Here is a 72,089-nt window from a genome sequence, read left to right on the forward strand (position 1 = left end):
AAGTGAGTTTGATTTAAAACAATATGATTTTATATAAGATCAAGGTTCAGGGTAGTCAAAGATCATGGTATCAGTTACTCAAAGCATTTCATCACAGCATTTCATCAGAGGGGAGTAAAGGGAGCAATCCAAGAGTCAGAATAACATATCTCAATAACACATTTCATTAAGGGAGGAAAGAAAGCATTTCATTAGAAGCTTAAAAATGTCCTTACCCAACCATAACATTTCGCTAGGCAAGAATAAAACTTTTCATCTGGCAAGGTTATCTATCTTCTTAGGTGAGAATAAACATTTCATCATCTACTGGTAGGTAATTACTCAACATTTTCCTATGGAAGAATAACCATTTCATTAGGTATAAACCAACACGTCATCAGGTAAGTTTACACATTGCCTCCAGCATGGGTAAAATATTTCATTAATAAACAACCCCTGCAGTATAGCACTTTAGGCATTTGGGCAACAGTTCCTTAGATAGAATAAACATTTCATGAAGCCCGCCCCTGCAAGGAATTCATTACAAAGATATTCAATTATCCGTCCAGTTAGCAGGAATAAAACATTTCCTTATATCACTATAGACATTCGGGAACTCCTACCCTAAACAAGAGTAAAACATTTCATTGGAGGTGTAACGTTTCATTAAGCCAGACTAGACATTTCATGCAAAAAAAAACATGACATCAGGCCACACTAATCATGGCAGTAGGCAGGGATAAACAACCTTGTCCTAGAACCAGGTCATTAGACGGGGTTAAGCCTGTCACCGGGTAAGGTGAACACTTCCTTACATAGGAATAAATCCTTTTGTATTCACTCAGGAATACCCAAGACCTTAGAGGTCAGGCAACATCACATTAGGTAAAGCACCCCCTTCATTATATACCTGTAGGCAGTTAGCTAACATTTCCTTAGTCGGGAATAACTATTTCAATGAATAGGGATAACCCTTTCATCAGGCCAGAACAAACTTGTTATCGATCAGGGCCTAGCAATAACTGTTAATAACCATTGCCCCAGGGGGATAAACGCTTCATCACTGAGCAGTAACATTTCATCATATACATGTGGGCGTTCTGGAAGACACTGCTTTAAACAGGATTAGATCATTTCATTGAGCCTTAGTAAAACCATTTCCTTATGCAAAGATAAACATCTCATTAGGGGTAAACCAACATTCCATCCCTAAAGAATAAACCGGCCATTAAAAGAGAAAAGCAGGCAGGAATAAGCACATTTCCTTAATCAGGAGTAGACAGGGCCTTAAGCTGGCTTATTCAGCAGGGGTAACCATTCCATTAGCCACATTGAGCATGTAAAACTTTGGGCCAGGGGACCAATAAACCAGCACAACAGCGGTACTCTCTGAGGACCTGCCTAGGGGCAGGTTAGCACAACCAGTCCCCCAACAGTTAACTTTAGTAGATATTGGGCCCCCAAATGGCTTACAGGGCTCTTGCCCAGTTCAGAGGTACTTCAGCGTCATTCCAGGCCAACGGGGCCCAACAACAATGTTCCCCAGTCGAGGGGTGAACTCAGGGCCTCCTCGGGGCCTCCCGTCCTCCTCCCCGGGGTTACCTTCTTTCTTCGGCCTTTCCAGGGCCCTTGCGGAGGTTTTCGGTAGAGGGAGGGCTCCTATTCTCCTTCTTGAGCCCTCCGGTGGTCTTCGGCTCCTCGGGGGAGCCCTTGCGGAGATTCCTGGTCAGGAGGGGAGGGCCCTCCGCCGTATCCCGATCTGCTGGGGGCCGGCTGCGGGGCCCCACAGCGATGGTGGGGCTGGCCCCGAGGGGGGTAGATGGGCAGAGGGGGCTCTCACTCCTCCGGGCCCCCTCCGGGTATATACTCGTGCCGGTTCAGGCTTCCCCGGGAGGCTCCGCAGTAAAGTAGAACTGGCCGCCAATCACAGCGTGGCCGGCAAGGGGGGTGCGGCCAAGAGGGCCAATAGCTGTCTGGCACGGGCGGGGGCGCGGCCGATGACACGGCGCCCCCGTCACGTGGTTGAGAGACCGGCTTCAAGGCCTCGTAGGGCCTAGTGCGGCCTAATGCGGGATGCGGTGGCCCTCTCTGGGCTCTGAGGGCTGCCGGGACAATGTGGGCAGCAGTGTGGTCCTCAGCAGCTCGGCACCTGACCTCGACGGAGCTAGCAGGCCCTCAGAAGGCTTCCGGGTCGCAGCAGTGATTACGACCCTCAGCAATGCGGCGGCGGCCCTCTCCAGGCACCGAGGTCCGCCGGGGGCAAAATACAGCTCTCCACAACGGCGCTTCTCAAGGGCTGCGGCGGTGAGTGGGGATTAAGGTAGCGCCTCGTGAAACAGCGCTTCAGGCCCCTCACACAGCGCGTCAGCAGGCAGGGGGGGCGCTGAAGAATTACAGACCCTCCAGGCACAGGGGTCGCGGGGCACAGCGCTGAAGGCACCACAACAGTTCTTGTCACCTGAGGGATGTAGTGCTCCTCAGGGGCCGCAATAGGAGAGCGCTAGAAAGGCAGTTTAGTCACCTGACGCAGTCCAAACAGCGGGGGTAATTTAGGCAGTTCAGGATGCTAGCGCTAGGATGGAGGAGCGCTTAGCAGTATTGGCAGTTTAGTCAGGGGGAGCTTGGCAGGACAGTCGGATACCTGGTGGATCCCCAGTGGTCCTGGTTAGCACAGTTAGACTTCTTCTTGGCGCTTGATGGTTTTGGCGCCCTTGTGGATAGCAGTTTCTTGTTTCTTGAAGGGGGGGTTGAGTTGAGGGCTGCTGACAGGATCCTTCAGCAGGTCACTGATTATGGTCCCTGTGTTCCCCTCCCGCCCAGCCAGATCAGTGGGATTTCTCAGGGTTCCTCACTCTACTTGGAACACAGCACCTCAGCCCTGTCACTTCCAGTGGCATAGGCCCCTGACTGCCGAAGTCTCCTGCGTGGGTTCCCCAGGTCAGTGATGCCCCAACTGACTGGAAAGTTTCCCTCGCTTTCTTTTTATAGGTCCAGGTCAGGTGACCACCCTCTAGGGCGGCAAAAATAGGCTCCGCCCCTATTCTAGAAGGTGCCAGGAGCTTCCCTACTCTAACTGTGGGCAGGCAAGGCAGGCTGGAATGGCAACAATGTTTGGGGTCCCTGCCAGCTCCTGGCAACTAGAATGTGCCTTAACAAGACCACGCTGCAGTAGCAGGGGCCTATGGCAGCCATGTTGAAGGTAGAGAGCACCTGCACCTAGCTTTGATTTAATAATAGAGTAGAGTAGGGAAGCTCCTGGCACCTTTTAGAATAGGGGCGGAGCCTATTTTTGCCGCCTTAGAGGGTGGTCACCTGACCTGGACCTATAAAAAGAAAGCGAGGGAAACTTTCCAGTCAGTTGGGGCATCACTGACCTGGGGAACCCACGCAGGAGACTTCGGCGGTAGGGCCCAGTCAGGGGCCTATGCCACTGGGAGTGACAGGGCTGAGGTGCTGTGTTCCAAGTAGAGTGAGGAACCCTGAGAAATCCCACTGATCTGGCCGAGCGGGAGCGGAACACAGGGACCATCATCAGTGACCTGCTGAAGAATCCTGTCAGCAGCCCTCAACTCAACCCCCCTTCAAGAAACAAGAAACTGCTATCCACAAGGGCGCCAAAACCATCAAGCGCCAAGAAGAAGTCTAACTGCGCTAACCAGGACCACTGGGGATCCACCAGGTATCCGACTGTCCTGCCAAGCTCCCCCATACTAAACTGCCAATACTGCTAAGTGCTCCTCCATCCTAGCGCTGGCATCCTAAACTGCCTAAATTACCCCAGCTGTTTGGACTGCGTCAGGTGACTAAACTGCCTTTCTAGCGCTCTCCTATTGCGGCCCCTGAGGAGCACTACATCCCTCAGGTGACAAGAACTGCTGTGGTGCCTTCAGCGCTGTGCCCCGCGAACCCTGTGCATGGAGGGTCAGTAATTCTTCAGCGCCCCCCTGCCTGCTGACGCGCTGTGTGAGGGGCCTGAAGCGCTGTCTCACGAGGCGCTACCTTAATCCCCACTCACCGCCGCAGCCCTTGAGAAGCGCTGTTGTGGAGAGCTGTATTTTGCCCCCGGCGGACCTCGGTGCCTGGAGAGGGCCGCCGCCGCATTGCTGAGGGTCGTAATCACTGCTGCGACCCGGAAGCCATCTGAGGGCCTGCTAGCTCCATCGAGGTCAGGTGCCGAGCTGCTGAGGACCACACTGCTGCCCACATTGTCCCGGCAACCCTCAGAGCCCAGAGAGGGCCGCCGCATCCCGCATTAGGCCGCACTAGGCCCTACGAGGCCTTGAAGCCGGTCTCTCAACCACGTGACGGGGGCGCCGTGTCATCGGCCGCGCCCCCGCCCGTGCCACACAGCTATTGGCCCTCTTGGCCGCACCCCCCTTGCCGGCCTCGCTGTGATTGGCGGCCGGCTCTACTTTACTGCGGAGCCTCCCGGGGAAGCCTGAACCGGCACGAGTATCTACCCGGAGGGGGCTCGGAGGAGTGAGAGCCCCCTCTGCCCATCTACCCCCCTCGGGGCCAGCCCCACCATCGCTGTGGGGCCCCGCAGCCGGCCCCCAGCAGATCGGGATACGGCGGAGGGCCCTCCCCTCCTGACCAGGAATCTCCGCAAGGGCTCCCCGAGGAGCCGAAGACCACCGGAGGGCTCAAGAAGGAGAATAGGAGCCCTCCCTCTACCGAAAACCTCCGCAAGGGCCCTGGAAAGGCCGAAGAAAGAAGGTAACCCCGGGGAGGAGGACGGGAGGCCCCGAGGAGGCCCTGAGTTCACCCCTCGACTGGGGAACATTGTTGTTGGGCCCCGTTGGCCTGGAATGACGCTGAAGTACCTCTGAACTGGGCAAGAGCCCTGTAAGCCATTTGGGGGCCCAAATTCTACTAAAGTTAACTGTTGGGGGACTGGTTGTGCTAACCTGCCCCTAGGCAGGTCCTCAGAGAGTACCGCTGTTGTGCTGGTTTATTGGTCCCCTGGCCCAAAGTTTTACATGCTTAATGTGGCTAATGGAATGGTTACCCCTGCTGAATAAGCCAGCTTAAGGCCCTGTCTACTCCTGATTAAGGAAATGTGCTTATTCCTGCCTGCTTTTCTCTTTTAATGGCCGGTTTATTCTTTAGGGATGGAATGTTGGTTTACCCCTAATGAGATGTTTATCTTTGCATAAGGAAATGGTTTTACTAAGGCTCAATGAAATGATCTAATCCTGTTTAAAGCAGTGTCTTCCAGAACGCCCACATGTATATGATGAAATGTTACTGCTGAGTGATGAAGCGTTTATACCCCTGGGGCAATGGTTATTAACAGTTATTGCTAGGCCCTGATCGATAACAAGTTTGTTCTGGCCTGATGAAAGGGTTATCCCTATTCATTGAAATAGTTATTCCCGACTAAGGAAATGTTAGCTAACTGCCTACAGGTATATAATGAAGGGGGTGCTTTACCTAATGTGATGTTGCCTGACCTCTAAGGTCTTGGGTATTCCTGAGTGAATACAAAAGGATTTATTCCTATGTAAGGAAGTGTTCACCTTACCCGGTGACAGGCTTAACCCCGTCTAATGACCTGGTTCTAGGACAAGGTTGTTTATCCCTGCCTACTGCCATGATTAGTGTGGCCTGATGTCATGTTTTTTTTCTGCATGAAATGTCTAGTCTGGCTTAATGAAACGTTACACCTCCAATGAAATGTTTTACTCTTGTTTAGGGTAGGAGTTCCCGAATGTCTACAGTGATATAAGGAAAAGTTTTATTCCTGCTAACTGGACGGATAATTGAATATCTTTGTAATGAATTCCTTGCAGGGGCGGGCTTCATGAAATGTTTATTCTATCTAAGGAACTGTTGCCCAAATGCCTAAAGTGCTATACTGCAGGGGTTGTTTATTAATGAAATATTTTACCCATGCTGGAGGCAATGTGTAAACTTACCTGATGACGTGTTGGTTTATACCTAATGAAATGGTTATTCTTCCATAGGAAAATGTTGAGTAATTACCTACCAGTAGATGATGAAATGTTTATTCTCACCTAAGAAGATAGATAACCTTGCCAGATGAAAAGTTTTATTCTTGCCTAGCGAAATGTTATGGTTGGGTAAGGACATTTTTAAGCTTCTAATGAAATGCTTTCTTTCCTCCCTTAATGAAATGTGTTATTGAGATATGTTATTCTGACTCTTGGATTGCTTCCTTTACTCCCCTCTAATGAAATGCTGTGATGAAACGCTTTGAGTAACTGATACCATGATCTTTGACTACCCTGAACCTTGATCTTATATAAAAGCATATTGTTTTAAATCAAACTCACTTGTGTGGACTCAGTCATTGCGAGTGCGTTTATTGTCTCAGTGGTTGTGTGTGCTGTGTAGTCACTTAACACCTAAGCTTTCGGGTGCCTACCTGCTCGTGCCAGGCTACCCCCGGGGAACTGGTGACCCCAGTTCCTACAACCCGAAACCAGGAGGTGAGGGTGGAGGTGATATTAAGGCCTAAGTATTTGATGGAGTCTGAAGACCACTGGAAGGGCACTAGGCTCTGAAGAGTTAAGGCAAGAATAATGAGATTAAGCACGGACAACTTGGCCATATTGATTTTAAAACCAGACACAGCCTCGTAGGCCTGCAGTCACTCCACAACACTGGGCAGGTTGCATTAGCATAAGCAAGAGATCATCTGTGAACAAGCTTATCTCATATGTTTGGCCACCAAAAGGTATGCCTTTTACAGTGTCAATATTGCACATTTTGATAGCGAAAGGATCAAAGGCCAGGGCGAACAGTTAGGGTGATAGCTGGCATCCCTGATGCATATCCTGATTTAAGAGCTATAGGTCTCGTGGTTTGCCCCTTAATGCGGATACTGGCTATTGGTGCCACGTAGGAGGTCACACTTTTGGTGATGAAGCCCTGTACCAGCCCTTTTTTATTCAGCACTGTGTGGAGATAAGATCAATTTACCCTGTCAAAGGCCTTTACCTGTCAAGTGAGAGAAAGCACGACAGGAAATAAAAAAAAACATTTTTTCCACCAAGTGTGCTATGCAGCGAACATTGTCCCTTCCCTGTCGGTGACAAATGAAGCTCACCTGATCGGAGCTATTGAGGCCCAGTAGGTATGGTTCCAATCGCGCAGCTAATATTTTGGTGAAAATCTTAGCATCTGTATTGAGTAGAGTTATGGGGCAAGAGAGGAGCACAGGGTCGGCTCTTTGCCTCTTTTGAGTATGAGGGATATTTTTGGTGGCTGCCATTGTGGGCCTGAGGACTGTGACCCATGTAAAGGAGTTGAAGAGTCTCAGCAGCTATTCTTGAAGGTGGGGCAGAAAGAGCTGGTAGGACAGGATCAGGAGTCCATCAGGACTGGGTGTTTTGCCCAAGGGAAGGGCGCAGAACGCAGTGTGTAATTATTCAGCAGTGATTGGTTCATCTAAAAGGGCAGCGTGTTGTGGGTGTAGCGGATCCCACTGACTCTCAGCTAAGTATGAGTGAAGCAGCGCGGGGAAGGGGTCTTCCAGAGCATATAACTCTTGGTAATAAGTCTGAAAGGACTCCTGTTTATCTCTTTCCACTACAGTCCATCCCATTTCACCACTTGAATCTTAGCACCGGTCAAGTGGGTCTCCTGGAGGAGGAGGACATCTGGTTCATGCTGCAGGACATAACACCAGATTTGTTTACATTTATTTGGAGAGTTTATTGCTCTTAAATTCATGGATATCAGCTTAAAGGCGCCCAGAGTAGGTGTAGAGTCGGGGAGTGTGCATAAAATGTTATATGTGTAAGGAAGCAAGGGATTAAATTGGAGTGACCTACTCAGCAAGGGGGAGACTCAACTCCACCCAGCCTCCTCCCAACGATGGCAGTATCATAAGTGTACCCAGGGGCCCAATGCACTGGCAACCCATCAGGAGGGGTGTGGGGGAGAGTGCTGTCTATAAGTATGGGCAAAAAATCTGTTCCGCTCGCAGAATTTGTGGATTTTCGGCAATTTCGCTAAAGTCCTGCTACTATGTGACGTGGAATGCGACTGTACACATTGCTATTGTAAGGCTTATTTGAACCTCTCTCTGGCCTATAAATCCTCTTGTCGACGATGCCACGTACATGTTTTATTTTGTGATAATCAATAAAAACAAAGGGTCCGATTATGATGGCAGACGGACCTGAGTCCGTCCGCCACCATAGAGTAGGAAAGACCGTCCGCAGGGGCAGCGGCGGTCCCTCCGTGCAAATGACGATGTGACCGCCAGGGTGGCGGTCACATCCTGTATTAATAACATTGCGGCGGGTGCTGCTTCAAGCAGCACCCACCGCAATGTTAAAAATGCATGTATTACATTTACATGCACAAAGCGGCAGGCACCGCGCGGTGCCTGCCGCTTTGTGCATGTAAATGTTGGGGGGTACCAAAGGTACCCCCCATGTGCACCCCCCACCCCCGACACCCTGGGGACCCGCAACGGGCCCCCAAAAGCCAAAGTCCACATGCTTTTCCACGGCGGAAAAGCCGCCGCGGAAAAGCATGTCTCCGTGCAAATCCTAATTTGGCTGACGGTGTCTTGCAGACACCGTCACCAAATAGCCCTCCCCACCCCGCGGATCAGCGGCGGACGGACCTGCCGTCCGCCGCTGGTCCAACCGCAATCCCACCGCCATCCTAATCTGGCGGTGGGTGTTCTATGTGGCTGCGGCGGTGAATCCGCATACTCCAGGCCGGCGGTGGCTTCCGCCGGCCCGGAGTATGCGGATTCACCGCAATCATAATGAGGCCCATAGTTTGTAAAGAATGTCTCTGAGGCCAAGTTTTGGCACCTTCAGTTAGAAGCATCATTATGGGAGTTGGGTGGGAGTTTGGGACACTATTAGTTGTTGAATTGTTGTACTACACATTGCTGCAACTTACCTCTAGCCCACTAAATAGCGACAGTTGTATGCACAACATTCTCAAACATCCTTAATCTGGTTCTATGGCACCACATAAAAAAATGATCACATGCTTCATGTGGACTAATATGGGTATGTAAGACCGCCATAAAGCAAGACAAATACTGACATACTTGGACAGACATGCAATTTATATTGCATTCCTACAACAGACGCTCATGACTTCTAGGCACCCACATACTTTTGCTTTAAAGTTCCCCCGCTTAGGTACTTTGCATCACATGATTCGTACTCCTGAAGAATGCGCATCTTTACGAGACCTCGCGTAGATTTCAAAATGCACCATGAACAATTTCGAATTCTGCACGTTATAGAATATAAAGTTAGTACTGATTTATATTTACACTGAAAATAGATACCGCCTCTTTTTTCTCTGACATCTTTACCAAGGGAACAAACTCTAATGTTATTACAGTGCTGTAGGATGGAGAATTTATGTCAGAATTGTGATTCATGACATAATGGAATTCCAAGGATTGCGGGATGTGGAGCTATGGGCTTCTGAAAAAGAATGTTGTGCTGTTCCTCAGTGGACGAACAAGGGAAATTGACACCAATCTAACCGTATGAGTTCAGTTTTGGGGTCCATTTATTGGATTATAATGCCCTCTCACACCCGAAAGGATGTCATGCTTCATTATCTGGGCTGCTCCTCGTTGGGTCGGCGGTGCAATACACAATGGGCTTCCTGTAGTAGGGGGACTTTGGTGGAGATCTTCTTCCAATAGCCGTATGGTGAAGTGGGAGTGAGGGGCCAGTACTGTGCAGATGTATAATTTGAATAAGGGGTTTAAAATAGGGCTTGGAGTTCCTGGGAGAACACTTTTTAAACAATAGGTCTCCTACCCTAACTAAAATGAAAAATGAGGTGCTTGGCTAAGAGTTATGTCTTAGGTCTAAGTGTCTCTCTTGATGCAATGAGGTCAACATGTTTCTCACTCTATGTAGAAGTATACATGCAATTCGTCAGGACCTATCATGTGAAAACTATCTACACTCTAGGGTTGGTGACATGGCAACATACTCACATCAACCAAACAACTACCTAACTGTGTACCTGTCAAACCTGGAATTACCCAATGTTTTAAGCTAACCTGGCATCAGCAGTACCCGGTAGGTCAGCCAAGAGGGGTTCCTCAAGTGCGGGACAAGTTTTTTGTGCTGTTGTCACGTCTCGGATGGACCTACCCACATCTTCCCAGACCCAGTAGTTAGGGTAGGAGACCTATTGATTAAAAATTGTTCTCACAGGAACTCCGAGCCCTATATTAGTTTGAAGCAACAACGGCCACTATTGTAGTCTGACTCTAGCTTACTCATCATCGGAGAGGAAAATGAAAGACAGGCAGCAGCTCAGACTATGCTAGTACGCGCACCTGGCTAAGTGAACAGTATGCAAATAAATATCAAAACCGATACCTCTCTTAACTTCAAATTGAAATGTTTTGAGAGACTGAAAAAATCTGAAATCGCCAAATGGTGGGAAGCAGTTTCATTACAGGACTATCTGGATAAAAACATGGTCCCTCGAGGTCTACGGATATATATAACACCATCATATGAATCATCTAACCCACAGATGATGGATGATTTGGCGGAAAATTCCATCAAAAGTTCAAGAACTATGCTCAGTATATTGGTGAAATATGCTTGAGAGGACAGAAAGGCTCTCCTGCTGGAAATCATATCATTAGAGGAAGAATTCAGCAACAGCAGTGAACAAGGATTCATTAACAAATTCAAAAAGGAACTTAAATCCAAATTAAAACAACACGAAGAGGACATAAAAATATGTAAACAAAGGAAGCTTCACGGGACTGTGTGGATTATGAAAGCGGTAATATACTGACTTACAGCCACAAGTATGACCATTTATATGAGAATCTAACCAACATGCATAAATAGGCCACAACCAGTGAGATCACTGACCCTTCATCTGTAGAAGCCAGCGACACAGATATCTCCCTGACTACAACAAGCTAAACATCAGAAATAATAATACCTTCCAAACTGGCATCTTTTTTGGACACGTACCGGCTCCTGAGAAGGGGCCGGCAAACACCAAAGACGACACTGACACCAACGAACCAGGGCTGAGGAAGTGGACAGCGGGGCAGAGGAAGAGGAAGAGGGAGGGGAGGAGTAAACAAAGAAGAAAACGGAGGAATCAGAAAGACCAGAAAAAACAAAACAAGGGAGCACATTGGAAACAAAGCTGCAAACTCCAAGAATAATCAATATTGGATATAGACACGTCAAACAGAACCATTATCAATCTATCCGAACACCATCTCTCTTTCCTTGACAAGAAAACCCTTTGTTTAGGTTTGAAGTTCTGTCCCACTGAGCTATTCAACTATTCTGACACTTGTGTTGACTTATATAAGTTTATCAGAAAACTAAAACTTAGAAAATGGCATGCCTTAAAGAAATTAACAGTGCGCACAAATCCCATTAAGAAACCCAGCACTGACACATACTCCAGTCTGACAGTGGGGGATGTTGAAACTCATCTTCTCATGCATGACTTACAACGAACGTCTAATACATCTACTATGTCCCTATGGAGGTCATTAATCTTGACTTTTCTACAGATCTAGCTGACTTTACTTAATTCAAACCCCTCCCAATATTTTCCCCTGCTTTGCCACATGACAATATCGACACCTTCAACAACATGGTCACTAAAGATCTACTCGAACTGAAACATCATTGGAGGAAGGTGTCATCCAACCAGAACCTTACCACCAAAGAAAAAGAAATCATACAATAATTAGCAGAGGATAAGAACATTATCATCCGTCCTGCCGACAAAGGCAGTAATATCGTACTCATGAGCAAAGAAATGTACATCACTGAAGCTCTATTGGAGGACTGAAAGTTTTATCTGAAATTCAACAGTGACATTTATAATGAAAGTATTTTAGGAATTTGGACAAAACTGAAAGAATGGGAGCGTAATGGCATTATTTCTTGGGAAGAATATTGCTTTCTAAAAAGAGACTTCCCTAAGCTCCCCATTCTCTATCTTTTACCTAAAGTACACAAGGACCCTGTCAGGCCACCAGGGACACCTATTGTTTCTTCCATTGGCAGTGCATTAGAAAATGTATAAAAATATATTGATCACTTTCTCTGCGAGAATGTCACCTGTCTTCCTTCTCACATCCGAGACACTAAAGATTTTTTAACTAAACTTGAAGGTGCATACTAGGAGGAGGATTTTCTGTCTGTCACCCTCAATATAAATTCCCTTTATACAATAATAGACCACACACAAGGTATAAAGGCATGTTTCCACTATCTCAAGAACAGACCAATAGGGTATCTAGAGCATACCAACATGCTGTTTGACATGATGAGCCAATGCCTTAAAAACAACATATTCATGTTTAACAGGACCATTTATAAACAGATCCTTGGCACCGCTATGGGCACATGAAAACTAGGGGCACATGCTTTGCCCCTAGTTTTGCCAACCTGTTTTTGGGTCTCTGTGAGGAGGAAATCAGAAATTACATCAACCTGGAACCTAACTTTTGCAAGGTGAAATTGTGGTTTCATAATATTGATGGTCTCTTTCCAATCTGGCAGTGCACTGAGGAAAAAATGAGCAGTTTTATTAACAAACTGAGCAACAACACTTATCACATCTAATATGAGTAAAATACAGATTGAGTTCCTTGATATAGGTGTCACAGCCTCATGTGATACTCTGGAAACTAGTCTTTTTTGTAAAACCATCACAGAGGATACCATCCTCCATGCCCTCAACAGTCATCCAGACAATCTCAAATGGAGTATTGCTTACGGAGAACTGCTGAGGACTAGGAGAAACTGCAGTACCAAAGAAGCATTTAATACTGAGAAGGACAACATTATTACTAGGTTCAGAAACAGGAGTTACCCTGGATGGGTATTGAAAAGAGACCTTGGCAAAGTTAGCAAGATCTGTAGATCAGAGACTTTGAAAGAGCAGGATCAAAACAGGTATTCCACTACCTACACTGAAGCCAGATGAGACACAGCTTATCACCACATACAATAGGAATTCGCAACAAATACACAAGATTATCACCAATCATTGGGCAAAATTACCTAGTGGCTCAATCATTGGTAAATCGATTCATACAATTCCCTGAATCACCTACAGGAAAGGCCGTAGTCTCAGGGACATTCTGGTCCACAATGACATCACTCAGACCGAACCCCTAGGAGATCGCAACCTAAAAGGCTTTTTTCTTTGGGGACATTGCAAGGCATGTCATAACAGTTCTATGATTAAAGAATTTGCAATACCAGGAAGAGTGAAAAAGAAACATATCACTCAATTTTTGACATGCAGTACCACTTTTGTCATATACGCTCTAGATTGCCCCTGTGGAATGCGTTACATCAGCAGCACCATCTTAATGCCAAAAAAGAGGGTATTGGAATATATGTGTGCCATAAACAATAGAGGCATACACTACCCATTCGCAAGACACTTCCAGGAATACCATCTCTCCAACAGTTCTCTGTTGAGCTATTTCATCATCGAACAGGTACACACTAGCGCCAGGGGTGGCAATAGAGTTCACATGTTGCGCAAATGTGAATCCAAATGGATTTTACAACTCGAAACTAAACACCCGGGGGGGCACAACGTAGATGAGGACCTGAATATATACCTACATAAAGGCTAAATTATTGGACTCTCTATTCTTTTCCTACCTTCTATGATAGATTGTATTTAGACCTGTATACGTATTATGCTTTTAATTCTGTTTTCCTTCTCTTTTCTTATATTTTCACAGGAAGAAAGGAAGGGACCATCCATCATTGGACGGACACTTCTTACACGGGTTCTCTACCCTTTTCTTCCCCAAATATGGGCACTCCTCACCCAGATAAGCCTTTTTTCACGTTATCACGTGCTTCTACTTAGCGTCTACATTTTATGTTCCTTCTATACATTTGCTGGTTGTCTCCTTTATAGATTTGGCTAGATACATTTTGAATCTGATTGTAAATCATTACACTTGATAAACTGTTAATATGTAATTTTGATATGTTTGCATTCTGGCATTCCTCTTTATTCCCTGCTTTACCTTTTCTCATGTAGGAAGCTTGAGTACATGGCTTGACTCAGCCACTATGGCACTACTTACCCTATCTGATGATAAATGTCTAATCGATCCTGCAATTGTTATGTACTTGACTTTAAGGCATTATACTAGTTCAAATTTGTTTCTTTTATGGGGAGATACCACATTGTTTGATATTTCACATTTGCAGGCTACATAATAATGTCAATGATAAAATGCAGAGTTTTATGCATGAGCCAGACAATTTTTCTCCACTTACAGTTTTGATTAAGTCACTGGACACATCTGGGTGGGTCCCCAGACTGTATGCAGCTGTATCACAATGCTGAGAGGGACATTCAGACATGTCCAGTCAGGCATGGAAGCCTTGGTGAGTCATTGTCTGAATGCCAGTGGACAAACTGTTGCATACAAACCAGAATCATTTCTATGAACTACAGACATAAATTATTGCACTATCAATTCCTACACCCAACATACATTGTAGCAGCACGAAAGCATAGAATTGACCTGTCAAATTGATGTAAGTGCCTCAGGTGTGGCAATAGGGCACATAGGAAGAGCTACAAAAGTGGGTGGGGTTGCCCTGGGAACTTTTACCCCATTCGTTAAGGAGAGACCAGGAGTCACACAGAGCCACCGGCTGGTGCAGGGAAAAAATGTGGCATACAAAGTACACTCCTCAGTCCATTGCATGATCCAAGGAGGATTCAGAAGTGAACTGCCCTGCTGTCTGAAAACCTGAGAAGACTGGACCTACTTCCCTTGTAGCAGAACCCTAGAATTGGCTTCAAGGCTCATAAAGCAGATCTTCTGTTTCATCTACATGAACATAACAAGATTTTAGAGGGCCTTTTTTAGCCTTCCCAGCTTTCTAGTTCCAACTGTACCCTCTTGCCCTTTTTCTCAGCTCAACCTCATCAAGAAAGTATCTAGCCTCACTGAGTCCTCTTCAGGCCTGCATGCTTGCCCTGCTGGAAAATGTTGATTTCCCAAAAAGTGTCCAAGTCCAAAGGTAAAAATTGTCACTGGGGGCAGGCACAAAAAGTGTCTGACTGACAAAGAACCTTCTCAGGGATAAAAATTTACATTTCCTTCACATTGAGCTTTCCTGCCTAAAATCAACAAGTCCCCCAAGACCTCATTCAGAGGCTATCCAATGATGTGGCACCCTCTTCGACAAATAGCCTGCTGCCTTACCCTGCTAAGAATTTTTGAGTTTCATTGAAAGGCCTGATTCGCAAACTTCACTCTGCAGTATGTTTTGTAGTACTACAATAGTACTACCAAACTTATTACAAAGGGCTATTCACAAACTGCATTTTTGTAGTAACTTACACATTTGAGTAAGTTTACTACTTTTTGGTATCCACAAACTTTACTTTTGAAGAAACTTACACTTTTGGATTGAGTCCCTACCTCCATTGTTTTCTATGAAAGGGTGTTGCAGTACCAGTAGGTGGTCATGTGTAGTACTGGACATACTACAAAAGTCTAACGGGGTCATTTAGGTGGATGGACTTGAGTCCGCCTGCCATAGTTGTGGTGCTTGGGACCGCCCGCCTGTATGACATCGGTCTCGCATGTAGAATCACGATGGAATGCCACGGTGGCAGTCGCATCTTGCATCTTTACCATTGTGGTAGGTGCTGTTGGCTGCAGCACCGGCCGCAATGTGAAAAATGCATGTAGTGCATTTCCCTGCACTAAGTGGCAGGCACTCTGCTGTGTTTGCCACTTAGTGCAGGGATATGTAGGGGGGTACCATGGGTAACGCCCCCAGTGCACCACCACCTCTCCCCAGCACAAGAGGGTCCTGCAACGGGCCTACTAATGCATTCCCTGCCAGCCTTTCAATGGCGGTTTACCCACCACGGGAAGGCTGACTGCCGCCAGCATCGTAATATGCTGATCGTTGTCTGCTAGGCACTGCCACCATTTTACACAGACTGACTGCTCCGCTAGGCAATTGCAACTATTGCCTATGGCGGAACAGTGTCGGGCGGTCATTATGACCGCCACAGTACCGGAACCATTCCCCCGCCATCATAATATAGCGGGGGGAAATTGCCGTCCGATGGCGGAGGGCCAACCACCGCATGGCTGGCAGTGGCTAGCCTTCCGCCATTGTAATCAGGCCCTAAGTTACTTCAAATGTATAAGTTACAAAAAAAATGAAGTTTGTGAATACCAAAAAGTAATAAACTTACACAATAGTGTAAACATACTCAAAAGACACAAAGGGCCTAATTACGATGTGGGATGGCCTTCCGTCCGCCTGACACCGTTGCGGACTGGAACCAAATTACCAAAGGTCAGCGGTTCCAACTGCTGGATTTGTATGTGACTGCCTTATGGGAGGTCAGAAGCAGCCATTTCCAGATGGCAGCCTGTGCAATGGGTAGAAAAGCACAGGCTGCCATTGGTAAATGGATGTTTTCAAACACCCCTTCACCGTGTGGCAGGCACTATAGGTGCCCCCCCAGCGCCATACTGGGGGCTCCCAAAGACAATTTCCGACATCTTTTCCATGTTGGAAAGACCGACATGAAAAGGCTGTCGGAAAGTGCCATCATAATCAGTCATTAGGGGATTATGGTGGCTTCCAATGACTCATCATCCTAATACGGCGGTCGGACTGAAACCTAAGATGTCGAGCAAAAACGCTCCAGTATCTGGTCGGAGGCTTTCCGCCCACAATTGTAATCAGGCCCTAAGAGCAAAGGTAAAACTACCAACTGGGTCTAACCTGGTTTCTATATTTGACCTGCTCTCCATTGCTATCAGCCTTAACTTGCACTTAGATACCGGTCAAGTGCAACCATATGACTGCAGTTGCACGTAATGCTTCTTGGTAAGCATGGGCGGATTTGCGGATCCACGATCCGCGGATTTGCGGATCGTGGATCTGCAAAATCCGCGGATTTGCGGATTTATTCGTCCCGAAGGGCGCCGGGGTCCCTAGGGTGAGCTGTCCATCATAGTGGGTCAATGGCGGGAAGACGGTGCACACCGCGAGTGTGTGGGTGGGGCTTCCATGCGAGTGCACATGCCTCTTGTGTGTATAAAAGGTATGAGGATTGCGCTCGTGAAAGTCAAGGATGCAAAGGCCTCTATCCAGCATCACAGCTGATTTTCGACTGTAGATTTAGGAAGAAGGCACACCTGCCCAGCCTCGATGGCGCGCACGATTGTTTTTGGCCTGATGAATGAGTCACTATGCAATCGCACCGAAGGGCGCAGGGGTCCCCTCAGTGAGCTGTGCTGGCTGGCCTGGCTTCCATGCGAGTGCACATTAGGGCCTCTTGTGTGTATAAAAGGTATGAGACCGATCAGAGCAGTAGATGAAGAGACAGAAGCTCCTGGTCACAGGAACAGCACGAGGATTGCGCTCGTGAAAGTCAAGGATGCAAAGGCCTCTATCCAGCATCACAGCTGATTTTCGACGGTAGATATAGGAAGAAGGCACACTTGCCCAGCCTCGATGGCGCGCACGATTGTTTTTGGCCTGATGAATGAGTCACTATGCAATCGCGCCGAAGGGCGCAGGGGTCCCCTCAGTGAGCTGTGCTGGCTGGCCTGGCTTCCATGCGAGTGCACATTAGGGCCTCTTGTGTGTATAAAAGGTATGAGACCGATCAGAGCAGTAGATGAAGAGACAGAAGCTCCTGGTCACAGGAACAGCACGAGGATTGCGCTCGTGAAAGTCAAGGATGCAAAGGCCTCTGTCCAGCATCACAGCTGATTTTCGACGGTTGATTTAGGAAGAAGGCACACCTAAGGGCATGGTGTAACTATTTTACGATGGCGCCGGCAAGCTGCCAGCGCCATCCTAAAATAGTTACTAAGTTAGCTTCAACAGGAAGCTCTAATAGATAAAATAAAGCAGGTGCTCGAGCACCGAGCACCTGCTTTATTTTATCTATTAGAGCTTCCTGTTGAAGCTAACTTAGTAACTATTTTAGGATGGCGCCGGCAGCTTGCTGGTGCCATCGTAAAATAGTTACAACAGGCCAGGTTTGAACTTTTACCCCCCGAATCCGCCGCTCGCGGATTCGCGGATTTTTGGCAAATTCGCGGGAGTTCGCGGATTGCGGATTTGCCGAAAATCCACGAAATCCGCGAGCGGAACAGATTTTACGCCCATGCCTACTTCTTGGCCCTATTTTTAACTCCAGACGTTTTGTCATTTTGGTGTCATCTTATTAAATAAAATGTACTCTATTTTTCTAAATGTGCTTGAGATTTTTCTTGTGTTGCATTTGGACTTTATTACAGTTAGAGTACTGCATAAAGGTATACAGTCAAAATATCGAGTTAAAAATATAGAATTGCATTAATATCGAGTTAAAAATATAGAATGGACTAAATATCGAATGGAAAGAATATAGACAACAAAAATATGGAATGAAATGGACAAAATATCAAATGGACAGAATATAGACAGCAAAAATATCGATTTTGAGGTAAGTAAGTTAATATCGATTTACATAAATATAGAAAGTCAAAATATTGAAGTATATAATATAGATGTTAAATATATAGATTTCTTAAAAATATCGATTTTTTAAAAAGTTTTTTAATGTTAGTATATGTGTGATAAGTGTATATTTATTTTATAATTTATTTTAAGTAATGAATTTTATGGAATTTAATTTTTGCGTAATTTAATTTTGTAGCGGGTTGTGAGTTTATAGGGGAATAGGGTGGGAAGTATTTTAATTATAATTAATTAAATGTTTTAAATTATTTATTGGTATTTATCTTGAATTAATTGTTAATAAATTTTTAATTGGTAATTAATTAAATTATAATTGGTAATTAATTTTTATGTATTGATTAATTGATGATTATGTTATTTTATTAAATTTATTTCTGTAGTGGGTTGTGGGTTTATAGGGAAATAGGGTGGGAAGTAATTTAATTATAATTGATTAAATGTTTTAATTTATTTATTGGTATTTATTTTTAATTAATTGTTAATTAACTTTTAATTGGTAATTAATTAATTTATGATTGGTAATTAATTGTTAATAATTTATTAATTGATAATTTTGTTAATTTTATTTTAAAATATTCTGTAGCGGGTTGTGGGTTTATAGGGGAATAGGGCGGGAAGTAATTTAATTATAATTGATTAAATGTTTTAATTTATTTATTGGTATTTATCTTGAATTAATTGTTAATTAATTTTTAATTGGTAAATAATGTAATTATAATTGGTAATTATTTTTTTTTAATTGATTAATTGATAATTATGTTAATTATGTTAATTTATTTATTGTAGCGGGTTGTGGGTTTATAGGGGAATAGGGTGGGAAGTAATTTCATTGTAATTAAATACATTTTTAAATTTATTTATTGGTATTTAATTTTTAATTATTTGTTAATTATTTTCAATTGCTTATTAATTAATTGTAAATTGGCAATTAATTTGTATTAATAGGTAATGATTTTTTATAAACATTTTTATTTGTATTTTTAATTGATTATTATTATATTATATTAAATTGGTAATTATTTTTAAATAATTTGCAATTGGTATTAGTATATATTTTTTTTATTAATATATGAAGTATTTACTTTCCTTACTGTTGCACTCACTGGAGTGGGAATAGTACTTTTTACCCCTACGCTATCCAACGTTTTCCCTACTGTTGCACTCTCTGGAGTGGGAATAGTAATTTTTACCCCTACGCTATCCAACGCTTTCCCTACTGTTGCACTCTCTGGAGTGGGAATAGTAATTTTTAACCCTACGCTATCCAACGCTTTCCCTACAGTTGCAGTCTCTGGAGTGGGAATAGTAATTTTACCCCTACGCTATCCAACTCTTTCCCTACTGTTGCACTCTCTGGAGTGGGAATAGTAATTTTTACCCCTACGCTATCCAACGCTTTCCCTACTGCTGCACTCACTGGAGTGGGAATAGTAATTTTTACCCCTATGCTATCCAACGCTTTCCCTACTGTTGCAGTCTCTGGAGTGGGAATAGTAATTTTTACCCCTACGCTATCCAAAGCTTTCCCTACTGTTGCAGTCTCTGGAGTGGGAATAGTAATTTTTACCCCTACGCTATCCAACGCTTTCCCTACTGTTGCAGTCTCTGGATTGGGAATAGTAATTTTAACCCTACGCTATCTAACTCTTTCCCTACTGTTGCACTCTCTGGAGTGGGAATAGTAATTTTTACCCCTACACTATCCAACGCTTTCCCTACTGTTGCACTCACTGGAGTGGGAATAGTAATTTTTACCCCTCCGCTATCCAACGTTTTCCCTACTTTTGCACTTTCTGGAGTGGGAATAGTAATTTTTACCCCTACGCTATCCAACGCTTTCACTACTGTTGCACTCACTGGAGTGGGAATAGTAATTTTTACCCCTATGCTATCCAACGCTTTCCCTACTGTTGCAGTCTCTGGAGTGGGAATAGTCATTTTACACCTACGCTATCCAACGCTTTCCCTACTGTTGCACTCTCTGGAGTGGGAATAGTAATTTTTACCCCTACGCTATCCAACGCTTTCCCTACTGTTGCACTCACTGGAGTGAGAATAGTAATTTTTACCCCCACGCTCTGCAACGCTTTCTCTACTGTGGCACTCTCTGGAGTGGGAATAGTAATTTTTACCCTCCAGCTATCCAACGCTTTCCCTACTGTTGCACTCACTGGAGTGGGAATAGTAATTTTTACCCCTACGCCATCCAACGCTTTCTCTACTGTTGCACTCACTGGAGTGGTAATAGTAAATTTTACCCTTTCCGCTATCCTATGGTAAAAATATTATATAATTTTTATTAATATTACATTCATATATGTAAATGTAATAACAAATCAATGTGTATGTTTTTTTTTAACTTGCATTAATTATTTATTAATGTTAAGGTTATTTGAGTATTTTAAGTATGTTTAAGTTAATTATATTTATTATTTCATTAATTACTTTAAAGCATTAAAAAAAATCGATATTTTAACTAACTATATTTTTTACAACGATATTTTTGATTTAATATTTTTGTACTTAACTGTTTGGAGATAGGAATTCGATATTTTGGCATTCTATATTTTTTACTCGATATTATGGTAGTTCTATATATTTGTCATAGATATTGTTTCAGTGATCCCTGCATAAATACTCTACACAATGCCTCTATATTAAGCCTATCTGCTCTGCGCCATAACTAATGGGAGACTAATTTAGGTTAATTTAGTGATTTGGAGGGTTCACACTGACAAGGATTGTGCTTAGTATTTGAGGTGAGTGCTAACCTCCTCAACTAATACCTTAATTTATAACCTTCTCTTTGTGTATGTGTATATATATCTCTCTATATATATATATCTATCTATATCTATATATATATATATATATATATATAGATATAGATAGATATATATTACCTACTGGCGGTCGCCAGTAGGTATATATAGTTAGGATTTTTTCCCTATGGGATTTTTGAAAATTCTATGTCTAATAACTTTGGCGTTTGTGGACGGAATTGGCTGAAATTTTCTGGAAAATGGAACATTTTGTTTCTGAGCAGCCCCTGAAAATTTGGGGGGGTTTCGTCCAGGGGGGGCCGAGAAAAAAGGGTGGTCCCAAAACGTGTTTTTAACATTGAGTTTTCCATAGGGCGGTTGGCCTCACTTTTAGCCCGAACGGCTGAATGGATTTGCACGAAACTTGGCAAAATTGTAGGGACTGGTAGCCCGATGTGCCTTTTGTAGGTCTCAATATATGTGCTCCAGTGGATTTTGAGAAATTAAGGTTTAAAAAAAGATATATATCTGTAACAGCGGACCGGGCAGCGCCCCGGTTCGCGGACCTTACGCGTACCGGAACTTCGCGTAGCGAAGCTGATTGGCTCTCCGGTGTCTGTCAACATTCTAAACAGTCCGGAGCGGCCGCCATCTTGTCTCTCGGTAGGATTGAGAGACAAGAGGAGGCCAAAACAAAGGGGGAAATAACCATAAGGGGGCATACTAGATCCTCCCTGACCCCCTAGGTTTAATGTGGAGGTTTTAAAAGGGCCCCGCGGGGCAAAAAAAATAAAAAAGAAATTTTGTTTTTTTGCGTGGGTAGCGCCCGGTCCGCGAACCGGGAAGCGTTCTGGGCAGCATACTGCAATGAAAAATGAATGATAGACTTTTCAAATACTGTATGTTAATTGATTGTTGGTTTTGCTGATTATTTTTTATTTTTTTTTATTTTTTAAGCAATTATTTATTATTGTGATTGTGTTTCAAAATGTAATAACATTTCTAACATTTCACTGTCTGAAATGTCGTCATTTTCATTGAACATAGCTTGTAATCTATGAGGGTGTAAAATGTCCTTAATATTTTTCAAATGTTTGTTCTCTCTTTCACAGATTGAAAGTATAAAAACAAAAAGTGAGTAAGTTAACGACAATTATAAGGTAAATGTTTTGTACTCTTTTTGTTACATTTCTATCACATTCACCTACTATTAGTTCCACTGCTTCATTTCTTTAACCCTCAGTTTCCTGCCTTTGCTACTTTCCTCATTCCTTTCTCTATTACCTACTTACTCAACTCCTTCCACTCTGATTGGCTCTCCGGTGTCTGTCAACATTCTAAACAGTCCGGAGCGGCCGCCATCTTGTCTCTCGGTAGGATTGAGAGACAAGAGGAGGCCAAAACAAAGGGGGAAATAACCATAAGGGGGCATACTAGATCCTCCCTGACCCCCTAGGTTTAATGTGGAGGTTTTAAAAGGGCCCCGCGGGGCAAAAAAAATAAAAAAACATTTTTGTTTTTTTGCGTGGGTAGCGCCCGGTCCGCGAACCGGGAAGCGTTCTGGGCAGCGTACTGCAATGAAAAATGAATGATAGACTTTTCAAATACTGTATGTTAATTGATTGTTGGTTTTGTTGATTATTTTTTATTTTTTTTTATTTTTTAAGCAATTATTTATTATTGTGATTGTGTTTCAAAATGTAATAACATTTCTAACATTTCACTGTCTGAAATGTCGTCATTTTCATTGAACATAGCTTGTAATCTATGAGGGTGTAAAATGTCCTTAATATTTTTCAAATGTTTGTTCTCTCTTTCACAGATTGAAAGTATAAAAACAAAAAGTGAGTAAGTTAACGACAATTATAAGGTAAATGTTTTGTACTCTTTTTGTTACATTTCTATCACATTCACCTACTATTAGTTCCACTGCTTCATTTCTTTAACCCTCAGTTTCCTGCCTTTGCTACTTTCCTCATTCCTTTCTCTGTTACCTACTTACTCAACTCCTTCCACTCTTTTTCTCAGTCCCTTTCTTCTCATAGTTCCTCACTCTTGTTCACTCACTCCGTCTCTATTACTCTCACTGTCTCTGACTGATCACTCTTTCACTACTTGTTCATTATGCTTTCTCTGTGTAGTTGAAGCACACTAAGGGGCATATTATGAACACAGCCAATAAAATTATTGCTCTTTTTATTGGCAGAAAACTGGTGCAAAAGTGGTTTTAGTGGCAGTTTTCTGCCGCAAAAGCAGCTTTAGCGACACATTTCTGCCAATAAAAGCTGCAAAACTTTTATTGCATATGTTGATGATATGGCTCTATGTTACTTACATTTCTTTGCTGTTTCAATTAATCTTTTTCTGTTATTTTTTGTTTTCTGTTTTCTATTTTTTCTCTCTGTTATTCTTCATGTTTTAATCTTATTTTGAACATTCACTCACATTCTCCAAGAAACTCTTCTTTGTTAATGTTATACTCTCTTTTTTTTTCTTTCACTTCGTTATCTATTTTGTTTTTCACAATTATACCCTCTTCCGTCTTTTCTTCGGTAAATAGATCTATTAAACAGTATCTCTTCTTTAGTCCCTATAGCTGTCTTTCTTTTAACATCACTCTCTGTTTACTTTCCTTATACTTACTCTATTTTTTATTTTTTTTTGGTTAGCTCCCGGTCCGCGTACCGGGAAGCTAACCGGGAAGCGAACCAAAAGAAATAGAGCTTGCCAGAGTGCTAAACATTCTAGCAATTTTTTAATAACGGGGAGGTAGTTCTGAAAAGAACTTTTTTTTTAATATTTTTGTTGTTTTATATTTTTTTTTTCTTTTTTGAACATTATTTGTTTTTTTTGTATTTTTTGAACACTTATTTGTTTTTTTTGTTTTTTTTCAAAGGGAAAGAACAGAAAGAGGCATTGAAAAAGGCTCAACAGGAGCAAAAAAAAAAAATTACAACTTGCTGCGTTTGGAGCATCGGTGTTTCTCGAAAGCCAAATTAATTAATTTCAGACTCATGTTTGCGCATGAAATTAAAGTGCCACAATATAAGCATGTCAGCTTCATATGGACAACATTTTTTTGAATATTTGGCACTGTTTCGTTGGCCTCTCCAAATGTGAGAGAGATATCAGTAGATGTTCTTGTCACCGAAGTTGGGGGGTTCTGTTGTAGTTCACGCATCTCTGCACGACTATAGTTGTTTGGATGCCACCTCTGCATATGTCGGTGCATCGTGTGATTTCCAAAACTGTATTTTTTATTAGTGCCCCGGGATAACTTTTCTTGGCAGATAAGGCACGTAGCATAGCGTGCATTGACTTTTTTCTCTCCTGGTGGAATGGAAAAAAATTGCCAGATAAAGCTAACTTTGCGATGAGATACCCGGGGTAACTCTTTGACAAATCGTGGTCCCTCTTCTTCCTCTCCGTCTTGTTCTTCCTCTTCCTCCTCTGTGTCTCCAATAAACTGTGCAGGTGGTCCTCTCTTCCTATGAGGAGATGGTGGTGGTGGTGGTGGGGGTGCAGAAGCTGAAGCTACTATTGAAGCCATTTTTTAATCAGAGCAAATGATCAGGTCTTCCTTTCTCAAAGTTGAAAGTCAGAGTGAGAAAAAAGGTGGGGGCTTTCATCATTTGGGAAAAAAAATAGTTCTAAACCAATGAAAAGTGTTATTTTTAGGTCACCTGACCTAGCCTTACATCATTATGAAACCAAAAGTGAAATGAACCAATGAAAAGTTTTATTAACAAGTCACATGACCTCTCACGCTCATGTTACGCGCTGCGGAACGCGCCCCGGTTAGCTTCCGGGTCGCTGCGCTTCGCGCCTCGGTCCGCGCCCCGGGGCACTTCCGGGTGCGCTAACGCGGTACGTCACAAGACGCATTACGCGGCAACGCGATACGTCGCGCTTTCGCGACGCGCCGCGGATCGCTTCCGGGGAGCTGCGTTTCGCGCCTCGGTCCGCGCCCCGGGGCACTTCCGGGTGCGCTAACGCGGTACGTCACAAGACGCATTACGCGGCAACGCGATACCGTCACTATGTTGATTTCTTACCGGTTCGCGGACCGGGTCGCGGCATCAATTTGAGCTAACGGAAAGCTTTCCGGTTCGCGGACCGGGAGCGAAACAAAAAAAAATATTTAAAAAAAATTATTAATAAACATATAAAATATATTTTTGGATTTAAAGAAGAATACATTTTACAGCTATAGATATTAGCTTTTAAAAAACCAATGAAATTCACTGAAAAAACCATAGGTTATAGACCATATATAGTTAGGAATTAGCATTTACAAAACCTTGAAAATTCACTGAAAAAACCATAGGTTATAGACCATATATAGTTAGGAATTAGCATTTACAAAACCTTATTTTACTCACACAAAACCATTGAAATTCCATATATAGTTAGTTGCACTAACTATATATCGCGCACCCGCAATCCACTGCTGATGATGTCACATATTACATCATTCATGACATGGTCAGTGACATCACTGATGACATCACTGATGACATCTCAAATGACATCACTGATGACATCACTGATGACATCTCATTTGACATCAATGACCACATCACTGATGATATCATTCATGTGACAATACAATGCATCTCCTCACATTTTAATATAACCTCTGTTTCACCCAGTGTTAAAAACAGAGTATAATTTTTGAAACCATTGACACACCAATACTAGTTACTACATACGTACTCACTGATTCCTACGTCTACACACACATTCACTCATTCACCCATACAATCATTCATACATACAATCACTCATCTTTACAACACTATCATATGCACTCATACACCTATACAGACACTCACACTCTGCCACTCATCCATGGAGTTACTCACACACCTAGTCAGTCCTGTAAAGAATCAATCACACTTCCATTTTCTACTCTATACAGTTAAACATAGAGCACCTTACGTTTTCAACCATATACTAACACATACTTACTCTCTTATACAATCATTGATACAAGTACACATTGATCTGTACAGAGTCACACACCTCCCAGCCAGCCACACACACACTCAGTCTCCCATGCAAATACTTGGGCAATCAATCAATAACCCATATAGTTACTCATATAGCTACTGATCAACACATGCAGCAGTTTACAGAACAACAGACATAATGATGCACAAATTAAGACAGTTTAGTCACTAACCCATGCACTCAGTGAGACACATTTAATCACTCACTCATACATTCAGTCATGCACCTACTAAATCCTTCGTCCAGACACTTATACATCCACTCATTCTTTAATATGTAAGACATATTTTAACTTTACAGAAACATACAGTCACTGGATGTTGTCATCAGTGATGTCATCAGTGATGTCATTTGAGATGTCATCAGTGATGTCATCAGTGATGTCACTGACCATGTCATGAATGATGTAATATGTGACATCATCAGCAGTGGATTGCGGGTGCGCGATATATAGTTAGTGCAACTAACTATATATGGAATTTCAATGGTTTTGTGTGAGTAAAATAAGGTTTTGTAAATGCTAATTCCTAACTATATATGGTCTATAACCTATGGTTTTTTCAGTGAATTTTCAAGGTTTTGTAAATGCTAATTCCTAACTATATATGGTCTATAACCTATGGTTTTTTCAGTGAATATATATATATTTATAATATATATATATATACCATACAGGCAGGCGGTCCCAAGCACCATCACGATGGCGGGTGGACTCAAGTCCGCCCCCATGGTAATTACCCACATAATTTGTATTCAGTATATGGTTCATATGGATTAATACTGGCGCGCATAACCACTGTTTTTCTAATCTCTTTTTTGTGAATTTCCCTGTTATTTATCAATACATTTTCTCCTTGATGTATAAACAAGTCTTCAGTGGCAGCAAGTATTGTGAGGTAATCGGGCTTAGAAGTAAGTGATATTATTTCCTGGGATTCAGAGTCCTAGATCATATGATGTCAAGGCATGCGATGTAATTGAAGTCAAAGAAAGTGTAATGCACTTTCTGCTACCCCTGCATTTTGGCGAACTGATGTCTATGATAGAAATACATATAATATTGTGTTCGCACCTCCTTCCAGCCACGCAGTTCAGGAAACTTTTTCTACCATGTGGCCACATCCTCCCTTCGGGTTTCTAAATGATCCCCCCGCGAAATATGCAGGTCAAGTGTTAAATCACTACAAAATGAGCTAAGTCTCCGATTATTCTGAGTTTGGAAATTGAGTACCATTACATGTCAATTTTGTCATAGTTTATTTACGGTGCTTTGAGTCGGGGTGAATACTAACTCTTTAATGATCCCTCTAAATCCCTCCCGAGCTGGCAGGGTTCCTCCTGGTAATACATTCCTGGGGAGGAGACTTGCAGGTGAGATCGTCTGCCTTTGATTGTTACTGTGCTGCACAGTAACGAAGAGGAATGTGTTGCCAGCAGTGCTTCGTTCGGAAAGATTTCAAAAACAGCTTTTGAGAAGAAACTCTGAGGATACATCTTTGAACGAGGAGACGTCTGCACTGCTAGTGTGTGTTCTATCATTTAACCAGACTCATTTTAAGCACAATATCTCCAGGAGGGAGGTTGGTTGAAGCTGAAATACCTTTCTCCACAGCTAGAAACGTTGTTTAAGTGATCTGTCCTCTGTCTCCCAGAGAAGGTGTTGGAATGGGAGACTATCTGACCCACGCGTTGACCACCCTGGTGATTGCAGGACTGCTACATGGTTCAGGTAGGACAATGAGATCAGCACAGTTCACTACTTATGCATCATCTTCCTCCTAAATTCATCTCATTATAATCTAAGGCTATGAGATTACTCCATGTCACCAAAGATGCATTGGTTTAGTTCTGGCTTCTCTTGTGCACATCTCTCATTTCAGTTACTTCAACTGGTGCTACCACAGCGAACCTACAAATCACAGCAAGCATTATTTCTTAATTCAAAATCAAGGACTTACACACCACCTCCTTAGTGACAAATTCATTTGGTAACCTTAACCTAATCCATTCTGAACCCGTAGTCTTTCTCTATCACTGCTAGTCATTAGTATATAGAAATAGCTAATGTCATCCTGTTTGGATTGTACACATCATACCTGACAGCAAATCGATGCATTCAATTGTGAATATTAAGAAGGTGATGTGGACTTGATAATGTTTAGCATTGATTTGATTTAATTTTGCAAGACGCGATATCACTCGCATATCTAGGAAGAGACACCACTGAACCTATTCTTAAAGAGGAACAAAGATATAACAGCAAGCTCTATTGTATCACAAGCTACTATTTGTGAATAAAGCGAGCCACATAAGATACAGAGAACCCGAAGTGGAAGAATAGTAGAAACAGACATGTCCTGGCTCCCTAAATCCAAAGAATCACCACTTATATATATTTCCTTCGTGCATATAGTTTGTCTTGCTCACTTATAAGTGCCCGCACCGCAGACATGTATTGCTTTCTAGGATTCTAGCTTTCACTAACAAACAAGATATCGCCGATCGGAGGACATAATCCGGAATATCTACCAAACACAGCTCTGGAAAATACTGGAAAATGACTGTTAGAGAGTCCAATGTACTACTTGTCTCAGTCGCTTTGTTTCTGTAGTCTTGACCACCGACATGCTCCATTTCCATATTTCCTGTAAGCAACCATCAACCTACTCATACATCAATTTAATCCAACTCAACTATCCGTTTGTCCCTCATCCATGACTAATTTGATGTTCATTTAGGGCCTGATTTATCTCAGCAGATGGGTTACTCCCAACGTGACGGATATCCCGTCTTCCGAAATTTAAATGTGATGATTGTATATAATGTGAGTTATATTTCGGCGGACGGGATATCCGTCACTGTTGTGATAGAATAACCCGTCCGCCAAGATATAAATCAGGCCCTAATATTGGTATTTGTTTGGCTTGTTTTGGAGATACATTCATTGTCGCAGTTTTTCAGTCAACCCACTGTATCTTTCGTTAATTCCTCCTCCGTCCACCCATCCACGGCTCCCTCTGTACGTCAGTCCACCCGCCCATCCCTCATTGGTCCTTTTCTCTAGGTACCTCTTCCCCGTATCTTCGACCACGGTGCACGTCCCTCCCTCTATCCAGTGTCCCCTCTGATTTTTTTTGCCTGCCAATACTCCATCCCTTCATTATTTTCTCCTACCCCAGGGAGTGCTAAGCACGCTTCTTCCAAAGCGTTAATGTCATATATCGTTTCTTGCCTGGGCTCAAAGCAGATACGAGTTTGTTGTTTCTAAGGCATCACAGGGCATATTATCAAGAACAGGCGATAACATTATCGCCGCTTTAGCGGCAGTTTCCTGCGATAAAGCGGCGATCATTTTTATTGCCTGTTCCTGATAATATGGCCCCACGTTCGTGACCGTCATCAGCAAAGCGAGATGGTTAATGACATTGCTGCACAGGTGCAGCTCATTGTTTCGAAAGGCAGAGCTGCGTGCAGTGCTTGCCGTGTGTACTCTATGGATGGTTAAGCATCAGAAGGTAAAAGGTCTTCAGCACATCTCTGGGTTAGCCTGCCCTCTGTCACTCAGTTGTTTTGTGGGTGAGATGGATGGATCCAGGAAGAAAAAGAGAACCGTGGCCAGGTCGTCATCCTTTGTTGGAGATGAAACACATTTACTTAATATTCTCCGGTGATTGAGTGCGTGCTGCTCGCAGTCACCCGGCTCCAGCGATAGTCCTTCATCTATCTCATTAGCAGGGAGAAACAGCCAGAGCGGTACCTTGTCAGCACCTGTACCTTGCTAACCGTGCCCAGACTACACCCAGAGCAGCCCTTTGCCATCTCTCACCGCTCTCCCTATCCCCACACTACCTACCCACAGATTTGGGAGCAGTGAGGTATTTTGATCAAAGCATGTCTTACCCACAATGGAGCAGATGTGAAACCAAGGCACATCAATGCCAAACAGCTGAGTAAAGAGTATTGTTTGTAGACATCCCGTGTGCAGAGGCTTCGCTGGCTCACAACCCTAAAAGAGAGATACCTGAGCCACAATATCAGAAAGCATAACTCCAGTAGCAGCTCCTGTAGTGAGTGCTGTGGGGCAGTGGGGCGGGGCAGGGGAGGGGCAGGGGGAATTGGTATTAAACTCCGGCATAAGCCGGACAGAGGTAAGTAAATAAATAAATAAAATGAATTACATTACGCGCGTTGCATCGCCATTTGAAGTTGCAGAGCGGGCAATGTAATTCGTGTTATTTATGTATTTCTTTACTTACCTCCGTTCGGCCGTATGCCGGAGTTTACTACCGCCATGCTGCCCCTCCCCCACCTCACCGCCCCGCAGCACTCCCTCCAGGAGCCGCTACTGCATAACTGTAGATCAAACAGCAGCACTGACAGTCTTTAGGACAGTTATTGTATTTATAGAGAGAACTTGACTTTCTCCCTTTGTGCTTCTGTCTCTTTTTAGGTAGAGCATTTGAGCCCTCTTGTATATACTTTAGTATATATATAGTAGAGTGTGTATGTACTTTGTGGGCTCTGGAGATCAGTCCTAGGACTTGTCTGCTAACACTGAGGGACTTTTTTTCTGTTCAACTGCCTCTATTTTACTGTCTTGATAGAAAACGACCAGCAGAGGTCAGTAAAATACCAGAATCACTTTAGCATTCTCTAGATTCCAGTCCATAGACTTTGTAGTCTACGAGCACCCATAGAAAATATTTTTTTCAATCTTGTATTTTCAGTGATATGACCACTGAAGGCCCTGCTCGTATATTAAAAACAGAGCTTTGGACTATACCATTTCCCGCTGAAAAGCAATATTTCTCTCCATGTGTTCCCATACCTGGCATGTCACACAGTTTGCTGCTTACTTTCCTTCCATGTTAAAGAACAGTAAATGTTTCAGCACCCAGGTTAATGTGCTGCATAGCTAAATACATATAAGGTCTCAAAGGCGAGACCGATTGCATTGCAAATGTTTGTTTCTTTCTGGCATGCAAGTGCCATGGTAATCGAAAAGTGACCTTAGTGAGGCAGTGAAGCATTTGGAATAGAAGAATCTATCAATGAAGGGAGCATAATGCAGATACAAGACAGCCTTGCAATTTAAGGGAAGAGCCAGTGGATTGATAGTACGCTATGAAATAAATATCAGAGGCACGTAGGGTGTTAGGAAGAGTTGTACTGGCTCAGTGCAGACCCATATGCCCATAATGCAGAATTTCCTAGAGTCAATGGATGGAATGAAGACAGCACAAATTGGAAACAATGAGCAGCAACTGTGTTCCTGTTTTTCTAATATGTGCTGTCTTAAGGTCATCAATGAACTCAAAGAATCTGCTAGAGATATAGTTATATTTATGAACATTAGACACCTCAAAAGAAGAAACAGGTGCAGGGCTCTGCAGTGATCCAGCTCAGCTGTTCATGATATGGCCCCTAGTGCCTATCAGAGAACAGAGCCTTGGGTGCGTAGAATACCTTTACATTTTGTAGATAGATGGCTATATATATATATATATATATATATATATATATATATATATATATATATATATATATATATATATATATATATATATATATATATATATATATATATATATATATATATATATATATATATATATATATATATATATATATATTACCTACTGGCGGTCGCCAGTAGGTATATATAGTTAGGATTGATTTCCATAGGGAAATCGCAACATTCTATTGGGAATAACTTTGGCGCCGGTTGAGGAATCTGCCTGAATTTTTCAGCAACTTTGCCTCGCGGCGCTCTGGTCCTTCCCTGAAAGTTTGGGGGGGATTTGTCAAGCGGGGGCCGAGATAAAAGGGATGTCCCAAAACGTGTTTTCCCCATGTTAATTTCCATAGGGCGGTCGGTCGCTGAATGGATTTTCACCAAACTTGGCAAAATTGTAGGGACAGGTAGCCCGATGTGCCTTTGCTATGTGTCAAGATATGTGCTCCAGAGGATTTAGAGTAATTTAGGTTAAAAAAATATTATATATCTATGGCAGCTTACCCGTGAGCTTACCAGTACGCTTACGGTACGCGCACGTACGCGTACCGTACGCGTACCTCTAGTGCGCGAGCTGCATTCTGATTGGCTGCCAATGTCTGTCAACACTCTAAAACAGAAACTGTTGGCAGCCATCTTGTGCCTCGGTAGACTGAGGCACAGGAAAGCAGAAAAACAAACGTGTAGAACTCAAAAAGGGGGCAGGGTACAAGCATCCTGACCCCCTAGGCCTGCTCAGGGGGTCCCACAAGGACCCCCAAGGCCCAAAAAAAGAAATAAAAAATTTCGGAAAATCCCCGGGTACGCGTACCTCATTTTTTTACAAGAAAAAAAAAGATTTGGGGGCCTTGTAGAAACACTCTGACCCCCCCTAGGGCTGTTCAGGTGGTCCCATACGGATATTATATGTGTAAATAACAACATGAATTAAACAGCTGACAAGGAAAGGTCTTAAATTAAAAAAGTACTAACAAGTTTGATCAGATAAAAAACTCTATTTCATTTAATTGGTATTCATTTGAAAAGGAAAGCATTGAGAATTGTTGAAGTGGAAAACATGTAATTTATTTTTTAATGACTATAATGCTATGATATACCACCTAAATGTGTCTTAGCAATCAATGACAGTTTTCCAAGACGCCGTACCAGCTACAGATATATTTGCCTCTGGTGGTCTGTTCAAGTCCTAGTGAAAGCCATACTCTGCAGCCGCTACTCCCTATCAACCGCTGACTGTGCCTGACAGGGTCACTTAAACTACATTTGCCCAAAGTCTAACCACATTTTATTAAATATTCAGTGTACTCACATTTTGAAAGTTAAACATGTGTCAACTTCTATTCTCAAAAACTGCGCCCAAAGAGACACAATTAAAACCCACAGCGAAAGAAATTTTGTAATCATCCCAGAATTTATTGGGCATAGCATTAACTATGCTTCTGAAAGAACTGGCAGACGTCAAGGTGTCTGTGGGCTCTGAGAACTCTGCAGTGGTAGTGGCAATGATGGACATGTAGTAGTTCATAGGAGAAATGATCTCATTGCAGAAACATCTCACAGGGGCAGAAGAGAAGATTACAGATTTGGAAAGGCAATTAGTTAATTAGCCAGACGGAGACCAAGTACTGAGGAGGCTACACAGAAGGACCACCAATGTTCCATACATTGCTCTCTCACAAGAGACAGACCTCACACCTGATTATCATAAAAGATATGTAGAGATTGAGTGGGACACTCCAGTTCCACTACCAAAACACCCCCCCCAAGAGACATTACAGACCTCTCGGAAAAGAGGAGTAGCAATACTCAAAGCCAATTTGCTCCCTTTTAAGGTCTTAAGTACATCGGTAGATGAAGAGGGGAGGTACTTCTTGCAAAAGTGAGGAGGGAAGGTATGTCTTTGTAAAAATCTGCATACATGACACTTACATAATTGTTGTACCCATTTATGATGCTACAAGCAACAAATATTGATTCCGCTCATCCCTCTTTAGGGAATATAAAGTCCTTTTATATGGATTCTCACTCTATACCTTATTCTGTATAGATCAGGGAAACTAGACATGCAACATAATAGAGACAGGCATGTGTTGCAAGACATATTTCAAGAGAACAACATCTCGGAACCATGGAGACTGTTACATCCTCGTGGGAAGGACTAAACCTCCACTTTCTGCCCTCACAACATTCTCATCAGAATTACTTCTTAATAACACCCAGCCTTCTTAGACAATAGGTACATCTTTCTGTAATATTAGATGGTCAGTTAGACAACAACCTCATAAAAGTCAAATTGACCTGGCTTTGAAAATACCCCCAAAAGGGACCTGGCAGAAGGAGTTCTCTGAATGTAGGGACATATGATATAAGGCAATTGTACATGCTCTTTTGGCATAATTGCTTGATGCAAAGGAAGAATGATTGTTCTCAGCTCAGACATTTTGGGTGACCTAGAACAGCATGCATAGGAAGACTTTTGATGAGAGACACAGCTATTGCTAAGAAACAAGAACTCACAATCACAGGTCAGTAAATTAACAAATGCCAACTAATAATTTGCTGACAATTACACTCTAAGAAAACTACAGAATGCTAACAGTAGCTTAAATGACCATTACATGACATAAGAAAACTAGTCTCTCTATTATTTACGACAGCGATACCATGAGACTGTGGAGGTAGGTTGTTTACCGGCATTCAACTCCAGCAAGCCAAGTCAACCAGAACAATACCAGCACTCTGCAAAAACAAAGAGTATTTACTGAAATATCTAACAGACACAAAAAACTAATTTCTGAAACATTATGAAGCCCTTCACCTCTAATAAACTAGCTAGGGCAGCCTCGGAGTTGGTCTTCTTCAGAGGGTTACAGGTATCTAAGTTGACGAGAGAACAATCCGGTGTGATGAAGGGTGAAATCACTTAAGAAGTGGGAAGGGTAACTAATGAGATGACCACAAAAAAAAGCCCCTGGAGAAAATGGTTTCCAGATAGAATTATATGAGCTAACTAAACTACTAGTTGTCCCCATTTTAGTCTCTGTATTTAAGGAAGTCAGGGCAGCTGAATACCTCAGAAATTAATTAATTAAAGACAAAATATTCAGAAGCCCAAAACCAGGTCAAGATCTGCTAAAATGCTCTACCTGGAGAGCAATTTTGCTTATAAACGCAAATGAAAACATTTTGGCCCAAATCCTAGCAAACCAAATGGGGAGATTCATCCCCCTACTGATCCATCTTATACATGTAGAATTCACGCTGGTCGCTAGTCAGTTAACCTCCAACACACCCACTCATTTGTTCCATGGCAGGATAAAGGTGACTCAGGCGAGAAAGTCCTTCGATCGTTAGACACTAAAAAAGCATTTGAGTGGTTAGATTGAGGTTATCTGTTTTAAATAGTGAAAAGCTGTGGCATAACAAAACTTGAGGGGGCCCCCTGCAAGATACATTTGAGCCCCCCCCCTCCGATTCAGGAGCTCTCAGTCCAGAGAATTGTCCTGAGCGGGTGCCCTACAGCTTGGGCCCCCCCCCGCTCCGCAGGGGCTGCCGGGGCCTGTATTACGCCACTGGGGTAGAGGAGGAGACAGAATGTGGAATTAGACCAGAGCTGCTGACTGCGGAACCAGGTTTGTCTCTCAGCATCGGCTCAACATCAACAATGATTCTGAGCAAATCACTTAATCTCTCATGAATGTGTCCTTGTGTAACATAGCCATTGCTCTTGTAAAGCACTCCAATATCTTCAGGCCAAGTTCGTGCTGTGCAAAACTGCAAAAATAATTGGTTTCAATCGCTCTTTCAAGCCAGTTTGCATCTCAAATGCTGAAGGTGCTTCTGAACCTGCAAGGTGCAGGACCCCACATGTGCAGCGACGCCTCCCTCCCTGCCTGCCATGGACAAGATAACCCTTTCACAGTTCATAAATGGCTGAAAGAAAGCTGATTGTCCATTGAAACTGCCGGGGTGCCAAAATGCAGGACAATTGGCATCATGCTGTGGCTTTGAGTGGGCTGTCGGGAAAGGATCGCCAATTGCAGGCCAAACTGCTAAATGTGTACTGGGCTCAAAGCTATGGTGTGAGGCTGCAAGGCACAAGGGAGAAGGGGGCACCTTTCTCTATTACTCCCAGCACTACCCATGCCTGCAAGACCCAGGAGAGAGGCCCCCCACTTGGCCTCGTGGAGGAGGTGTGGCGCAGAGGCCAGTGTGCCTAACTCTGGACCACAGGGTTCATGGTTCGATCCCCGGCTCTGGCGGCAGGTTAGCCCAGCACCATGTGACTCTAGATTAATCTTCCTGACGGCCCCAAGCACTGGGACACCTCCGCTGGAGGTAGCTGTGCGCTTTCCAAATGCTGGCATAGAGCTGCAGCACAGGTGTGAGACCCCATGCTGGTGTGCTGTGCACGGGACCCTGAGCAACTGCTCATGCCTAGCACCAGTCTGGCAAGCCAGACCCTTGGCTCGGCCCTCCCTGTTAATTTGTTGGCTCATCCACCTCTATTGCACCAAACGGGTGATCACTCTCAAGAGCCCCTCCCATGCAGGGGGAGGAGCCACACCATAATAAATAATCCATGGTAGAGGTTTTCTTATTTATTCATTTAATGCAGTTTTATATAGCGTGAACTTTACCGAAAGGTGTCCGAGGGTTCTCGTCCTCAAAGCAATCAGTGTTTCTAGTCTATGAGATGGTCTTTTTCTTCCTCTTTTGATGAAAAGAACAAGAGTGTTTCTTGCTTTCAATTTGTATTTGTCTGAAACAGTTTTTAAATTGATGTATAAACTGTTATTAATTTTGCTCCTCGTGATGCCGTTCTTCATGACCCTGTCGCTCACAACCCCCACCTTTCTGCCCCCTCACTCCCCCTTTCACCCTTCTCCCTACAGTCTATAGGTTTCTGCTATGTTTCTTTTCAGTACCGCGCTGTGAGGCTGAGGTAAAATAGCACATGCAGCAATACTTCAACATATCATGACAAGTGTCACGTGACTAGCAGGTTTCAACCCCGCGTCACGCTGTTGCCTGGCAACCGTGTGGTGCACTTTGCATGCCGAGGTTTGAAGCCGACAGAGCCATCCACACAACAAGGATAGAACAGCTAGAGCAGCTCGAAGATGGAGAAAGGCGATGCCGCGCTGCTGCCAGACGAATACCACACCCAAAACATAGTCACCCACCCTGAGGACCACGCAGACGCAGAGTCAACTTTGCGCTGCAGCACACCATTTAATTAGGAAGAGCCTCAGATGCCCGGCCGAGGCCCGGGCATGCGCACCAACCATTTAATTAATTAGGAGGTTGGCAGGGCGTGCGCACAGCAACATTTAATTAATGAACAGGCGGTAGCGTGCGCGCACCATTTAATTTATGGGGAGGCCCTGCGCATCATTTAATTCATGAAGACTTGAAGAGGCTTGCTTGCTGGCTCTACTGAGTGAGGGGGCCCCTGAAGCGTGGAGGCACCCGCACCGCGAGGGCTGCGGGGGCCTGTGTTACACCCCTGATTGTATTGTAATTAAGGTATCCAGTTCACATAGGTTACAAAATGTAGAGTTAATGAAGAAGATGTCTCTTAGGTTACAGGTTATAAATAAATGCCCCATCAGAAGCAGCATTCTCACTGCTCTGCCCACTCTCTCCAACTGGCACTCTTTCAGGCACAGGTATTCATCAACATTCTATTACATCTCACACATTCCCAGGCTGAGCAGCAGGGAACTGATAAACAATGTAGAGGATGCATTATAACATCGTCAGGTTACAACACATCTCTCCCCCTTAGAAAAATAAATGAAAATACAAAAGGACGTAAGATGGAAAGTAAAACAATCAATAAGTCCTCTGAATATCCAAACTCAGAAATTATCAAGGCCGGTAAATACAATTATCGTACCTCCCACTGCACACATTCACAGGTAATACAAATACCTTCATAACAAAACCTTCAAACCCACAAATATGTGACTACGGAGTATATGATAACCACACATTAACTTAAATGGAAGGATGGTTCGTCAACCCATAAAGGAGGAAACACAAATGGACCACGATACAACATGGATGATTCCTCAACCATCGAAGGAGGAATCGAAGTTGGATTACAACACAACAGGGAAATTTGCATATCCTTAACCACTGAGAAAGGACGTAGCAAGCTCAGGGTGCACCGCAACAGAACCCTAACGATCTTTAACCACTGAGGAAGGACGTTGCAAGCTCAGGGTGCAACACAACACAACCCTAACGATCTTTAACCGCTGAGGAAGGACGTTGCAAGGTCAGGGTGCAACACAACACAAACCTAATGATCTTTAACCACTGAGGAAGGACTCTACAAACTTAAGGTGCAACACAACATGACCCTCTAAATTATAACATTCCTTAATCCCTGAGAAAGGACTCCACAAGCTTTAGGTACAATATAACATGACCCCAACTAAAATCTCCTCAAGGACAATACAGACCAGATGCATCATAACCAAGATAATCATTAACCTCTGAGGAAGGATTCAGCACTCCATATAAAACATAACTATTCTGCCAATTGACATTTAGCATAGCATTGCACAAAATTGTGTAACATGACATCATACTTAAGTATCCAGCTGTTGCAGCGGGCCCTCTCGGCCGAGGGGGCTGTGGCGGAGAGACGGCTGCTCCTGATATTGTCCCCGGAGCCACACACAGGTAGTGGGGCGTCACCGCCGCAGCACGCCCTGCACAGATCCGGCTGGGGGGCAGGGAGCTGGAGTTCCCACCATGGCGTCATTGAGAGGAGCCCCTCCCCCATGTCCTTTGTCATGGCCTGGTGAGGCCCTGCCTGGGCCTGGAGACATCTGACCAGTGCACTGCTGGGTCGAGCCATTGGAGGGGTCTGCTCACCTGATTGAGAATTGTGGGACTCTTGTCTGGTGGTGCGGTCCTCCTGGGGACGTGACAAGGAGCGGCCTGCATCTGGCCTGGCTGCGGGTGTTGCTGCAGCGGTGTGGTGGCCATTGGACAGTCCAACATTGAGCCGGTGAGGGGTCTGGCGTATATCCGACTCGGATGGTGTGGTGCCCGGGGACTTGATTTTCGAGGCGGAAGATCAGCCGGAAGGCCAGAGACCCTGTGATTGCCCGATCCACGGCGCTTGGGGGGACTAGGCTACACTATCAGAGTTTGGCCTCCATATTTGCCGAGAACCACCTTGTGACACTGAGACTGCCCCGGGGACGAGTCCTGCATATGCATTACATCGCTTCCACCTTAATCAGACGACCAGAGGTGCAGCCCAGCGGCGGAGCTCCTGCACTCATAAAATGGCACCCCCTCCCCTGTGGGCACCAGAGCTCTCGACAGCCCGATGACATGTTCGAGATACAATAGCGGTAAAGAAACACATTTTCTCACCGAGGCTGGAAAGGACGACTGCCAACTCACGGAGGCTGAAAATTACTGGGGAGAAGTGCAGCTTACCCAGCCAATTGCCGGAGCGGACTCTGTGGCCTTGCGCGTCTTCGAGGGATCACCCGGAGGAGTGAACGGCAAACGAGAGGAACGGAGTCTGACAAAATAACAATTCATTGGGTAAGACATCCAGGGGCTCGTTATCAGGAGAGGGGAGGTCACCTCCCGCACCGAAGAATATCATCAGACGCCTTGCCTGGCCTTAAGTTGGCGGCCTGGCGGGACGTCTAGATTTGTTCTTGGGTACACTGCCGAGGGAACTGTCTCTCTTGGAGGTGAGGACCCTGTCTCTGATTATTCTGTGATGGAGTTGAGGCGTCAGTCCGTTATTAAACTGTGGGAAGTTAGGGGGGGTGTCCTGTTTACACTGTATTAGAGTTTGTTCCATAATACTCGGCGTGAGGTGAAAGTAAGTGTTCTTGAGCACACTGTGAGAGAAGAGCAGTCCTTACTCAATGGGTGGTGAGGAGTCAATAACTGACGGTCAGTGGGCCGCTGGATAGCCCCGCCCCATGTTGGGCCCCCCTCGGTCGACGCACTTGCTGAGGGAAGATGTAGAGTTGCCGCTCTGGAGCCTGCTGGTTTTTGGGAGATGCTGCAGAGGGTGCACACAGATCTTGTGGTAAAACTGGGGACACTGGTCATTTCACTATCGCTACAAACGCTTGTTACACAGCCCCATGTTGGATTGAAAGCATGCCTTGGGCTTTGGTTGTCTCACCTCCTCCCCGGCCTGCTCCTCCATTTGAGCGTTATCTGACCACCTGGGCTACTCCGTCGCCAACATCGTGGCCCCCTAGTGATGCAGTTTTGGCCTGGCGTAATATGAAGATGAGAAGCAGCCCGCAGCCATAAGGAATATCGTTAACCCCTTTCCGAGAGGGTTATCCTGCTGCAACATATCTGTCCCTATTGGCCTGGCACAGGTGAAGAGGAGCGAGAACTGCCACTGTCGGCGCTACAGCGACATGGCCGCCAGTTTTAACTTTTTTTCCCCCAGTTGAAATCTTCTTAATAATCCTACCAGAACAGTGCCTGACCTCAAGATGGCGTCTGGAATTCATTCGGTCCATGGTTTCTCCCCCCCCAATCTAACAATCTCTAAGTACCTCTGAGCTCCATCCTGACAGAGGAGTCCAAACACTATGTCCGACGCCCGGTAGAGCTGCTCTGTTCAGCTATTGAGGAGATCGGCCTTGGTTCATCCCCTGACCGTCACCTACCCAGCCGGATTTTGGGCACAGTTTTTCTCCCCATCTCCCTGTGTCTTCCACCCCCCATCGTATTTATGTAACTCTGCTTTTTCCTTGTCTCTTATCTATCTGTTCCCATTTAGCACTCTTTCTTTGTCCTACTTCCTTTACTCCTACCCCCTCTCACCTGAATCTTTCCCCGTGCCTGCTACACTGCCTAGCCCCCTGTCCTTTTGTGCCCTTTGACTAAGCATTCCTTCTCCCCTTGTTGGGGAAAGATCCAATATTTCTACACTGTAGTCTCAGCTAACCCGCTGAGAAAGTCCACAGCACCTAGGAAGCCACTCACAGTTGAGGTATGGTATGGCACCCCTTGCCAAAGCACTCCCTCTCCCCTTTTTGGGGAAGGATCCAGTATGTAGCCCTTAGAGTCTCAGAGACCCCTCCGAGAGAGTCCAAAGCGTATAGGCAGCCTCCCGCAACAGAGATGGCGAAATGATACCACTTCCCCTGGGATCACAGCTTACTGGACTTTGGACGCAGCTCTGACTTGTCTACCGGTTTGTTTCCCCGTTACCCCTCCCTCCTCTTTCCATGTTGTGTCTCTCACCCTCCCCTCCTCCATTCTCTGTCTACCTCCCCTGCTCTTACCCCCTCCTCCCCTGAATCTCTCCCCTTGCCTGCTTTTACCCTTACGTATATGTCCTTTTTGTTTTTCTCGACCTTACTTGTCACTATGTTGCCAGGCTCTAACAACTGTGCAACCTTTGTAACAATGTAACCTGCAATTATGGTCTGATACTCATGTAAAGCGCTCTGATTCCTCTGGGTCTAGCCAGCGCTATATAAAACCTTTAAAATAAAAATAAAATAAAATAAATAAATGACATTTTCTGGCAACTTGACAGCATATCTAAAGAAATCAGCATTAAAATTATTCTCTGACAGGTAGCTCAAAACCACCACTCTGGTGAGCGACTTCTCACCCGAACAAATTGCAACACAAAAAAAACAAAAATACTCAACTCTGCACTTTACCCCAAATAACTTGTGCACAATTCAGAACGCTGGAGAATGCTAAAACATGCATTTATGACCATTTACTTACATAGTGAGTGCATGTTACTCAGCAGCAATCTTGTGTCACACAACGCGGCTCCATTATCCCATAATCAATCGCTTTAAATACCCTGTTGTGCCCGCACTTGAGAACGTAGCAGCATTCTAGTCCTTTTACCCCATACGTCATAACCACTTCTAGTGTTTTCAACAGTGCAGAAGTGCCAGTCGCATTCTTGTCCTTCAGTGACTTACTTGGTATGTCACTGCTGCCTTCCTGAATGCCACACATGGTCCTTGCACTTTTAAACCTAGGAAACAGCGCACAGTAGAGTAACAGCTCAGCTCTTATCAACGCTTTTCTCCGTGCTCTTACCATACACGCATCTCCCTTTACAACGCGCTTCAAATGCCAATGCTGATGAACCCAGCTTTCCTCAATAATAGTACAGTCTCATGCGTCCGAATGCTGGTGCTCCCAGCTGTGTAGCATTACTGCCAAGGTTTCAGCTTGCTTATGTGTGACATTTTCATAATTTCAGTGGAATTATGAGTGACATATAACGCCTATGAGTGACACTTTCTTATGAGCAAAATCAAGCAATAAAGACGTAACAATGGCTTTGGCACTTGCACCTCTCAACCATACTCTGTGTCAAACCTTTTAAGGCTCCAATTTTTACCTGCTTCAGACTTTCAATGTGCATAATCTAGTGCTTTCAGTCGTACATGGGACATTGGAGCAGTAGAATACACCACTGCGTCAACTATCCACCACTGCGCCAACTAGGCCAAAATTTAGTGATTGTATTAATCAATCAAATATTTTATGAGATTAATGTAAAAGAATGCTTTTCTCTTATATTTTGCTTCATTTGCCAGATCAGCTCTTCACCACTTGAACCGTGTGATCTTTGGCCAGGCTAGAAAGGAGGGTCACGGGTTGCAGAAGCAGGCTGGAATTGAAAGGTGTGTCTGAGCCAAGGTCGTACTGGCATATTGGGTAACTAGACAGTGCCCGAAGGCCTGGCCTGCCAGGTCAGTGTGTGCGCTGTTTTTTTTGTCTGTCTGTGGCCCTAGTTTTTCTTCTTTTCACTGTTGATTTGCCTGTTATTAAACCAAACACAGCATGGCTCGGCTCAAATTCATTAAGTGTTCCATTCCTTGCAAAACGCTTGTTTGATGTGCCTGAAACCTGGCCTAATTTCTGTCCCAGCTTGGAGCAGACAGAGAGTCACAGGCAGTGTGATCTCTCCTCGCTGGGTAGTGTTAATTATCCGGTTTCTGCAGGCTGAGACCCACAGTGATAGATTAGTGGCACTCGCAGGCCTACGTGTGCCCCCTCAAAAACACCCATCCACAGCAGCATAACCTTTTGAATAGCGGAATAAACAAGGCACCATTACATCCTTGATAAGAGAGGCTCCACAGTAGCAAGTGCTTGAAAACGCACAAGGAGGCATGAAAAGGCAATGGGAGGAAGCAGGTAGAGGCATTTTTATGAAAAAAATAATCATACTACGGAGGTAATAATCAGGTTAGCAGCACACATGCTGCCGGTGGCTCTGCTAGTGGAGGCGGGGAGGGGGCGGACTTACCCAGCTCGGCCTGCTCTTTATTTCGATGGTTTTAACTGCAGCTCTTGTCTCCACTTTACTCAGTTTTTTGAACGCCCGAGTTAGAAAAGTGTTTTGCGGTTGACAGGGAAATGCTGGGCCCCGGGGGAAGCAGATTTGCAGACTAGTCTTCCCCCGGGGACTTTCGCACAGGGGAGGACCAGGTAGGGTCAAGTAGTGGAGTTAGGGGTGGGTATGAGAGTGCAGGGGAGGAAGTCAACTTCCTCTTCCTGCGCTCCGCACCATTGGGAGGGTTAGTGTTTGAAAGGCCACCCACCAACACTGCAGTTACTAGGGTTCGGAGGTAGGATTGGCATAGGGTGCCAGTTTAGGATGGGCTGTGGGGTAGACGATACTTTGGCGGGGTGGGGGAGTCAATAGCGGGCGCACTTCAGTCGGTGACTTTTATTTATTTATTTATTTATTTTTTCTTTTCTTTTTTAACTTCAATTATTTATTTTACTTGGCCCTGTATGTATTTAAATGCTATGGACTCATCAACATAGTTGTTTAATTTTAAAATGGCCGCTTGCTGGTGTGTTCCCACTACCCTATGACAAGAGGACCATAGTCCCTACAATCACTAAACAGAGTAATAGGACTCACCAATGCTGGACACTAACAAAGGACTATATATCCGGGCAACAAGTCATACTAAGGATTCGGCCATCTTGGAATGTCCTTATTACATTGCTTTAGACTGATCTCTCACATAGGTACCCCAAAGACAAGACTTTTTGACCACCTCCTGATCCTCACTCTATTCTGGCGGAGTCTGAAACGCATACATGACCGACTCCCGATGGAGCTGCTCCGACAGCTATAGGGGAGACTGGCTCTGGCACACCGCTATGGCTGTCACCTACCCAGCCGGACTTTGGTCATTTGTCTCGTTTTCTTCCCGCTGCTGTCTCCTCCTGTGGTTTACCAGCTTTCCCCGTTCTTTCTGATCTTGATTTTCATGGTCATCTGTTTCTTTGGAACCTTATGTAAAGCCGTTGAGACGACATGGCCATTGCCCGGTGGAGCCGCTTGGTTCGGCTATAGAGGAGTCTGGCGCCCGTGGCCGTCACCTACCCAGCGGGACATTGGTGCATGGCACTCCTCGTCATTTCGCTGCTGTCTCTTTATATCTTCCTCCGAGGTCCTTCTCTCCCTCTCTCAGAATCCCTTTTCTTGTCCCCATCTTCCTTCTCACCCTCTCCTCTGATCCTGACCTGCCATCTTGTTCCGTCCTTTGTCCGTTCCTTTCTCCCTGCTCCCACTCATTCCCATGCTTCCCATCTCTTCTCCCCCTTTTCCCAGACCCCTATTTTCCCTCGCTCCCATTGCACCTTAATATCTTTTGTTTTTTGTAATGATCTAATCATTAGATGTATCTGTATAACCTTGTTTTTCCTCTTCCTCGCAATGATCTTTCATGTAAATTTTGTAACGTTTGTAATATGCTAAATGCTAAATTCCTCATGTAACTTGTAACTGGTGTAATTTTATAATTTTGTGGAAACTTTTGTAAAGACGTTGACCCGACATGGCCGATGCCCGGTGGAGCCGCTTGGTTCGGCTATAGAGGACTCCGGCGCCCGCGGCCGTCACCTACCCAGCCGGACATGGGTGCATGGCACTCCTCGTCCTTTCGCTGTTGTCTCTGTATATCTTCCTCCAATGACCTCCTCTCCCTCTCTCAGAACCCCTTTTCATGTCCCCATCTTCCTTCTCACCCTCTCCTCTGATCTTGACCTGCCGTCTTGTTCCGTCCTTTGTAAGTTCCTTTCTCCCTGCTCCCACTCATTCCCACGTTTCCCTTCTCCCTGTTTTCCCTTACCCCTATTTTCCCTCGCTCCCATTGCTCCTTAATATCCTTTGTTTTTGTAATGATCTAATCATTAGATGCATTTGTATAACCTTGTTTTTCCTCTTCCTCGCAACGATCTTTCATGTACATTTTTAATGTTTGTAACATGCTAAATTCCTCATGTAAAGCGCTCTGATACCTCCGGGTCTAGCAGCGCTATATAAAACTCTTAAAATAAAATTGGGGGGAAGATTAAATGATGTGGGAAGCTGGAGGCATGATTCAAATGCCACGTGATACCGGGGAGGATGCTATGAGATTTGTGGAAATGGATGAGGAACGTAATGGGCATGGAATGGTTGGAGATGTGAGTTTAGAGTGGGTGAAGAGAGTGAAGGGATGAAGAGTTGATGTGGGGGTTTTGTTATTGATGTTGATGTTATTGGTTTATTGATTACTGTTGTGCAGCCTGGTCCTAATAAATGGCCTTTAACGCTGAAAGACATCAGCGTCGTCTGTTTATTGCATGAGGGCCCATTAGTTCTGCAGACCCCCGGGCAGCTGCTATGAGAACCTTCCAGTTCCACGACTCTGCCTGTACCTCCTGCTGCAACCAGTGGGACTTCGTGATAGTGATATCACTGGCTGCAGCACTCTCACTCTGTCAGACTCCGGCTCAGAAATAATTATTCGCCGGCCGTCATAATTATTTTGCCCCACAACAAGGGTGGCACGATTGTGCAGCAGGGAAGATCAGTAGTGCTGCGTGGCAACCAAGCACCATGTTTCCGGCGCCACCCACAAACCAGTGGAGCAGCCGGCCTCCACCTCCAAGTTCATTATAAATGTAACTCCTTGCTACTTGCGCGCGCAGCTTAGCATGAGATGGGACTCAATTCAGGCCTATAATGTTGATCATAGTGGCCGAAGACCGCCCAGACGCGGAGTCAACTGCACACCATTTAATTATGAAGAGCCTCAGAGGCCCGACAGGGGCCCGGGCACCATTTAAATAATAAAGAGGTCGTGGCGTGCGCGCATTATTAAATTTATGGGGAGGCCCTGCGCACCATTTAATTCATGAAGACTTGAAGAGGCTGAGTGAGGGGGCCCCTATGGCACACCTCTACCCCGCAACGCAGGGGATGCGGGGGCCTGTGTTACGCCCCTGGTGGAAAGATTTGGAATTGGTCAGAATCTCATTACACTAATCAAGGAGATGTATCCCACTAAGACCACTAAGACCCCATCACGTCAATAGGTCCTGGAGGCTGTAGTTCAATACAATTCAGTACAATTTACCACATACAAAATTAACTGGTCTAAATGTGAGGCTCTACTATTAACCCCATCTACCAAAAAAGAATACATGAGGGACCTGCTTTATGAATGGCTAAGTCATAGGATGAAATACCTAGGGTAATATGCAAACTGAGGGCTTCACAACATGATATATGGCAACATTTTCCAACTAATTGAAATAATGAAGCTGACTTTCAGAGATAGACATACCTCAACCTTTCTCTTTGGGGTAGAGTTCAAATTATCGAAATGAATAAAGTGCCCACGTCAATTAATGTTTTTGTATGTTATCTGTTATACTCCCCAAACAACTCCTGCAGGAAAATGAGAAATCTGTCATTCAATTTTATTTGGGCACGATAAAAACCACAATTAAAAAACTCAAATAAAAAAGACTAAGCCATATTCAGTTATGACACAAGGAGGTGTCCAGCTGCCTCCAGTGGAAAGTCACTGGCTGGAACAACAATTTGCTCATCCGTTTTATACGATGAAGACTCGCTGGGACATATCATTATCAATTACTATTGTAACGCAAACTTTCAACACGGGGCTGAGCTAGCTTCGTGTTACACAAATTGCCCACGTACAACCCCACTTACTAATCCTATAATTTATGCTTCCCAGTACGCATGGAATATAGTCCACAAACATCTAAAACTCACTGAAAGTATACATTGTCGCACACAATGTTGGCATAATGCAAACATTATGTTTGGAGGGGAAAATTTAACTGATCATTATGGAAAACTCACAAAATAATATACATTGATGAGGCCATTGAAATGCATCTCTGAAAAGCTTCCTTGATCTTAATAAAAAAAATATGGACTCTCAAATATTTAGCAATAGAGATATTGCCCTCTATACCATTTGCTGAATGACAAGTTCAGGCGACTACTTAATACCCTTGAAAGATCCCCCATTGCTCAGTAGGTATTTTTATCGAATGAATTGATTGATTAGTATGTCTCAGATGAAACCTTGTGTGCATGGTAAATGGGAAATCATGACTCAGCACCCAGTTTCGCAATGAAGAACAAGATGCTATACTTGGTGGTTTTAATAAAGAGAAACAGAGGTGTGATAGTTGGTTATAAGCTTGCGCTCAGTTGTTGAATAGTAATTATACAACATATAAGGCTGCTCCCAGGGATAAAAGGTGACATCTATCACAATGTGTTCACCATTAGTTATCTATACTATGCACAACCGTCTTTTTACGTACTCTACTGTGTGATACTTGGGAATGAATAGTCACTATATCCATTTTGAACTTTGACTCGGTTGCGCTACTATACCGGTTGCCTTATAGTAGCCTTATATTTGATATTGAGAACTCGTCATGAGTTTAGATATTTTTAGCATCTCACTGTAGTATTGGGTCTTGTCACTTTGATTGTTCTATAATATAGATATTTAATGTGGCTTTTTTTTATCATTATACCTGCCTAACCCCTGACGTGGGGACTGACTAGCTTTCATTTGGACCATTTTTATCTATATGGATTAGTTTCCTGAATACAAGTTTTAGTAAGTATGATAGATTTATGTTTATTGTGTTACTTTACTTGTAGTTATTTTAGGATACCCGCTTACTTATGGGTTCTATTCTGTTTAAGTTGGACTTATGATTGTTTGTCCTTATAGTTCCTCAACACGATCCATGATTGGAAGCTATTGGTGATGTTGGATTATATTTATATTGAGCTGGTGAGCTTTGTGTTTATGATTATTATCACTTTAAGTTTGTCTCTTGGCGTCTCTTTTTTCTCTCTAGTATTGTAGTAGCTTATACTTTGATGTATTGCTTGAGCTTGGTTTAGTCCCTTTTGTGCTCTCTATTTGATTTCTTTTCGTTTTCTTTCGGCTGGTTTTATTACTTCTCTTAAAACATTCTCTGTGGTCTTTTCACTCATGATACACTCTGGTTTTGTCCTGTATTTTTATGCACTTTCTGTTCACTGGGTTATGTGCGTCTGGCTTTCGTTTTTTCTTGGTCACCTTTCCCCATCCCTTGCTGTATTTAGTAATTATTGTTTTTATTGTACATTCTAGCCCTGATGAAGTCTATGTGCATTCTTTGCTGTTAGACGAAACACGTGTTGGCTAGGATGCACCAGGTTGCTGTTGTGAATACAATAAAAGAAGAAGACTTACTACACATGTGGACTGGATTTTCTTGTGGACTCATAAATTACTTTGTAATATTGGACTCTCCTTTGCTCGGGATACTACGTTTATATATTAGTATTAATAAAGGCCTGAGAGAATTTCATCTGAAATACAGCAATTTCAAAATCATTCATGCGGTCACTGGTCAACTGTAGATTAGCATGGAGCCAAACATTTAACTTCCTCCTATTACAAGAGATGTGGGGCACACAATAATAATATTGTACATATTTATGGGCTGTCTGTAGGTACAATGCTAACAACAAATATGGAACTCTTTGAAATAAGAAATCCATACACTTACTGACTTGACATCATGAATGGTGTTACTGCCCAATACCCATGACCTCCCTGAATTCACAGCTCTTACAAACAGATGGGTGTCTACAGATTTAGGGACAGCAAAAATAGTAATGCAGCATCATTGGAAAATGAGTATAACTCAGATGTTTCAGTAATGGTTGGAGAATATGCATGAGATGGCAACCTTTGAGAAACTGATTTAAAAAATCAGCAATAGCAATGATAATTCAGAGAAACCTGGGAGAACAGGCCCTCAATGATGGTGCACTGAAGTACTAACTGTGTGTTACTGGTCGTTAGGTATAGTTTTTCGGTTTTTGGTTTCCTCACGGCTTTATTTACAAGTTACTTGATCTTTTGGGTGCGGCTACAGACCACTAAGACACTGAAAGTTCTGAGATACTAAAGTATTATTGTATATTATCTTAGCTGGCATTTGGAATAAATGCAGTTGCTCAAACTTTGAAGCCTACGATTTCTGAAAACAGATCTGTCATTGAGTCTAGCAGGATTCAGCAATAGTCATGGGGTTCCTATTCCTTTGTAATCTATATTGTACCTACCTCTCTAAAGACCTCAGAAGATGAATTGTAACTTCATAAAGAATTCAAATATGAAATCAATGATAGTGAAATAACAAATATAATTGAACGTAATGGGAGACCATAGTGTACCACTTGGACAAGGATACTTATTAAGTGCTCATTCTGGGCTTCAATGTGCTCTGGTGTTTTCAATGACATCTTCTGTATAACACCAATTGCATATCTTCTATTACTACTAGTATCAATCACCAAAATTTTTTTTTGCATCTTCTTTTCTATCCCAGTATGGTACCTGTTAGAACTGGGGGTCCCTAGTTGGCAGAGGTAGGTACCACTGTCCAAATAGGGACCCTTGCTTCTAGTCAGGGGAAGGAGGAAACACTCTTTAGATAACCTCTGCTCACCCCCTTGGTCACTTGGCACACGCAGTCAGACTTATCCAAAGGAAATGTGTAAAGTATTTGTACCAACACTCACAGTAACACAGTGAAAACACCACAAACTGACTCCACAACAGTTTAGAAAAATAAAGGTATTTAATCTAAACTACACAAGACCAAAATGACAAAAATCCAACATACACAGTTCAAGAATATCGTTTCAAAAGAGTTCTTAAGGTTGCGATAAAATAATCCACAGATGCGTGAAAAGTTCACAGTTGCGTCACGTTTAGCCAACAGTACCTTTATTTGCGACAAAGTTCCAAAAGCAGAAGCTGGTGCGGTGGAAAACAAGCGATGCGTTGCTCCTGAGACCCTGGAGAGGCATTTGTGACAACCCCGCTGCAGCAGCGGCCGTGTTGAGCCGAATCCGGTCTGTATGGGGAGGAAGGCCACTTGTATGGGTTCCGGTGCGTAGGTTCCGTATGAAGTTTGTTCTCGCAAAGGCACGATGCGATGATCTCGTAGGGGCTGCGACGATCTCCGGGGCGACGATGCGTGATCCCGCGTGATCCTCTCTCTCGCAGCTCCTTGATGCGATGGCTCTGCGATGATGCTCGCAGCGACATGATGCGGCCCGCAAGCCGGCGGTGTGGCGATCTCCCTCAGCGATGACAGGCTCAGCGACGAAGCTCGCAGCGATAGTGATCTTCCCCCAACCAAAGGATGCATCGTCTTAGGCAGCAGCAACAGGCGCTGCGTTGATATCAACCTCCGTAGCGGCGGGAATTTCCTCGCACTGTCAGGGATGCACTCCGCAGCGAGCGATGCGATAACTTTTCAGTTGCAAAAGTCTCTCAATCTTAGTTTCCAGCTTCCCAGCACAGGTACAACTTCCAGAGGCACCATAACTGGCCCAAGCACTCTAGGAAGGACAGAACTCCCTCAGCAGAGTTCAGGGAAGCTGGGGGTGAAGTCCTTTTGTTCCTGGGACTTCAAAAACAGGGAGCCAGTTCTTCTCAGGCCCTTGGAGATTCCTTCAAGACAGGGGACACAGCACAGCAGCAAAGTCCTTCCCCTCTCCTTGGCAGCAAAGCAACAGCAGGTCAGTCCAGCAGAGCGACAGCAGGACAGTCGTCCTTCTTCAGATTCAGCTTTCTCCTTGGCAGCGGTTCCTTCTTGATTCCAGGATGATCTAATTTTCTGTTGTCAGGGGTCCTGTACTTATACCCCTAAAAGTCTTTGGTCCCTTTGTGCAGGAGGGCTCTGAGCCCGGTCTGCACCAGTTCTGGGTGTTCCTTGAGCACTTTGTTTTCCTGGCTTCTCCTTTCCTTTCAGAGTGAGGGACAGGGTCGTCAGCCGCCCAGCAGGAGGTGGTGCCAGCATTGTGGAAGGCAGGCACAACCCTATTCAGGCCCAGGTGCTATCTCCTCCCACCACTCAAGTTGCAAATGTAGTCATTCAGCCTAGGGCTGACTCAGCCAGCCTCCTGGGGAATCCCCAGCCCCTGTCACTCTTAAACCAGACAGTCAATCCACAAACAGGCCAAGCCACACAGAAAGGTCAAACAAAAGAACAGCAACTTTCTAAAAGTGCTATTCTCAAACACAGGAGTTAAAAACACATTTCCTAAAAGATGTGGTAATACATTCTGAGATCAGGGCTACCAGACTTGTATGTCCTATCTTGCTCCTATGGGAAGATATGCTGGTAGCCACTGTAGCCAGCATCCCCCATGATAGCCTATGGAGCAAGATAGCCTTGCAGCAGTGAAAAATGAAAATGGCTGTAATTCACTACCAGAGCATGTCACCTGCACAAGTACAAGCTCTACCTTTCACACACACAGCACCCTGCCCAAGGGGGTACCTCGGGCCTTCCTTAGGGGTGACCAATGTGCACAGAAAGGGAAGGGTTAGGCCTGGTCAGTGGGGACACTGACCAGAAGGACATGGCAGTTCACAGACTGCACACAGGCTCAGCGGTGGCAGGCCTGAGACACCATTTTAGGGCTTCTCATGTGGGTGGCACAATCAGTGCTGCAGGCCCACCAGTAGCATTTGTCATCTGCAGCCCTGGCACACCCAGTGCACTTTACTAGGGACTTCCTGGTGATACAAATATGCCAATCAGGTATATCCAATCATAATAACAATTTACACAGGGAGCAGTTACACTCTGACACTGATCAGCAGTGGCAGAGTGTCCAAAGCATCTAAACCAGCAAAAACGAAATGCAGCACAGCATCAAAAATACAGGAGGTAGAGGCAAAACGATAGGGGGAAACCACGCCAAGGATGCCGGGTCTTACAGTACCAGAATTGTTAGTATATTGATTGACATAAGTATTGATTTTTAAGTAAAACTTTAAAAGAAATCTCAACTTTTGAGTTAATTGTAGAGGTAATCATATAAAATCTCCATCCAATGTCACATCATTTTTTCAACAATATTTATGTCCTAAAGATTTTTATAAAAATAACATTCTATTATACAACCTGTATGCCCACTCAGTGACTCTATATCCATACTCTCTGATATCGCATAGAGGCAGATTTTAATAAAACAAAAATCTCCACTACATAAATAAAATAAATGAACACTTTGAGGATATGGATTCCTGAAATATTAACCGCCATTCATGGTAAGAAATGCTCTTTATAGCTATTACTAACACTCGGAGGGTCAGTGTCATTCAAGAATTGCTAGTAATTTGTATAGCGCACTACTCACCCAGGGGGTCTCAAGGCGCTTAAGGGAGGGTGGGTGCATTACTTATCGAAAAGCCAGGTGGTTCTGTGTAAGGCGGAGGTGAGTGGGGAGAGAGTTCCAGGTTTTGGCCGCTAAGTAGGAGAAGGATCTTCCTCCCATGGTGGATCTATGGATGCGCGGAATTACGGCGAGGGCTTGATTGGACGATCGTAGTTGGGGGGTGGGTGTGTAGAAGGACAGTCGTGTGTTGAGGCATTCGAGTCCTAGGTCGTAGAGGGCCTTGTGTGCGTGGGTGAGGAGGCGGAACGTTATTCTCTTGTTGACGGGGAGCCAGTGGAACATTATAACATTCAAGCAATGGCCAAACTGTGCATTGTCCTTTCACTCATACCAGAAAAATGATTTGATTTTCTTCTGGATAATTGTTATTTGATTGTTAGCCACAACCTTACACATTTATACTAAGGAGACGTACTATAATCTTGAGCCCTTCCCCCTAAAGCTTGCACGTGTCCACTTCGGTTAGTTAAGAGGCAGGTCCATGCATCTTGTTTACATGGTGTTTGGACAAAATATCAAGTTGTAAATATAGGAAGACAGAAATATCGGAAATAAAATAGTGTGATACAAAAAAATTATGATGCAAGAATATTGTTGTCAAGAATATTAGTTTCTAGCTATGTAATATTGTGTTTAAGAATTTCATTGATTTTATTATCGTTTTCAGAAATATATTTGTAAAACATATAATTTTTTAATAATGTATTATTGTTTTAGTTCAGATATACATTGTATGCATTACTATTAATTGTATGAATATTAATATGTTTGAAAATAGTTTGTAATTGTAAGTGATTTATATTTTTTAGTAAATTGTTAATAATAATGTATAGTGTCTTAGTGGGTCATTGAGGTTGTAGGGAGATAGGATGGGTAGCTAATTAAGTAATAATTGATGATTAATCAATTAATAATTTCTGATTGATTATTTGATTAAGCTAATTATGTCAATTATGTTATTTTATTTATATGTCAGATGTGGATTGCTAAGCTTGCAGTAGTTTAGGGTAGGACATTGACTAATAATTTATTCACAATAAATAAATAATTTACAATTAATTATTTTATCGATTATTAATTATACTGACACATTTATAATGAACTATGTACTTGATTAAATATGTATATTGTTTAATACTTATATGTTTTAGTCATATTTTAGGTTGGATTGATAGGTCTGTAGAGGTAGTATTAGTCGTAGTAGTAGTAAATATCTTTATTCGATTTTCCATAAAAAACATAAAAGCCCATCAAATACAATTCATTCGAAAAATTAAAAAGAAAAAATAATTAAGAGAGGAAAATGAAGCAGTCTCTCTTCTGGATCTTGATTGGATTACTACTAAACATTTTGTGTCTAGCACCTCGATCCTAGTCGTAAATCTTAGAAAGCATCCTCAAGCAGCTATTTCATTTGTGGTGAAACCAGAAACCATGTTATACCAATTCCAATAACAACCATACATATGTTAGAGTTTGATAAAGTGCCTAATGCTAATAACATTTAACATCTAAAATAAAATTATACTAAGGTTAAAATATATACAGATATAAAAAGTTATTTGTAATATGTTACATTGCCAGTTTAATTTACACGTGCCATGCTCCTGTAAGCAATTTATAATACACCTCTAACATATTTTGATCGGATTAATAATAATATTTGTATGCCATAGGTTCCATCAATTGTAATGCCATAAAGATGCCTTCTACATACTATCTTCATCTTCCATTCACTATAGTTCCTGCAGCCTGGCGTAATTGTTTTCATTCATGATATTAAGTATCCTGCTTCTTGTGACCCATGCATGAAGCAGGTATCTAGTTGGGCCAAAAACCTGGAATTCTGAGGTGTCACTTTTCAGCATTCTGATAATCTCAATTAAGCGGTTTGCTGCTAAAATCCGACAAATTGGGATAAGTCATATTCTTCTTATCGCTGGGACAGAAGAATAAAAAGTGTGTTTCTGACTTAAGTGCTGATTCACACACTGTGCAGCAAGGCGAGATATCAACCCCATTCAAGTTGCTAACAAAACTATTGATTGGATGAATACCATACCTACATTTTAAGTATAATGTTGTAGCGAAGGGCAGCTCTATTCGATTCAAGAATTCCTCTTGTTGCTTATTATCTTTAATATTGAGGAACCTTCATGTTAGTTCCCCTGCAGTACTCTTATTGAGCCAGCTATCCTTAACATAATTCCAATAATTCTTTTTGAGATGGTTTACCGAGTTTTCTTTAATTTTGCAGGGGGTTTGCCATAGGTCTGAAATGCCAAGTTTATTCAGCCATGTCATAATTTGGTTAAACCACTCGATACTCCTTTAAGTGTCTAACAATAATGCATCTTGAATTGACTCTTTCAATGGCAATGGTGAGTCGTTCACCCATATGCGTCTCCAGTAGACTAATGACTGAAGAGCGATTGCATGGGCAACACTCTTTATTCCCAGATCTAAGTGCATGGGTGTGATTAGTGCATTTCGGGGAAGTTCTAATAGCAATCTGATGAAGTCGTTATCGACCTTCTCAATGGCTACTACATTTGTGTGCCTCAATAGCTCAGCGCTATATAGCGCTGCTCCTAATCCCTTTGCTTGATCCACTTGGGTGACTGGGATCAGTGGTCTATAGCTTGACTGCCTTAACTTTTTACATAGAGCCATCCCCACATTTTGTAATGAGTTTCTTTTTTGTATTTGGGGTGACCATAATAGTGTATTGATAAACCTCACCCCTAAATAGTCAAATTGTTTGATTTCCTCTAGTGTAGCTGAACCCAAACCTTTGCTCCGGTTAAAAGTCTTGTGGCGATTAACAACCATGAATTTTGTTTTTAGGTGATTGATTTCCAATCCTTGTTCTTCACAACCCCTTCCAAATTGGTCCACTAAGTTTTGGAGCCCAATCAGTGACCTTGAAATGAACAGTTTGTCTTCTGCGAAAAATAATGCGGGTACCGCATACTGTGCGAGCACTTCATTCTGTGCGAGCTTAGGGGGATCACCCCTACAATCTATTAGCTGATCAATCAAGCCATTTATATAAAGTGTAAAGAGGGTTGGTGCTAAAACGCATCCTCCGTGACTCACCCCAATCCGGTCAGTTAGTTCTCTTTCATTTCCCCATCTAATTTGGGCATAGTTATTTGTGTGGAGTCTGATAATAATTTGCAAGAGGTTTGATGGCATCTCAAGGTTAGTCAAAGCTGTCCAGAGTTTTTCCCTCTGTACTAGATCGAAAGCGGTGCGGAGATCTACGAATACCACGTATAGAGAGCCTTTGCTTATTTTTACATATTTCCACAGGATCAGAAGGAAGTGGAGCAAGTGATCTACCGTGCTTGTCTTCCCTCGAAATCCTGCCTGCAGGGGTGATAGTAGATCCCCCTTACTAATCCATTCATAAACTTTCTTCAACAATTGCTGATAGAATATTTTCTGTGCAATGTCGATGAGGGTAATTGGCCTGTAGAGGTATTGGTTGGGGAGTTGATCCAAAATTAATGAATTAACAATAAATCATTAATTGATAACTAATTATTTCATTGATTATTAATTATGCACATTGTCTAATATTTACATACTTTAGTTTTATTTCCGGTGTAGAATGCTGGGATTGAGGGTATAGGCTGGGAAGTAATAATTAATTACATGATTATTCATTGTCAATTAATTATTTAATTTAGTATCAAATATGTAAACTGTATAATTCCTATTTCTTTCAGTGTTATTGTTTTTAAGGTTACTAAGTTTTTGTGGCTACAAGTAAATACAAATGCTAATTGATAAATAATTAATACATTTAAAAACAATTATGCAAATTGTTTAATATGTAAATATATATTATATATGCACATATATATATATATGCACATATATATATATATATATATATATATATATATATATATATATATATATATATATATGTATGACTGTATCCTCTTTTACACCAAAAAGATATATATATAGTTACTGAAAAAACAAAGCTTACAAGGACGTTATTGTTAGGAAATAGAATTAAAAAAAACATAGAAATTCACTGAGAAAAACAAAGGTTACCGGGACATTATAGTTAGGCTGATCTTTCACTCATACTAAACCAGAGAAATTCAGCAGTTACCTGAGCTAACTATAAATCACGCCCCCACAATGCACTGCTTATGACCTCACATATTACATCACTCATGACATGGTCAGTGATATCACTGATGACATCTAAAATGACATTTTACTCATGAGGGACCTTGGGGGCAAGAAGTTATGCTGGTACCTCATGTAAGTCCTACACAACGGAATTCTAAGAGTTGATTGGAGGCCCAGCCCCCTTTCTTTACCACCCTGTAAACACGATTACTAGTTAAAAAAACATAGAAATTCACCAAAAAAAATTCATAGGTTACAGGTAAGTTATAGTTAGGAATTACCATTTATAAAACCTTAGAAAGTCAGTGAAAAAAACAAAGGTTACAAGGTCGTTATGGTTAAAAAATCAAATTAGAAAACCTTAGACATTCACAGAAACAATCATAGCTTACAAGGATGTTATAGTTAGGGTCAGATTTTACTTGTACAACACCAGTGAAATTCAGCAGTTATAGTTACCTGAGCTAACTATAACTTAGGCCCCTGCAATGCACTCCTTAGGACCTCACATATTACATCGCTCATGCCATGGTAAGTGACATCACTGATGATATCACTGATGATATCTCAAATTACTTCACTGATGATATCATCCACAGAACCACTCACATACCTACTGACACCCCATATAACCACTTGTACTCCCACTCACATAGATGTACAACTGACATACCCATTCACAGACCTATACCAGTATTCACACACCTACTCAGTCCTCCATAGAGCCACTCACATACTCGCTCGCTTACTCACTCACTCACTCACTCATACAACTACTCACACAACCATTCACTCAGCGATATAGCCACACATACAACTAGTTACTCACCCATACAGCCAGCCACATAACCACACACTCACATATGGATCTATTCACATACCTACTTATTTACCTATAGAGTCATACACCCACTCGCCTAAACAGCCTCTTTATAAAGCTACTCACTCACCCATAAAAGCATTCATACACTCACTCACACAGCCACTTATATACCAATTCAGACATCCATACAAACACTCACACAGTCCTGTACTTACCCACACAGCCATTCACACAGACACCATGGGGTCGATTCCGATCCGGTAAAATCCCGGTCCGTACGATTCGTATCCGGAGCCGTTTCCGTACGACTCGTACGGACGCCGTACGACCGGCCGATTCCGATCCTGATCGGGCGACCCGGACGCGATTCGTACGGTCCACGTCGATTCGTATGGAAAAGCGCACGATCACCTACACACCGTACGGCGCGTACCCCCCATGATCGCAGGGGTACGGCGCGAACCCCTGCGATCATGGGGGGTACGTGCCGTACACCCAGCGTACATGGGGTACGTGCCGTACACCCACCGTACATGGGGTACGGTGCGTACCCCATGTACGCTGGGTGTACGGCACGTACGCCCCATGATCGCAGGGGTACGGCGCGTACGTGCCGTACCCGGGGGGGGCGTTCCGTACCTGTTTTGGCGTGAACTGTGCGTTTACGACTGTTTTCAGCTCCTGTAGGAAAAGGGTCGTACGGTGCGTACTCGATACGAATCGTACTTGCTGGGTCGTAAAAACCAACCGCGAACCGTAGTGATGTCGCGTACAGCGGGTTCCGAGTGAGACTCGTACGGAGATTTGAGTCGTACGGAGTCCTGTACGACTCGTACGGAGTTCGGCACCTAGTACGGATCGTACTTCATCGTACGTACGGGACGTCTACAGGTACAATTCGTACGGGGAAAAAACGCCCCGTATGACGATTCGGAGCGCATTTTACCGGATCGGAATCGACCCCCATCTGTCCAATACAGTCACTCTACACAAAGCCAATAAGTGAATCACCTACACAAACAGCCCCTCACTCACCCATACGGCCACTTATACAACCAGTCACTTACTCACCCACTTACATACTGATAGAGCACTTTACACCATCACTCACCCACCCATATATCCACCGACACACCTACTCACTCACAATACAGGTTCTCATATAGCACATTGCTCACCCACACTGCTACTTACACAACCACTTATACAGCCACTCACACACCCATACACACAAGGATACATACAGTCACACAGCCACTCACGTGACATTTATATATTAAAAGTAGTATCACTCATTAGAAGTAGACCTAGTATACTACTTTAGGTTTTATAGTACATTAGGATATATGTTTAACAATCATAAACTCTAACAAAATACTTAACACTCACTCAATGGTGTCAACAGTGATGTCATCTGAAATGTACTTTGAGATATCATCAGTAATGTCATGAGTGATGTCACTGACCAAGTCATGAGTGATGTAATATGTCATGAACAATGCTTTGCAGGGGTGTAAGTTATTGTTAGCTCAGGTAACTATAACTGCAGCATTTCACTTGTTTTGTACGAGTGAAATCTGACCATAACTGTAACGTTCTCGTAACCTTTCATACTTGAGAGAAAGCATCCTTTTTTCATGGATATTTACCTCTTTGTAGTCTTGTTGTCTTCTCTGTAGGAGAATTCATATTCTCACCGACTTATGGATAATGATGCACAAGAAAAAATTACATTGCCCAAACACAAACAAGGTCATTGGAGACATCTGCTTGTGGTCCATTACGCAGATGTAATATAGAATAGGCACTGGACATTTAACCAATGAGATACTTCTTAGCAATTAACCAGAAGAAAGAACTCCAGGTAGGTAGGCATTGTGTTGAAAACTTTGTTCTCTTGTAGAATAAAGAGGCAGGTGGCGCTCTGTTCTGACGCAGTCATTCACATATTTATTGACACTCCCACACAGATGCGTACACATTCACTCACACCCCACGGTTCTGGTTTCTCAGTGCTATGCATGGTTACAGCAGCGAATCTCCTAGGGGGCTATGATCTGGGACCTATGACAAGAGATACCAACATTTTAGATAGTGCTGCTGGAACCTCTCATACACTGGAACCCCCTCACTTCCCCTGTTGAAGGATAAAAAACAATGAGGAGGGAGGGCGAAGGACACTTGCATGCTTATTGCTAAACACCAGATCCCTGTTCAAGCACAGACTTGAGTTTGAGCACCTGATGCAGACTTCCAATCCTGACCTGGTTTTGCTGACTAAAACCTGGGTCAAGGAAACGTCCGAGCCCAACTGGAATGAGGCACTGCCAATCGGATATGAATTTTACAGTATGAATAGGGAAAGTATTAGGGGAGGTGGCATTGCTATCATCTATCGCACATGCTTTAAGGCCACCTGCAACCCTATCCAGCTGACGGACGCAGAAGCTGTGATGTTTAACATCTACCGCTTCCCAGGTCTGCTCCTCTACCGGCCTCCAGGGCCTTGTGCCCCTTTCATACGATCATTGCAAACTCTCATGGAATCCTGTTTTGAGTTCCAGAATTGTACTGCCCTTAGTGATTTAAATTTTCACCTGGAGTGTGGGAACAGTGGAGAAACGTTCACCCTGTTAGACAATATGGAAAGTTTTGATCTGACCCAGATAGTCACTGGACCCAAGCACGATGCCGGTCACAAACTGTATGATATCTTTACGGATAACCCTCATATTGGTTTGGAAAAAATTCTGCCACTAACATGGACAGATCACAAGGCGGTGTTCCTCACACTCCTTTGTCCGGAAGGAAAAATGATGTCCTGTTGCAGAATAACAGTGGTTAAGTCTCTACATTGGCATAAGTCAATAAATGAACCTCAAAGAAGCACTTGGTACAGGCCCTCCCAGCCCAGCCCTAGATAGCAATAAGGCTGCCAACAATTTCTATAATTGTATCAGATTTGCAGTAAATCTTCTGGCCCCAGAAACAACCAGTAAACAACGAAGAGCTCAACCTTCGGCACCATGGTATTGCATAACACTTAAAACCATTATATTTAGATCTAGGTGCCTAGAGCGCACATGGAGAGCAGATTATAGTAAACTGGGTACATTCGACTATAAGTTAGCCTTAGCGGAATACAAAGATGCAAACATCTAAGCCCCAAAAAATTATTTTACTTTTAAAATAGAGACAGTTAAAAGCTCATCAAGAGAACTATTTAAAACCCTTACCACTCTCTCCAAACTGCAGCAGGCAAATCAATTTGCCCCAGATCAAGTATTCTGTAATAAGTTGGCTCACTTCTTTCAGGATAAAGTCCAAATGATTTATAATGAGCTTGCAGTAACTACCCTTAATACAGAAAGCAGGACGAGAATAGAGGGTGTCATCATGGATGACCCCTACTCTTGTTGACTGTCAGTTTTTCCGCCATTAACGCAAGAGAAGGTAAGCAAACTGCTAAAAGTTACAAAATCTGGCTCCCCCGCAGGTCCCTGTCCCCCTCACATTCTTCATGTGGTTGCTGATAGGGTAAGCACATATCTGACCCCTGTCATAAATAATGTCCATCTGTCAGGCTCCTTCCCCTCCTCATGCAAGAAAGCATCTATTCGACCCATTTTGAAGAAACCTTCAATAGACTCCACTGTAAAAAAACTACGGACCCATATCCTGTTTCTCACTGGCTGCAAACATTTTTGAAAACCCCATCAATCAGCAGTTAACCAGTTACCTAGAATCCAATGATCTCCTTGATCCCGCCCAACATGGCTTCAGACCACGTGACTCTACGGAGTCAGCCCTAGCCTTGGCCATTGATGAGATACGCAAACAAGTTGATAGTAGGGGGAGAGCCAATCCTCATCTTATTGGACCTTTCAGAAGCATTTGGTACTGTGTCAACAACCAAGTACTAATACAGAGGCTAAATGAATTGGGAAGGAGGGGGGTGGCCCTAACCTTACTTACATCATTCTTGACAATCAGGGAATAGAGGTTGCGATGGGGTAACTTGACATCTGAGGGCTGTTCCCTACCATGTGGAGTCCCGCAAGGGTCCGCCTTATCACCAAACATCCTTAACATCTACGTGACTCCGCTGGCTAGACTTTCCAAAGCACATGGTTTTTCTTTAATCTCATATGCTGACGACAAACAGATAGTGATATGTTTATCTTCAAATGTAAAAACAGTGGTGAAAAGGTTTCACAACCGTATGAAACACATCATTGAATGGATGCATTTAAATTTTCTTAAACCGACAAAACAGAGGTGGTGGAATTCGGAAAAGGTCCATCCATTTGGAATCAGTCCTGGTGGCCAGTGGATGCTCGGTGATGCCCTTAAGCAACCGGGAAGACAAGCAACCTAGGAATCCAGTTTGGTGATCAGTTGAACTTTCCTGCCCAGTGTAATTCCCTGGCCTCCTCATGTTTTTTCCTCCTAAAGGTTTTGTGTAAAATCTTACCCTTCATTCCTCAAGATCTTCGCAAAATGGTGGCGGTAGCACTGATTCTTTTTAGAACTGACTATTGCACATGCTATTTTTAGGCATTGACAAAGGTCAAATGCTTAAATTCCAAGCCTTGCTAAATGCTGCAGCTCGGGTAATACTAAACATCCCGAAATACCATCTCATCTCCAACAGTCTCAGGGAGCTTCAATTGCTCCCGGTTTCGAAGCGTGTCAATTTCAGAGGGATGTGCTTTGTGCAGACAGCACTCAACAGAGGGGGTCCTCTGGACCTTCAGCAACTCTTTCGCTGGCATATCCCATGTCGAAAACTTAGGTCAGCCGAAAAGGACTAGTCCAGGTCCCAAAAATCTGTTGAGCTAGATGGGGGGGGAGAACCCTTTCCAATGAGGTGGGTAAACTTTGGAACCCAATGCCAGTCGCAATTAGGCTACAACCTAACAGAGCTCTGTTTAGGAGAACGCTTAAAACGTGGCTGTTTCCAACTAAACCAACCTAATCATGCTCACTCCATACCAGTTACCACAACTTATTACAGCACAGCGCCAAGACACCTCAGCAGTAGTTGCTCTCTATAAATGTCTCACTTACCCACATACTCCCAGTTTGCTACTTCCATATCTACTCACAGATCCATACAACCACAAATATCTGATGTCTGATACATAAACCATGGAGAAAACAACACTGGGTGTGGGCTTCCCACAGTAAGGCCAAGCCTCTCTATCACTAAACAACCACACAGAAGCCAGTACTGCAACTTCTATTTAAAGAACAAATTGAATTTCTGCGCGCGAAGAATTAAACTAAGTGCGAGTTTGGACAAATTGTCAGAATGAATCACTTTTATTATTTATGAAAGTTTTCAAAATATTCGTTGGTTGAAATTCACCAGAAAGTTCACAACAATTATCAAAGACAAACAATACAAAATACAATTTTCATAAAAATGACATTTGCATAAAAGTGCACATTAGTGGGGAAACAAAACATTCATACGTGGTTGGTCTACATTCACATTCGAATCTTACTCTTTCACACATAGCATACATACACGAATCAATATTTACAATTTTGAATGTCACAAAATAATTTTTGACGAAAACACCAAAGAGACTTATTTGGTGAGATTACAAAATTTTGCCAAATCAAGATAAGCTATTTAGAGAATAGCATTCTTATGGTGTAGATAGGCGGTCTGCGCTTTTCGAACCCTTAACAAGTGGGGGGGGGTTCTCATCAGGACCTCATAACTTTGGTATGAGTGTGCACTACTGAAAAAGGATCCGGGCGTTGACACAATGATTTCTTTCGATGTGTTGATTGTTAATTTGTTGAAATCCTAATTAGTGGTGAAGCTGAAGAGCAGCCAGGAATTAATCAAAGACCTTTCGCCTGCTAGCGTCTTGCCTTGGTGTAGTATCCAATCGGTGTCTGCAAGTGACACGTCCGGTTCCTTTTTCATTAGTGCACACTCATACCAAAGGTATGGCCACAGATATCACTATCGTGATTCTCTTAAATTTCTGAACAAGTACTGAATACATTTACACCAAATCATTCCGGCCAGCGGTTCAGGCTGTAGACATATTCAAAGGTCCTATAGGAATTAACATAGAAAAATACACTTTATTTGAGCTCTTATATTCTCGGTCCTGCTGAATGAACTGCTACAGAAGTTTCCATGCACAAAAAGACTATGATACTTTATTTGGAGAACTTCATGAAGATTCGGCAGGGAGCGCCAAAGATATAGGCAAGTAGCTTTTCCAATGGAAAAATGGTCCTGACTATAACTACCTACTGGCCGCCACCTGTAGGATATGTGTATATATATATATATATATATATATATATATATATATATATATCTATATATATATATATGCAAAAAAGAGAACTCTGGGTAGTTCTCAAGTTTAGGTGGAAAGCAGCCCCTGTTAGAGCACTCTCAACACCAGCGACACTCTAGATCTGCTCACCTCAAATGTCTGTTTTTCTATCAACATTTTTAAGCATAGGATTAGCACAGTGCTATCCACGCCGAAATAGAATATGACAAAGTCTTTTGCAATTTATACAGCAAAGTCTTTAAGCATAGGACTAGTACAGTGCTGTCCTTGCCGAGCTGTAAAATTACAAAAGCCATTTATCACTCCAGGCACAATATTACAACTTTGTATTAGTGAAATACCAACTCAAGCCAACCTGAAATGAGTAAAAGCAACCCCTGACACAGTGTTTCGCTCTAATTAGAGCTCTTCAGAGAGGTATAGCTTTGTCCAAATGTGATGTCACTGACCATGTCATGAATGATCTAATATGTGACATCATCAGCAGTGGATTGCGGGTGCGCGAAATATAGTTAGTACAACTAACTATATAGGAGCAATTTCAATGGTTTTGTATGAGTGAAATGTCCAGCTAACTATAGCAACCCTAAAACTTATAGTTTTTTGAGTGAATTTCAAAGGTTTTTTAAAAGCTAATTCCTAACTATATAAGGCCTGAAACCTATGTTTTTTTCAGTGAATTTGCAAGGTTTTTGAAATGCTATTTCCTAACTATATAAGGCCTGAAACCTATTGGTTTTTTCAGTGAATTTGCAAGGTTTTTTAAATGCTAATTCCTAACTATATAAGGCCTGAAACCTATGGTTTCTTTCAGTGAACTTGCAAGGTTTTTTAAATGCTAATTCCTAACTATATAAGGCCTGAAACCTATGGTTTTTTAAGTGAATTTGCAAGGTTTTTTAAATTCTAATTCCTTACTATATGAGGCCTGAAACCTATGGTTTTTTCATTGAATTTCGAAGGTTTTTTAAATGACAATTTTTAAATGTATTAATTGTTATTTTTTTTATACTGATTTACTACATTTTTTCAGGCAGGTGTTCAGAGGGCACGCCCCCTTTTTACAACACTTTGCTGCGCAACCCCTGGCGCGTTTGCAGAGGAGGAACTAATTCCCCGTGCATACTGGGGGCCTCCAGTATAAGCCAGGGAGCTGCATTACAGAGAGGTGTAATGAGGCCACACCCTTTTTTACACCTCTCTGCAATGCAGCCCCCAGGCGTGTTTGCAGAGGGGGAACTAATTCCCCTTGCATACTGGGGTCCCTGGGGGCCAACTAGCCCACCTGAAACCTGCATTATGCGCCAGGGAGCTGCATAGCAGAGAGGTGTAATGAGGCCACACGCTTTTTTAAACCTCTCTGCAGCGCAACCCCTAGCGTGTTTGCAGAATAGGAAGTAATTCCCCTTGCATACTGGGGGTCCCTGGGGGCCAAGTAGCCCACCAGGAGCCTCCAGTATGCGCCAAGGGACTGCGTTGCTTTGCCCCGGGGGCGGCAGTCCCCGGGGCAGTGTGAGGGGGATTGTGGACCCCCCACACTTCTTTATCACTATGCCGCTGCGATTAAGTCCCCCCGGGGGGTAAATTTTAAAAAAAACAGACCAGGTTTTGAAAAAAAAAAGTGGGCTTTTTTGTCCTTGTGGGACCACCTGGGCAGACCTAGGGGGTCAGGGTGTATCTACCCTGCCCCCTTTTTGTGTTCTTCACGTTTGTTTTTCTGCTTTCTTGTGCCTCAGTCTATCAAGCACAAGATGGATGCCAACACTTCCTGGTTCGAAGTGTTGACAGCCAATGCGCATGCAGCTTTCTCGGGAAGGCATGCTGATTGGCTGCTACTGTCTGTCAACACTCCAAACCAGGAAGTGTTGGCAGCCATATTGTTCCTCGGTAGAACCAAGGCACAAGAAAGCAGTGAAACAAAGGTGAAAAACACGCAAAGGGGGCAGGGTAGAAGCACCCTGACCCCCTAGGCCTGCTCATGTGGTCCCACAAGGACCCCCGCAGACCCCCTAAATGTATTTATTTTTTTGAAAAATCGCGGGGTACGGTACGAGTACGGTACGAGTATGGTGCGCGTACCCCGCGATTTTTTAAAAAAATTTTTAAAAAAATTTGGGCCTGGGGTGTCTTTGTGGGACCCCCTGAGCAGGCCTGGGGGTCAGGGTGCTGCTACCCTGCTCCCCTTTTGAGTTCTACACATTTGTTTTTCTGCTTTCCTGTGCCTCAGTCTACCGAGGTACAAGATGGCTGCCAACAATTTCTGTTTTGGAGTGTTGACAGACATTGACAGCCAATCAGAATGCAGCTCATACTCGGGAAGGTACAGAGTACAGTAAGCTTACAGTAAGCTTATATAGATATATAAATTTTTTCAAATTCAGGCCGTACTGCATACCAGTCCCTAGCATTTTGCCAAGTTTGGTGTAATTCCGTTCAGCGGTTCGGGCTGTAGCCTTGTCGATTCGCCCTATGGAAAACAACATGGGGAAAACACGTTTTGGGACCCCCCTTTATTCTCAGCCCCCACCTGACAAATCTCCCCAAATTTTTCGGGGAAGGAGCGGAGCGGAGCGGGCCATCTTCTTTGTGAAATTCGCGGAGATTCATCAACCGGCGCCAAAGTTATTCCCAATGGAATGTTGCGGAATTCCTATGGAAACTAGGTCCTAACTATATATACCTATAGCGCACTGAACCGTAAACACAGCCTACAAAGGTATGAACACTAGCATCACTCTTCAAGAAAGACCTAATGAAAACTACATGCATTAAACGGACTACCTATCCCAGAAAGCATGGCATGACGGTGTACTGAACACACGCCTACCATGGGTGTGGTCTAAGCAATGCCCGGTAAATACGAATGCATGAACAAACATTTCTTGAATGCAGCCCCTGATGACGGGAACAAGCTCCCAGAAACGCGTCGGGCAGATTTTACTTCATGTGAAACGAGGAAGTGCGCCGAGAGAGAAGCCCGCAGGGCGGAGGAATGTCGAGTGCCTCCCCAAAAGCTTAGGCACATTGGATAACAAAATTCTTATCGGCCGCCCGGTCGGGGGGATGGCACCATCGACTGCAGCAGCGGACATCAAGTGCGGCAGTCGAGGCCAATCGCTTCCAAACTTGTTGGAGGTTGAGGACAGGACTCCATGAGAAAATTATAGCGCACTGAACCGTAAACACAGCCTACAAAGGTATGAACACTAGCATCACTCTTCAAGAAAGACCTAATGAAAACTACATGCATTAAACGGACTACCTATCCCAGAAAGCATGGCATGACGGTGTACTGAACACACGCCTACCATGGGTGTGGTCTAAGCAATGCCCGGTAAATACGAATGCATGAACAAACATTTCTTGAATGCAGCCCCTGATGACGGGAACAAGCTCCCAGAAACGCGTCGGGCAGATTTTACTTCATGTGAAACGAGGAAGTGCGCCGAGAGAGAAGCCCGCAGGGCGGAGGAATGTCGAGTGCCTCCCCAAAAGCTTAGGCACATTGGATAACAAAATTCTTATCGGCCGCCCGGTCGGGGGGATGGCACCATCGACTGCAGCAGCGGACATCAAGTGCGGCAGTCGAGGCCAATCGCTTCCAAACTTGTTGGAGGTTGAGGACAGGACTCCATGAGAAAATTATAGCGCACTGAACCGTAAACACAGCCTACAAAGGTATGAACACTAGCATCACTCTTCAAGAAAGACCTAATGAAAACTACATGCATTAAACGGACTACCTATCCCAGAAAGCATGGCATGACGGTGTACTGAACACACGCCTACCATGGGTGTGGTCTAAGCAATGCCCGGTAAATACGAATGCATGAACAAACATTTCTTGAATGCAGCCCCTGATGACGGGAACAAGCTCCCAGAAACGCGTCGGGCAGATTTTACTTCATGTGAAACGAGGAAGTGCGCCGAGAGAGAAGCCCGCAGGGCGGAGGAATGTCGAGTGCCTCCCCAAAAGCTTAGGCACATTGGATAACAACATATATATATATATATATATATATATATATATATATATATATATATATATATATATATATATATATATATATATATATATTACCTACTGGCGGTCGCCAGTAGGTATATATAGTTAGGATTTTTTCTCTATGGGATTTTTGAAAATTCTATGTCTAATAACTTTGGCGTTTGTGGACGGAATTGGCTGACATTTTCAGGAAAATGGAACATTTTGTTTCTGAGCAGCCCCTGAAAATTTGGGGGGGTTTCGTCAAGGGGGGGCCGAGAAAAAAGGGGGGTCCCAAAACGTGTTTTTAACATTGAGTTTTCCATAGGGCGGTTGGCCTCACTTTTAGCCCGAACGGCTGAATGGATTTGCACGAAACTTGGCAAAATTGTAGGGACTGGTAGCCTGATGTGCCTTTGCTAGGTCTCAATATATGTGCTCCAGTGGATTTTGAGAAATTAACGTTCAAAAAAAGATATATATCTGTAACAGCGGACCGGGCAGCGCTCCAGTTTGCGTACTTTTCGCGTTACGGAGCTTTGTGAAGCGAAGCTGATTGGTTCTCCGGCGTCTGTAAACATTCCAAACAGTCCGTAGCGGCCGCCATCTTGTCTCTCGGTAGGATCGAGAGACAAGAGGAGGCCAAAGCGAAGGGGCAAATGACCATAAGGGGGCATAGTAGATCCTCCCTGACCCCCTAGGTTTGATGTGGAGGTTTTAAAAGGGCCCGCGGGGCAAAAAAAAAATAATAATAATAATTGAACGGCTGAATGGATGTGCACGAAACTTGGCAAAATTGTAGGGACTGGTAGCCCGATGTGCCTTTGCTACGTCTCAATATATGTGCTCCAGTGGATTTTGAGAAATTAACGTTTAAAAAAAGATATATATCTGTAACAGCGCTCCGCTTCGCGTACTTTTCGCGTTACGGAGCTTTGCGAAGCTGATTGGTTCTCCGGCGTCTGTAAACATTCCAAACAGTCCATAGCGGCCGCCATCTTGTCTCTCGGTAGGATCGAGAGACAAGAGGAGGCCAAAGCGAAGGGGCAAATGACCATAAGGGGGCATAGTAGATCCTCCCTGACCCCCTAGGTTTGATGTGGAGGCTTTAAAAGGGCCCCGCAGGGCAAAAAAATAAATAAATATTTTTTTAGTTTTTTTGCGTGGGGAGCATCCGGTTCGCGAACCGGGAAGCGTTCTGGGGAGCGTACTTTGTTGAAAATTAGTGAAAAAAGAGTAAAATAATAATTGTGAGTGATCAGATGTAGGGTAGCTCTGAGAAGAGCTTTTGGGTTTATGGTACATTTAGGTACTTATAAGTAGGTACCAATGCACATTTTTAAATTCAGAATGAAAATTCTGTTGCCCTCATCTGAGAAGTGAACTCCATCTCCTCTGTAGATATCTTGCATGTAGTAACGCAAGTTATTGTTGTACAAGGAGCCCATTCCATGGTCTCTCATGTAAGCTGAAACAGATTTGTTTACATGTTTCCTCGACTTCTCAATTTGTGGACAAAATTGGTTCGACCACCTCCATTTCTGTCTTTGGCATATATTTGAATATACCAAGGCAGTCTGAGGAAAAAGTGCCATCAATTGCTCAAAGGTGTCCTTTAAAAGCATTTCCAGACCTACCCCAGTCAAAGTGCCCAAATCATTACCTCCACAGTGCACAATTAACAGGTCAGGTTTTGGCAAATGCATAAAGGTTTTCACCAATGGTATCAATTGGTGACATTTTAATCCTCTGTGGCCAAACCACTTAATTTCCACATCTTGTAAATTGAGGTTAGGTAAATTCCTGTTCTCAGCGTACCTCTGAGCCCAATAGATGTAACTATGTCCAACAATCCAGACAGAAAACATGGTGAGAGAAGGTTCTCCTGCAGTCAGATGAAGTGTGGCAATGAAATGGCAGTTGAAAAAATAAGAGTGTAAAATGAAAAAAACTGTGGAGTTTCTGTGTTAATGAAGCAGTAAGAGTGATTGGTGGATTTTGATTACTGAAAACAGAAAGTTAGGGTGCATGGATGAGTTCTTTGAAAGATGTATTTTGAGTGGTGAAGAAAAAATCATTAAATGAAAGAATGCACTGGATATGCAGGTGCACTGAGAGTTCAGAGTTCAATTGCAACATTGTTGTGTGAACTTGCAAACACCAGAGGTCTTCCAAGAGGTGGTTGCTATGCAAAAAAAGCAGAGAGGGCAGAGGGGGGGAAGGGTTTTAATTTGAAAAAAGTGAGGGAAGAGTTTTGATTGGGTGACATGAGAGATATGTGTGAAGAATTACAGCATTTCTGTGCTTTTGATAGCTGCAGACTCTGGAGTGCATACCTTTTGCTCTGCTGAAGACAAATTGGTGTGTTTCTGAGACTGTTTTGAAACTCAAAGTATTTGCTTAGGTGAGAAAAGATTTCTTTAATTTAGATACAGAATAGTGTGCTTTAAGGAGAAAATTATGAAGAAAGTTGTGTTTTTCAAATGTTGCTTTGTGTCAAGTGTTTTACAAATAGATTTTGTTTCTTTGAGAAATTGTAATTGGAGAAAATGTGAAGTATTAGTACTGACAGGGTTTTTATGTGCATAGGAGCTGTGGAGTGTTTTCAAATTATGACTTGTAAAACGTTTTTGAGGAAAAGGAATGGTTTTAATATTTATGACAAGGACATAATGGTGTATGCTTCTTTATAAGGCAATTGAGTGTCTCTGATGTTATTTTTTCCATTTTAATGTAAGACCTTTCCCTGTGGAGCAAATTGCTTGTAAATATGCTCCCACCTGTGCATGGCAAATTTAGATTTTGAATGTTTGCGTTACATAGCCGTGTTAAAAGTGACCCAAGCATGCTGCAAAGGCCATCAAAAAACGCTTTCATGTGTCTTAAGGACATTTTAAGTCATTTCCCCATGTGGAGTGATTTAAATTATGACTTGAAAATCGTTTTTGGGGAAAAGGAATGCTTTTAAAATGTATGACAAGGACATAATGGTGTATGCTTCTTTATAAGGCATTTCAGTGTCTCTGAAGTTATTTTTCCAATATTAAATTAAAAGACCTTTCCCCGTGGAGCAAATTCCTTGTAAATATGCTCCCACCTGTGCATGGTAAATTTAAATTTCGACTGTTTGAGTTACATAGCCATGTTAAAAGTGACCCAAAAAAGTTGCAAAGGCTTTAAAAAAACACTTTCATGTGTCTTGAGGACATTTTAAGTCATTTCCCCGTGGGCAGTGTTTTCAAATTATGAGTTGAAAATCGTTTTTGAGGTAAAGGAATGTTTTTAAAATTTATGTGCGCCATATGCCTCCAAATTTCTTTTTCAGGGGTGCAGCAGGGTGTTCTTGAGAGACCCCTGCACCCTCGAAAAAATTCCAAATTTGCGATGAGCTAATTGCTAATCGCAAATTGCACCTTCATTCCTATGGGTCTCCTGCTCCATGGAAATGAATGGGTAATTTGCAATTAGCAATTTGCTCATCGCAAATTAGGAATGGTAAAGAATCGCTATTTATTCCTTAAAGTTCGCTATTTAGGAAATGCTAAAAACTTTGATGATACATATGGCGGTTCATCTCTAACAAGATAAGAAGCTTAGGGATAGATTTATGATGACTGGCGCATCACCAGGGATGTGCCAGTCATCCTGCGTCGCTGTTCCGACACCCATGGTGTGCTGCATTTACAATGCGGCGCACCATGGGGCAAAAACACCACAGATGCGTGACGCATCTGTGCCGTAAAGGTGGCGCATTGCTGGAGTTGTATCGCAAGTGTGATGAAGCTCCAGCAAGGCTCAGGGGTGCCCCTGTCGTAGGGTTTCTGTTCTCACACAGAACTAAGCACAGAGGATTGGAACCTCGGCGAATTAGGGTGCCCCAAAACTGACCTTAGTACCCAAAAAACCCCTAACAAGCTAGGTACAGTGTCACATTGGATATAACAAACTCCCAATCTTTAGACAATTCAGAACATGAACTTACAGTACCTCAGGATACGTGGAACTCATGAACACTCGGTCGTTATATATTCATTACAAACGACAACATGGAGTTAAGAAGAACACATGTGCATTTGAAATGTTTATTTACTAATGCCGTCTTCTCAGGCGTAGTATCTTAGATAATACAAGTACACATATTATCAGTAGCAAAATTACCAGCATAGTTACTAGTACATAAAAAGCGAATGGTGACAGTATGTTAACATGCTGTAAATGAATAAGAGTTAGCAACACTTATATTTCACCCTCCCTAATACACATATTATATTATTTGTTAAGAAGGTCTCTTTGGGTTGGTTTAGGGCGGGCCCATACCTTAGTGTCCTAGATTTGAAGGAATCACATCAGCATACACCAGCTCTCTCTTCATGTGAACCGCATCAAGTGTTGTGTATGTGTGTTCGGC

This window comes from Lissotriton helveticus, chromosome 5_1 (genome assembly GCF_964261635.1).
Source record: "Lissotriton helveticus chromosome 5_1, aLisHel1.1, whole genome shotgun sequence".
Lineage (NCBI taxonomy): Eukaryota > Metazoa > Chordata > Amphibia > Caudata > Salamandridae > Lissotriton > Lissotriton helveticus.